General features: G+C 39.3%; 2 protein-coding genes across 2 annotated transcripts; one reads left to right on the forward strand and one right to left on the reverse strand.

Moving 5' to 3' along the window:
* Positions 1 to 15,245: 15,245 nt before the first annotated feature.
* Positions 15,246 to 33,912, forward strand: LOC116635792 (cytochrome P450 2K6-like). The gene is given in 11 exon segments (XM_032410100.1): positions 15,246 to 15,353; positions 18,561 to 18,723; positions 22,159 to 22,164; positions 22,499 to 22,597; positions 22,600 to 22,647; positions 24,201 to 24,361; positions 26,516 to 26,689; positions 28,447 to 28,594; positions 28,965 to 29,149; positions 31,254 to 31,395; positions 33,725 to 33,912. Coding segments are annotated over 11 exon segments (1,422 nt in total).
* A 9,504-nt stretch (positions 33,913 to 43,416) lies between these two features.
* Positions 43,417 to 44,729, reverse strand: CUNH6orf141 (chromosome unknown C6orf141 homolog). Its single transcript, XM_032410159.1, has one exon. The coding sequence runs from the start codon at positions 44,660 to 44,662 to the stop codon at positions 44,057 to 44,059; it is 606 nt and encodes a 201-aa protein (XP_032266050.1). The 5' UTR covers positions 44,663 to 44,729; the 3' UTR covers positions 43,417 to 44,056.
* Positions 44,730 to 51,904: the final 7,175 nt, after the last annotated feature.

Consider the following 51,904-nt stretch of genomic DNA (forward strand, 5'->3'; position numbering starts at 1 on the left):
GAGAAAAGCAGTCAGTCACTCCCTTCTCCCCGGCCTCCGGCCACACTCCGCGCTCACCCGGCCTGTGACCGCGCCTTTCTATCTGGCACCCGACCCCGGGTGGAGTCTCCAAACCCAGCAGATCCCCGCGGTGGGCTCCCGCACCTCTCCTCCCGGGGGAAGAAGGTGAGTCTCCCCGGATCTGCCGCTTGTTGGGTCCCTGCTGGAGGAGCTGTGGCCCGACTGTGCCGCGGATCACGGTTTATAGCAACCCCGAGCTGAGAGCCCGCGCCTGGGCTCCGTCTCTGCAGCCGGCTTCCCTGCTCCGATACCTGGGAGCTCTGCCGCACTCAGGCACCCCCGGTCTTCCTGTGACCCCGAGGGTCCTGAGACCACACTGTCCCGCGAGGGTTCCAGCCCCCACTTCGCCACCAGAGTGACGTCCCTCAGCAGAGCAGACTTCTAAAAGTTCCGATTTTGTGCTCTGCTGCTCTATCACTTGCCAGAAGTGGCCGACGGAGGCCCCTCCCCCGCCATCTATCCTCCCGAATATCGCCTCGGATTCACTTCTCCGCACGTCCTACCTTCCAGAAAGTGGTCGCTTTTCTGTTCAGAGAGTTGTTGCTATTCTTTTCTTCGATCTCCTGTTGAGTTTGTAGGTGTTCAGAATGGTTTGATCCCTATCCAGCTGAATTCCTGAGAGGAGACGAAACCCAGGTCTCCTACTCCTCCGCCATCTTGCTCCGCCCCTAGGTGATTTCTTTCAAATGTATGTCAGCGTCTCTTTCACATGGGCTTTTGAAGTGTGCTTATGTTATAAAATCCACTATCCCCAGTCTTGCTGATCATCACAAAGAATCGTTTTCACTATCCAGATGTCCAGAGACCCCCTCATTCCCTGTTGACCATAAGGCAAAACTCAGAGGGTCTTGAGTATACACAGGTGTTGTTTTTTTAAGTCTATAATTGTGATGTGCTTAGGAACAGGGTTGTGATAGCCATTAGCCCTTGGCTTGTGAACACTCTCTCCTGCCTTCCTGTAATGCAGTTCTTATAAATGGTAGTCTTATTTTAAAATTCTGAGTTAATGGTCTTTTTTTCACAATAGAATATGTCCTTTTTTATCTGTTTTGCCTAGAATTTGATGAAGCATTTTAATTTGAAGATTTGAGTCTTCTTCTGCTCAGATAAACTTCCTTCTACTTCTTAGTGGCTTCCTCATCTCATCTGTTAATTTTTCTTTGTCTAGCACTCCTGTTATTCACATGGGAAGTCTACTGGATCTGTTATCCAAATCTATGGCCTTGCCCATCTTTATTTCATTGGTTTTAACAGAGATTTCTGTGCTCCTTCTATTCATCTATTGATTTGTTTGTTTGCTTGAAAATCATTGTCCATCTTTATAGATGCAGCTAAATTTTGCATGTGTCTGTGTGTGCAATGCTTGAATCTCTTTAATTGTTCTTACAATTTTGTTTATTGGGGAATGGGGTGCATTTTTGTTCAAGATCAAGTTCAAAGTCTAACCTAGCTCTGTCAATAGTTAAATAACATTTTTTATACCTTATCTGTTCCAAAAAACATTTCTGATATCAAATAATACTATTGATACTAATAGGCTGATTTTTAAGCTCTACTTGGATGATTAGTTTCAGGAAGTTTTTGTTATTCTTTGTTCCTATCTAAATCTGAAAGACCGACCGATAATGTTTAACTGCAATTTCGGACAATGTGGTGAAAGCAGAGATAATTTCAGACTTCCCAGCCCTTGCTTCCACAGTCTTTACTGCCTATTGTATAAGATAAGAGCTCTGCTGATCTAGGGGAGGACTTCTGCAATAGCTTTATGTTGTTAAAAGCCACTTATTTTGTGTGTCTCTTGAATCTCTTCATTCTGGGTTCTGGCACCGTTTCGGCTGGTTGTTGAATTAGTTTGTCTCTTCCCTGGGGGGTTACGTTCCAGTTGCTGAGGTACCTTGGGTGACAGTAATCTTGATAATGAAGGGAGGCACAGCAATCTGGCGAAGTATGTCAGATATTTGCCAGAGTGTGGAAATAGAATTCCCCTAATGAGAGCTTAAACAAAGCCTCTCTGTTCCTCAGTCTTTTCAGCAGGCCATGCTTGGTGTTCTTCTAGAACCAGGGCCAAAAAGGACTCAAAGCATCTGCTAAGCATTCCTGCAGCTCACGGGGGACAAGGGAGACCCACTGTCACCTCAGGAATGCTCAGTAGGGAAGATAAATTACCATTCCCTGGGAATTCACAAACCTCTGCAAACCAAGAGTTCTCAAATCTCTACCCCTTGGGTCTCTGCCATCTGCCTCCAAATTTTCATCAAACACAGAAGAGGGAAGTTCTCTATCAGCTTTTCTTTCCCCCTTTGAATCCAAGGTCTTACATCCTCCAGTTAAACAGCAGGTCTGGTTACTGCTCAGCTCAGGACAGGTCCTATAGTTTGATTAGAGATGTAGGATGAAGAGTGCCTGTCTGGCTCAGCCGGTAGAGCATGTGACTCTTGATCTCAAGGTCATGAGTTCAAGACCCACATTAGATGTGGAGCCTACTTAAAAAAAAAATAACTAGAATGGTAGCGTACACAAAGTGTCATAGATAAGAGGAGAGGGGAACCTAAATAAAATTAAAGGAAAACTTGCCAGAAATAAATAAATAAATAAATAAATAAATAAATAAATAAAACATATGGTTAGGTAAAGAGTGATTTAAAACTCAATTCTAGGGGCACCTGGATGGCTCAGTCAGTTAAGAGTCTGACTCTGGGTTTCAGCTCAGGTCATGGGATTGAGCCCCGAGTTGGGCTCCGCACTCAGCATGAAGTCTGCTTGAGTTTCTGTCCCTCTGGCCCTCCCTCTGCTCTCTCCCTCAAATAAATCGATAAATCTTTAAAAAAATAATAAAAACAAAACTCAACTCTATTGAAAGTAAAGCCAACACTCTCTCACCTAGACACCATTTGTTCATGAAATGAAAGATTAGAAGTCTCCTCAATCCACTCTCCCTTCTTCTTTTTGAAGAAAGAAGTTGTTGCTGTGTGTGTATTTATGTGGATGTGGGTTGGTGGAATAGGTCAGCTGGGGAGAGTATCAAGTGAGAGGAGTTAACAAATTCATGAACTGTCAGATCTCTCTAATCTGTATTTTATTTCCTAAATCACCCACTTCTATCCTGTCTACCCCTAGATCTATGTTCTGTCCACTGGGGGGGGCACAAAATCCAGTCTTTTCTAACTAATGACCTTAGCTTTTATCCTGGCCTTATTTCAATGGGTATTCATCAAAAATCTCTCAGAATAATATCTACCCCAATTTTAGCCAACCTAAATGAGAGCAGCTCCAAGAAGCACATCTTGTCCTTGTTAATCAGACATAGACACTTCCTAGGCCTCATCTGACAATAAGTATACATCTGCCAGGTCCACTTTTGGACAAAGTCCTTCTTTTGGGGGGGGGGGTTGACAATTAGTATGCCAGGTCTTGAATTTAATTCCTGCTTAGTCTTTTACTATTTAAGTGTTTTTAGAAAAAAGTACTTTATCTCTCTGAGTCTCTTTATTCACCTATAAAAATAGATAATACCTACTTTGTGGAGTTATTTTGAGAATGAAGGGTAACATTTTGAAACTGAAGGGCACTTAAGAAAAATTAGAAGAAAGTTAAATCATTTTAATATTCTTTAAATTTTAAAAGTATTTATATCAAGTAGGGGCTTTTCCATAAATTGTCCAAATTTACCCTTGCAACGGCCCTCTGAGTTAGATATTATCACTGAAGAAGCTGAGGTTCTGGCTAAAGGAGCTGGGGTTCAAGCTTAGATCTTGTAACGTCAAATATTGATTTTTTACAACCAACTCCAAATGCTTCTTCTGAAGATTAAGTTATAAAAGCACAGAAAAATGGATGTCTCTTAGTGGAATTTTAAGTATTAGTGAAAAGATTGAGAGAGAGATCTCGGCACCACATAACCAGCAGCTTACTCCAGCCTTGATTCCATCAGACCTAGGAAAGAGGGTCTTAGATGTGAGCATTCTGCCACTGCTGCCTGAATCATGATTACTGTGGGGATATTTTAACCCCCAGGATTTAGGATTCTTATATATTTCTCCTAAGAACCCATTTCTACCAGGGGCACCTGGGTGGCTCATTTGGTTAAGCATCTTGACTCTTGACCCCAACTCAGGTCTTGATCTCAGGGTTGTAAGTTCAAGCCCTGCGTTGGGCTCCACACTGGGCATGGAGACTACTTTAAAAAAAAAAAAAAAAAAAAAAGAACCCATTTCCATCAATTAAAAAACATCAGAATTTATAGTCCTTCAAATTTTGTTCATTTCCAAATTTCCGTATATGAAGTAGATAAAATGATGAATGAAGTGGAAATGACTTTTCTGGTCGCAAGGAATATCAGGTACTTACCTTGAAAAGGATCCATTCTTAAGGGGGGGAAATCGGAGGGGTAGACGAACCATGAGAGACGATGGACTCTGAAAAACAAACTGAGGGTTCTAGAGGGGAGGGGGGTGGGAGGATGGGTTAGCCTGGTGATGGTATTGAGGAGGGCACGTTCTGCATGGAGCACTGGGTGTTATGCACAAACAATGAATCATGGAACACTACATCTAAAACTAATGATGTAATGTATGGGGATTAACATAACAATAAAAACATTTAAAAAAATTAAAAAAATAAGAGTAAATAAAAAAAAAAAAGAAAAGGATCCATTCTTGCAAAGTTCCCTTTTCTACACATGGTGAAGTTTCAATGAACAGAACAATATTGCTCTGTACAAACAAATAAAACCCAAACAAGTGCCTGATCTCTTCCCATGGTCAAGTTTTCACAACCCTGCTCCAAAGCAATGAACTAGGCAAAGAGCTGCATCTTGCTTAATATATGGGAGCAGCTGGTATAATACCCAGCACTCATGCAGTTAGTTCTGGAGGGAAAAGTCTCAAGTCCCATCTTATTTTTGTCAGTAATTAAAGCTCTGATCTACTCCAGAGTTTGCTGGATATGCAAGTCAATACGTCAAAAAAAAAAAAAAAAAAAAAAAAAAGACTGGCTGATATTTTTGTCAATTTTTTCATCACCATAAATCCAAATGTCAGCTTTCTGCTCATTTATCTATTATCCTATTAAAGTAGTTCCAGAAGCCCTCACAAAATACTGGATATTTTGCTCAACACCTCTTTGAAATAATGAGACTTTCTGTAAGTTTTTGAAATAATTTTGAAACAATCTCAAGTCCTCAGAAAAAGCAGTACAGTACATAGAACTGTCTTTTCTGGAACCATGTAAGTTTCTGGCTTCATTATCCCTGAATATTTTAGTATATAGTTCCAATAAACAAATATTCTCTCAACCAAAACATAACCATCAAAACCAGGAAAATAGCATTGCTCTTTTCAAGCTGATGCTGGTCAGCTTGAGCTGCTATACCATGCTATACCAAAATACACTGGGCAGCTTAAACAGCTGAAGTTTATTTTCTCACAGTTCCAGAGGCAGCAGTCCAAGATCAAAATGTCAGTCTATTTGGTTCCTGGGGAGCACTCTCTTCCTGGCTTGTAGACAGCTGCCTTCTCCCTGTGCCCTCATATGGACTTTCCTAGGTGTGGGTGGAGAGAAAGAGAGAGAGAGAGGAGAAAGGTACAGAGAGAGGGAGATCTCTTTCTCTTCTTACAAAGCCACCAATCCTATCAGATTAGGACCCTGCCCTTACGACCTCATTTAACTTAAATTACCTGCTCAAAGCTATACCTCCAAATACAGTCACATTGGGGGTTAGGGCTTCAACATATAAATTTGGGGGGGGGGGGGGGGGGTACACAATGTAGTCCATAGCAACTATCAAATCCTGAGACCCCCATTCAAGTTTCACCAAATGTCCTAATGATGTCCTTTGTCACAAAAAATCCAGTTCAGAATCACATTTTGCATGTTATTTCTCTCTAGTCCTTCATCTGTAACAGTTCCTCAGTCTGTCTTTGACTTTGATGACCTTGACATTTTTGAAAATTATAGGCCAGGTTTTTTTGTAGAATGTCGTCCATGTGGGTTTGCCTAATGTTTCCTAATGGTTAGATTCAAGTCATAAAACTCACAGCAATGTCGCAAAGGTGAACCCTACACGCTTCTTATTGCATCCTACCAGGTAGAACTTATTTTTGAACTTGCTCCATTACTAATGATCATTTTGGTCATTGAGGAAGGTGGTGCTTGTTTCTCCACTTTAAAGTTCCTTGTTCTTAGTTTTGTAATTCATATGGTTTTTTCGGAAAGCGATGTGAAATGTCCCATGTCCCCATGTAAATGTTTCATTCTTCCTCCATCTTATTTTTTATTTACTAATTTATATCCATAGAGACTCATGAATTCTTATTTTATCCAACTATTTACATTATAGCCATTATTTATTGTAACGATAAAATTGTCTCCGATTTGACCAGTGGGACACTATTCAGGCTGGTTCCCGTGTCTTTCTGGCATGTGCTTCACTAGTACTTGCCTTGTTCCCGCTCTGGAATCAGTCTTTTCGAGTCCTGGTTCCTTTCAGGGGTACAGACAGTCCCCAATTTATGATAGTTTGTCTTACAATTTTTCAATTTTACAATGGTGCAAAAGCACTATACATTCAGTAGGAGCCATACTTTGAAATTGGAACTATGAACTTTCTGGAGCTAGTGATACGCAGTACGATCACCTCTCCTGTGTGGGTAGTGGAAGCACAGCTCCCAGCCCGGCGCGCAATCACGAGGGTGGACAACCAGTACACCTACAACCATTCTGTCCCCATACAACCATTCTGTTTTTCACTTTCAATACAGAATTAAACAAATTCTACGAGATATTCAACACTTTATTATAAATAGGCTTTGTGTTAGATGATTGTGCCGAACTGTAGGCTAATGTGTTTCAAACACATGTAAGGTAGGCTAGGCTAAGTAAGTTGGGTGTATTACGTGCATTTTTTATTTATAACATTTTCAGTTTACAATGGGTTTATTGGGATGCGATCCCAGTGTAAGTCAAGGAAGATTTGTATTTAGATTCTGAGATCTAAGTGTGCTCATTGCTATTGGGATGTTGCCTTTCCAAGGCTCTCTCAGTGGTTGGAGATAGAGAATATCTATATAAGTTATAAGTATGTGTAGGAATGTGTGCACTTGCATCTATAAATATTTCAATACCTATCTATGTATATCTATATACAATGAGTTCTGCTTTAACATTTGCTTCATAATGCGATTTTGTTCCAATGCAACTGCAATATTAAGGAACAATTTGAGCACAGCACATTTTTTTGTGTTTGCTTAGGCTTGATTTCCTCTGCAAGAAATACAAGATGAACACAGAAAACTACACCCAGTTGAACCAAGCCTTGCTTTATGTAAGACACACACACATGCATACACACACATATACACACACACAACCAACATCCACCATCTACAACTCACTTTATGTGCTATGCGCCATACCCATCTCATCTGATGTTACAACTTTCTGTCTGATTTCAAATAACTCTCCTTTCTACCACTTCACAATGACTCCGAAGCTGCAACCCTTTTGATGTCTACTTCCACAAGCAAATTTCTGGTCCTTTTCAATGTAAAGTGCCATATCTAGTATCGTATTTATGTATTTTTACCCATTTAACATGTTAACTGTGCTATCATTTTTACTGTGTTCCAATTTTTTTAATGTGTTACTTATGAAGTATTTGCTCCAATCCCATTTCGTTCATAAGCCTTGTCCTTTTTATTGTCTGATTTTGTATGACATGACAGTTTTTAGGAACATGTATGTAGCATTCTAGCAGAGCTGATTCTATTCAAAATTGTAAATTCACACAAACGTCTCTAATTCTAATTCAACACTCCAGGATTCATTTTAATTTTCTTGTCTTCTATTTTGGAAGCCCCAGTGACAAACCTAAATCCTCTTATCCTTGATATGGGCACTTAATTCATCAAGCTTCAGTAGATAACCCATCTCCCATCACTACCACTGCCTCATCCTCTATGCAGATGGTCTTCTCACCACCCACACTTCATCACCAGGGTTCTCCCTGCATATAGGCCAGCTTACCCTTCCTTAGCTTATGACAACCCACACCGAGCCCCTTTTCCATGTGGTCACTCTCTTCACTCTTCCTGGCTCTAATTCTCCACCACGAGCAGTCCACTTACATTGTTCAGGATCCAACAACATGTGCTGGTCTGAGCCACTGAGTCACCCTCACCACCAGATGGGAACAACTACCTTGTTCAGTCCTACCTTTATCTGTAGAACTGAATTTTTCATTAGAAGGAGAAATGGAAAGGGGAAGAGGAAGAAAAGGAGTCAAAATTTTTGTCAGAGGAATAAAAAATAGTGACCTATCACTCTGCAATAGCGGTCTTCTGGACTTACATTATGGGATTAGCTCTATTCCATTTTATTTTATTTTTTTTAAGATTTTATTTATTTGAGAGAGAGGGAACACACATGCAGGGGGGAGGGGTAGAGGGAGAGGGAGAAGCAGGCTCCCTGCTGAGCAGGAAGCCCAATGTGGGGCTCAATCCTAGGACCCTGAGATCATGACCTGAGCTGAAGACAGATGCTTAACCGACTGAGCCACCCAGGTGCCCCAACTCTATTCCATTTTAAAAAAGCCTTTTAATCTTATAGAAAGAGCCAGGGATTACATCTATATTGAGCTAGGTTAAATTACCAGTCATTCTTCTCCCAAACTTCTAAAATGAAGCAAAATGGAGCATGAAGTGATTGAAAAAAATATCACTTTATAAGCTGCTGCTTCAATATGTCGTGGATGGTTAGCTTGCTATACATTAAGGACATTTTATTTTATCCTTGATTTCAAACATAAAATGACTTTTTAGCCTAAAATAAGTTTTGCCAGCCCACGTTGATGGCATGGAACACACTCCTCTTACAGAGCAAATGCTGTTGGGGAGGGAGTGTAGGGGAACAGGGTCCAGACCACACAAGCAGTGAGCTGCACTATGATGCTATCACTTCCAATCGTCACCAACAAAACAGGTAGCCAGCACTCAGTTCATTACAGAGGCAGGCAAAAATATATATAAGCCAATTGACGAAAACCTCTCCACTTATTCTTTGCATAAATTCATTGGGGAAAATTAAAACTCTCAAGGCCAGGTACCTTAAAGCAAAATATGAATATGGGTAAGATGAGACAATTAAGAGCCACAGAAGTATCTCTAGGATCTCATCGAAGAAGAATCTAGTTCAGTTCAAAACTATTCTATTAGAAGCACTTTCTAATAATTATCCCCGATTCTTTATTGAGCTAGAAATGAGAATTTATATCAAATCTCACAATACACCCTTTTGAGTTTATCGGCCATAAGTGTGTTAGGTAAACTGTAAATATTTCACATTATGGTTTGTAGATTCAATCATTCTCAGCAAGCCCTTCTGATATCTTCAAAATTTCCTCAGTAAAAGATCCCTTTCAGATATCATTATATCACACATAATGATTGCCTAAAAATTCATGTCTCTGAAGTGAGTGAAATCAGGTACAATGGCTTTCTCATCATTTTCTTAATATACAGTAGAAGTTCTCTTTTACTGACATCTATTTTACTCAACTCATGGAATTAAACAAGCTGTCTAGTCTGTTACTGTAATCATATTTTTCAAACAAGTATATGTTACCAGCTTACTTTATAATTGTTTGATCCAATTTTAGCAACTTGCCAGTATGACACTTTTCTAAAATAACCAATTCAATACTCACTCATGTTTAAGTGTATTTAATATGAGAGGTAATTTCTACATTGAATTTATTAAAAAATACAAAGTTTGGAGGTCCTCAAGAATACCCTCAGGTTCAATAATTTGTTAAAAAGAATCAGAAAAAGCACTTATGCTCACAGTTGCTGTTTATTATAGCAAAAGGATAGAGATTCAAATCAGGCTAGAAAAGAATCACATAGGCCAAGTCTAGGAAAGTTCCAGACGTAAGCTTCCAGTTGGCCTCTCCCAAGGGAGTCAAGTGAACAGGGCTAACTACTAGCAATGATGGGTGGCAATATGAAGTAATGCCAACCAGGAAGATCACCAAGCCTTGGTTTCCAAAGTTTTTATTTGGATTTGATCACATAGACATGACTGACCACCGACATGGCTTACCTTAGTCTCTACCCTTCCAGAAGCTGAGCTGTTACCACATGGCCCAAGACCACACTGTTAATCATAGTTAGCATAGACTGTCTAGGTGACCCAAAGTCCCCAGGTAAATAAATACACTCCTATCAGGCAGGACATTCCAAGGGCTTAGAGATTACCTCCCAGAAGCTGAGAACAAAGTCCAGACCTCAAATAATTGTATGTTATCAGTTTACTTAATACTTCTTTGAATGATGCAATTTTAGTAATTTGTCTATATGGAACCTTTCTAAAACTTAATGTTCATTGATGTGACTGATTTTGCATTAGGTATACATAAGACAGTATGGACTGGAAAGTAAACAACACAAAAATCTAGAAAGACTCTTATTTAGATTGCTTGTCAAGTTTCTTTATGTTATTTAAAGAACTTGAAGCTGAATATCTTAGACAATGAACTTTTTGTGTAGTTTATGCCAGGAAATAGATAGGAAATTTCAATCTGCAGACCCCTCCCCCTCCCCCAAAAAAGGTCTTGGCCTTACAACAAAAGGTTGGGAAATAAATGCATACATGTGGATCTTCACTGACTAATTCCTTTCTCTGGTTTTTTAAGTTTTTCAATAACATGCCAAACATTAGATAACAGGGAACTGACAATGTGGAATTTTATCTGAGCCCTGTGCTCTGGAAAATAGAGAATGTTAAAGGATCCTTACCCTTTATGCTCCAGAAAACGAACAAGCTTACTGAAAAAAACCACCATTCCCCATAAGACTAGACAAGACTCACAAAATCCCCTTGTTTGCCTATGACAAAGCCAGACACAGACCTTCCGAATTCACTTTTTTGCCTCATTGAATTATAAACTGAACTACTCATCCCACTGATCAATCAGAACAAAATGCTTGTTAGCCAAACTTGGTTAAGCTCCTCTCTCACCTCCAGGCCCCTGAACATTGGTCTGCCTCCAGCTTGAGCCAGCATACAACCCCTCCTGAGAATAGGAGGACCTCAGGTAGAATCTCTGAGCTACTATCCCATCATGCCCTGCTCTCATCCCCCTTAAAAATATTTTTTCTTTCTTTCCTTTAGTTCTTTTTCATGTTCGTCCTTATTTTTTTCTTCCTTTTTCTCTTTCATTGCATTAAGAAGCATTTCTTTTGAGTCACTATGCTGTTGTCAGCAAAATGCTGCCCCTCCCTGACCTCATCGCAGCCCTTCATGCTCTGGGAGTCGCAGGGAGACTAGCCCAACTCTGAGGCACTGAAACAGTGTTTTTGGTACGTTTATGCCTTGTCCATTCCAAAATCACTTAAAGTGGTAAATAATACTATGTAGATTGATCGAATTGAATAAAAACCTTAAGTTCTACTCAGATGGCCTATTTCTGGAAGTTTTTGTATTTTGGGTTCACATTTTAAGGTGAGAGATTAGTTTATAATTATTGACTGTAATTACAGACAGTTTGGTGAAAATTTATCTGTTTTCAGGCTTTACCAGCATTTGTTCCTGCCAATAATCTTTAAGCTGTTTCTTGTACATCTTGAGATGCCTCTCCTAGGGCAGGGGAGGATATGAGACTATGCTTTATTCATCTAGGGATTTTATCAGAACTAAACAAATATATTCATTGACCAGGTGGCCACCTTCATGAATAAACCGTTACATTTTTCTATATTTACAGAATTACTGGATAGCCCAAACTCCAATTTTATTTGATTCCCAAGAAACAATCTTGGAGAAGTTTGATATTCTGGTCTCCTGTAGATGGTCCACAGAAGTAATTTCCTAAGTGAAATAGTAAGATGGTCATGCTTATCATCTTGGATGTAGTGAGAGAGGTAAGTGCACAGATTAATAATAATAGTACATTTTATAAAGAATGAACTATTTACATAATAATTTTCACTTACAACCCACCAGAATGGAACAAATTTTGGGGGTGAAATTGCCCTCATCTTTTAAGTAGGAATTTGGGTAATCCAGTGCCCTATAAATATAGAAAACATGCCCAATCATTAACAAACATAGATAACTGGGCAATAAATCAGATTGTTTTCATATATTTATTTTAATTTTGATAAATCCTCTACATGAATAATACTTCATGCTGAATCATAGAGTTTAAGTAGCTTGCCACAGGCAACAAAATAAAAAGCAGAACCTGAATTCAAATTTATATCATTTATATCTGTTTGGTGTCAAAGGCCACACTTTTTTTTTCATTATGCCATACATTATGCATCAAGAGCTGTATCATGTGCTTCAGACCCTCCTTAGGCCCAGAAATTAAATATCATAGTATAATATTGGGGTATATGCTAAACTCCCAGTAATAATAACAATAATAAAACAATCATATTGCATGTAATCAAAATTATATTCCTTGACGGATGACCCTCCATTCCCCATCAATATAAAAGCATGGTAATAACCTATACACTCTTTCTCCTGAAATAAGAGCTTTGGAATCAGGAAAACTTGAATTCTCTCACTTATCAACTATGGGACCTTAGACAGATCACTTCTTTTTTTTTTTTTTAAGATTTATGTATTTATTTGAGAAAGAGAGAGAGAGGACGAGCAGGAGGAGGAGCAGAAGGAGAGGGAGAGAGAGAATTTCAAGCAGACTCCCGCTGAGCATGGAGCCTGATGCAGGGCTCGATCTCATGACCCTGGGATCATGACTGGAGCTGAAACCAAGAGTTGGACGCTCAACCAACTGAGCCACCCAGGCGTCCCTGATCACTCTTAAAGCTTCAATTTCCTCATTTGAAATATTGGAATAATAATAACATCACTAGGATCTGTGATTATATACTGTATTACCCGTTATTATATTGCAATTTGAAACGATCCACTACAAGTTATTTTAATTGCTGACACACCCTGTTTGGTCTGATTGGACTCTCTTTGTTTTTCCCTCTGCTGTTTGTATTAGAAAAGGACCCTATTTGACAGTAACTGGATGCTATCAAAAAGATGGCTCTGAAACTAACAGTTGCTTTCCATGCAAAGAAATACCGCCTGTTTTGTGCCTATAGATGCCCCTTTAAATTATTCACAAGTTCAAGACTTGGTTCAAGAAGGTTTTCATTATTACCTGCCAGAAAGGGCTAATTGGGATTGTGTTCCTGCAACCCACAGCCATGCCAAGCAGAGAAGTCAAGTAGCTGTACACAGAACATTTAATGTCCTGGCATTAAGCCATGTGGTGTAAAGAGCACTGTGAAGGAGCAGACTTAAGTCCTAATTGCAGCTCCGTTAAATCTGAACTGAATCTGAATCTGAACTCTCTCAGTCCCAATTTACTTATCTACAAAATCACAGAATCACAGAATTTGTTACATACTGTCATTGGGTTCCCCAAATTCTAAGTTACTAAGAATGACTCTCCAGAAATAAAGTATTCAGAGGACTTCAATCACTTATTTGCACCTTCATTTATTCACTAATTTAAATTTGTGTAGTGCCAAGCACTGTTCTTTCTAAATATTGGAGATCCCACAGTTGTGGGGGTGGGTGGTGGTGGAAATAGAGTCCTTGCTTTCAAGAATTTGAAGTTCCTTGAAGACAACAAATGATAAACTAAAAAGTAAATATAGAACATGGCGGCAACTTCTAGAAAACTTGAGGAAATATTGTTATCAAGAAGGCAATAATAAAAAGTTGTTCAATTTAATCTATTAAACTAGTGCCTTATTCACAGTCATTCCAACACAAAAAGGAGACATAAATATTTCTTTCTTGAGCAAATCAACTAGAATGGGCTATAGCCCAGATGCATGGTTAAGAGTCAGCAGCACAGGGACGCCTGGGTTAAGCGTCAGCCTTTGGCTCAGGTCATGATCCCAGGGTCCTGGGATCGAGTCCAGCATCGGGCTCCTTGCTCAGTGGGGAGCCTGCTTCTCCCTCTGCCTACCGCTCCCCCTGCTCGTGCTCTCTCTCTGACAAATAAATAAATAAAATCTTTAAAAAAAAAAAAAGAGTCGGGAGCACAAAAAGGCGGAAAACTTGATGACAGAAAGAAAAAAAGGTTACAGGAAAGAATACAGACATAAACAAATGAGAAAGCTTATCAGGAGTGAAAAAGGGAAAAGAGGAGGAATGCCAGGCAGTGAATTTTAAGTCTATGTTAGGAGCTGTATATCCGTTCATTTTTAACTCATTGCAACAATTGAATAATTTATGTATTTCTCTCAGTTTAAAATGAAACTAAGGCTCAAAGAGGATGTATAACTTGCTAGGATCTGCACATAGTCCTCAAGTTAAAAACCAGTGCTCTTTCCATGGCACTGAGACTCCTATGAAACTCTTTTAGGAGAGTGGAAGGGTAAGAACTTATCATTGTATAAGAACCTTGAAATTCTTGGTGTGACACTGTTATTTGACCAACCACACACAGATTGCGGGGTATCCTAGCGAACAATACAATTCTTTTTATTGTGAAAGTATAGATTTCACATTGAAGATTGAACATAATGTATTTCTCTGAAATTTCAAGACAAATCTTTGTTTTACATGAAGAGAAAATCCCTCATCCAAGCTTTATTGGATAAAGCAGATTGAACTGAGAAGTGAAAAGAGAGGGGGGAGGAGCTCAAATAAGGCAAGCATTCCATGTAGGGCTGAATTCATTTTAATTATAAAATAGATGGTTGACTATAAGCTAGGGCAAATATTATGAGCAATGCCTTCATGTTTTTTGTTTTTTTTTTAAAGATTTATTTATTTATTTATTTATTTGAGAGAGAGAGAATGAGAGAGAGCAAGCACATGAGAGGGGGGAGGGTCAGAGGGAGAAGCAGACTCCCTGCTGAGCAGGGAGCCCGATGCGGGACTCGATCCAGGGACTCGATCCAGGGACTCGATCCAGGGACTCCAGGATCATGACCTGAGCCGAAGGCAGTCGCTTAACCAACTGAGCCACCCAGGCGCCCTGCCTTCATGTTTTTGATTTGCACTGGAAGCTGCTGATTCTGCCTGGTTGCAATTGCAAAGATTTCTATTATTTTGATAATTACTTCTACTTTAAGATAATGAGTGGGTCTTCTGTCATAGTTCCAATTCTGAGCCTGCTTCTTATTTTTCTTTTAAATATTAAAATCTTCATGACTAAAGCTTCCAAGCAACATTTTCCTCCAGGATCCAGACCTTTGCCAATTATTGGAAATCTGCATATTCTCAATCTGAAGAGGCCATATCAAACTATGCTGGAGGTAAAAAATGATTGTTCATTTCATACTTATTTATAATTTTCTACATCATTCTTACACTCATGGGTTTCTTAGCATGCATATATTTATCACCGGTTCATATATGTATAATGAAGTAATTAGATAGGATTCAAAGTTAATTGAACTGTTTTATTTAATTTTTAGTTTCTTTTAAATTTGACATATAAAAATATTAGTAAATATATTTCTATTATTTAAAGTGGTATTTTTATCCTGAAATATTTATGGTCTGTATCCTTTATTTTAGCCACTTTGATCTACATATTCCATATTCTATATCCATATTCCATATCTTACATATTTCACTATGAAGGAACTGAACTATGATCATAGTCTTACTCTAGAAAATTTTAACTTTTTTTTTTAAAGATTTTATTTATTTATTTGACAGAGAGAGACAGCGAGAGAGGAAACACAAGCAGGCGGAGTGGGAGAGGGAGAAGCAGGCTTCCCACGGAGCAGGGAGCCCGATGTGGGGCTCGATCCCAGGGCCCTGGGATCATGACCTGAGCCGAAGGCAGACGCTTAACGGCTGAGCCACCCAGGCGCCCAAAGAAAATTTTAACTTTTATTCAAAACAGTTTGTATGAAAGGCACGATCAAGAGTATGGCCTCAGCAACTGAGACCCAGAATTATCTGTCATTAATTAGCTGTGTGAATTTATATAAGAATTTAGTCTCTATTTCTTTGTCTGTACAATTACAGGGCTAGACCAAATATTGGACCAATTTCTCTAATTTCCACTTCAAAGATTTTACAATTCTTGACTGTGGAATAAGATGGATGGAAGGAAGGAAGGAAGGAAAGACATAATATTCATAGTTTGCATTTGGCCATAAATTCCAATTTTTAAGTTCAAAGGACAGATAATTGAAATCGAGTTCTGCTCTATTCCATAAATTCTAAGTTTGAAAGCCATAACGGGCGATATACTGAAGAGAAAACCATTACTTTGCCTCTGAGGGCAACATAATCATCATCATCTTTATCATCATCATCTTATATTTGTATTGTACTTCTTATTTTACAAAAGACTGCAAGGATTTCACTTATTCCTTACAACCACCCTCAGAGGAAAGTAGGGATGATATTTTTATCTCAATTTTACAGATATGTGACTCAGAGCAATTGACTTACTAGTAACTAAAAAACCAGGACTTGTGTTTTCTGATCTTTTAATGCTACTTTATGGTTTCTCCTATACTCAAAGGTCACATGACAGGTTGATTCCTCAGGAGAACGAGATCTCTCAACAAAGTCCTTCATCTAATTCCATACACCCAATCCTATTTTTTTCCTAACATTCCTGTTTTTTTGCTTACGCATTAACCAGCCTAATCCCTTTACTATTTAGATCTTCATTTTTTTTTATTTTTACTTCTGTCCTATTGTTCTGTGTTAATTTCACCTATGAAATATCTTTCCCACACTTCTTCCTAGCCTACATCTCAATTTTTTTCTTAAAATTTACCTTTCTAATTTTTGTTCCTTTTCTGAAACCTGCCATATCCACTTTATCAAATTTACATATAGTGGTTCACACCTGAGAAACTGTCCTCACAGCCTCAAATTCCTATTTTAATTTTTACTTAACTGGAACATTAATTTAATTATATTATCTTCCTAAATTATTGACCCCTTCTACAATTCCTATTACAATCCTAATGTTATTTTTTAAATTCAAGTTTCTTTTTTTTTGTAGTCATCATCTGTCACCAAAAAGCATTATTATAATATCATAGATTATATTCCCTATGCTATACTTTTCATCTCTGTGACTATTTATAACTGGAAGTTTGTACCTCTTAATCCCTTTTATCTATTTCACCCATCCCCCAGCTACCTCCCCTCTGGTAACCATCAGTTTGTTCTCCATAGTTAAGAGTCTGTTTCTTGGTTTGTCTCTCTCTCTCTTTTTTTCTTCCCCCCTTTGCTCATTTGTTTTGTTTTTTAAATTCCACATGAAAGTGAAGTCATATGGTATTTGTCTTTCTCTATCTAATTTATTTCACCTAACATAATACCCTAATACCCTCTAGGTCCATCCATGTAATTGCAAATAACAAGAATTCATTCTTTTTGATGGCTGAGTAATATTCCTCTGTGTGTGTGTGTGTGTGTGTGTGTGTGTGTGTGTGTGTGTGTGTGTTAGCTTCCTTATTCATTTGTCTATTGATGAATGCTTGGGTTGCTTCTATATCTTGGCTCTTATTTAATGCAGCAATAAACAGAGGGGTGCATATACCTTCAAATTAATGTCTCATTTCCCTTGGGGTGAATACCCAGCAGTGGAATTACTGAATCATATGGTATTTATATTTTTAATTTTTAGAGGAACCTTCATACTGTTTTCCATAGTGACTGTACCAATTTACATTCCCACCAACAGTGCACGAGGGTTTCAATTCTAATGTTATTTTCCAAAGTCAAGTTTCCTAAAGAAAGAAATATTAGAAGTCCAATTCTCATTTTTTACCTAAACCTTAGTTGGGTAAAAACCACAAGCTCTGCAACCAACAAGCCTGCATGTATATCCTTTTTTGAGCATTGCTATTCACTGTGTGACTTCTTAAAGCCACAGTACCTTGCCTATATGATGGAAATGATGATAATATCTACTTTTCTGGTTTATAATGTGCATTAAAAGAGATACTGGCAATATGGTTAAGAAGCAATAAATGATCACTCTTATTATTTTTAATTATCAAAGAAAATTAAAAAAAATTTTTTTCCAGTAAGAGGTGAGACACAGTAGTGCAGAACTAACTTGGACCTATTATGGTCATAGCATCCCACAAAGGATAGGGCATGAATATGGTGGTCAGGTAGTCAGTGTGGTAGTCAGGAAGCGCTTTGTCTTCCTAGAGTCCATGGTGGGCATTTTCTGAGACCAAAGAAAAATGTAATAGAGAGAAGCTATGAGTCAATTCCATGATGTCAGAGCCCTGCTACTTGAAATCTCAAACAAAATGGAGCATAAGGACAATCAGTGGATGATCATAATAATTACGGCTTAAACAGGTGTAGCAACCAAGGAGTATCTTTAGTGAACAAGTCCAGTATTGTCATTTCACAAGAATATGAAACTGATTAATTTGTCAGAATTAAATTATCAAAGATCAAGATCTAGTTCATTTTTTATTACAGTACCATGTTTTAGTTGCTTCTCTTTTTCTTATACACCCAAGCTCTCCCAGAAATATGGCTCCATTTACAGCATCCAAATGGGTCCAAAGAAGGTGGTGGTACTCTCTGGATATGAGACAGTGAAAGATGCCCTGGTCAATTACGGTGATCAATTTGGGGAACGATCTCAAGTGCCTATATTTGAAAGACTTTTTGAAGGAAAAGGTAACAAACTCTAAGCTTAAAATATATCCTTATGGTTAAAATTATTAAATCAGTTGCATCATATCATCTTTAATAATTCTTTTCATGATTTAATTTTCCCTTCACCAATATACATTACACAAATGGAATTTACTTAGGAGAAAATTTATGATTTATGGTTTTATTCTCATTGTACATGATTCTATTAAACAAATAATTATTAGCCAGAAACTATGTGAAAAGTACAATGCTAGGGAAATACAAAGAGAACAGAGGCCATCAGCTTAAGAGGTCACCGTCTAATGGTTGACGTTGATCCATCAAACAATAGGATAAGAGTAGTGTTATAAATAATACTGAACCATATTTTCACCTGGATAAAGGTGTTGTATCTTGCTTATGTATGTGTTGGTTAAATGCCTTGAGGAAATCCAGATGCTATACTTTTATGTCATTCCACTAATATAACAACCCTTTAAATTATTACATTAAACCTTTAATGCTAATTTAATAACTAAATATGGGAATGGTTTCATCTTGACATTAATTATTTTTAGTGAACTAATATTGGTGTCTAGTAAATACTACTAAGCCATTTTAATGCTTCAACAACTTTTTGAAAAAGGATTTCACACTATCCTCCTCCAAAATCTTATTCTTTGAGATATTAGTAAATATTCTATGTGTCAGTGTCAGTGAAGTGAATTTGAGAAATACTACATATTAAAGGCCTCTCTCAGGATTCATGGGGTGCCTATTAGGATATTAAAACCTCTGAGAAAAACACCAAAAGTCTATTTAATTTTATTTAATTCAGTTTTCACACTTATTAGTCCTTGGAACATTTCTTTTTAATTATATATATGAATTCTACTTAGTTAACATACAGTGCAATATTGGTTTCAGGAGTAGAATTCAGTGATTCATCACTTACCTACAACACCCAGTGCTCATCATAACATGTGCCCTCCTTGATACCCATCACCCATCCATCCCATCCCCCACCCACCTCCTTTCATCAATCTTTAGTTTGTTCTCTACTGTTAAGAGTCTCTTATGGTTTGTTTCCCTTTCTTTTTTTGTTTCTTTTCCCCCCCTTTCCATATGTTCATCTGTTTTGTTTCTTGAATTCCACATATGAGTGAAATCATATGGTAGTTCTTTTTCTCTGACTTATTTCACTTAGCATAATACTCTGTAGCTCCATCCATGTTGTTGCAAATGGCAAGATTTCATTCTTTTTGATACTGAGTAATATTCCATTGTGTGTATATATACATACATACATATACATTGTATGTATGGACCACATCAGTCCTTGGGACATTTCTTTTTCTTGGAATTCCAATTAACATCTCATAAAGTCAGCATTGAGGAACAGCAGTTCATTCAGTCCCTGATCTTTAGCTCTCAGGATCCATCTTCTTTTATTCCTTCTAAAAATTTGGGACACTTTTTATCTCTTGCCTCTGGAATCTCAGTTCTTTTTCACAACACTTCACATATTACTCACTGATTTTATGATTATATGCAAAATTGTTTTAATTGGTATCAATATCAAATCTAATATTTTTTTTCCTTAGCAAATAATTCATTTTAAGAATCAAGTAGTCTTTCTTTTTAAGTGACTTAACTGGTCATAGGAAAACTACTCTTTGTTCAAAGATAAAATGATTACTTCTCTGCCCCACACCCTGTCTAGTAATCCACCCAAATGGGTACAAGCATTCTTTAAACCAATTTTGTATAAACAGAAGAAATATGTAATATTTTCATTACCATTAGGCCATTTTAGAGTAGTACTTCATCTTAATAAATTATTTTGCCATGTAACTTAAATATATTTCAAACTTTGGTGCCAGTATTTAAAAGAAGTTCCAGGGGTGCTTGGGTGGCTCAGTTGGTTGGGCATCTGCCTTCAGCTCAGGTCATGATCCCGGGGTCCTGGGATCAAGCCTCGCATAGGGCTCCCTGCTCAGTGGGGAGCCTGCTCCCTCTGCCACTCCTCCTGCTTGTGTTCCCTCTCTCTGTCAAGTAAATAAATAAAATCTTTTAAAAAATAATAAATAAATAAATAAAAGAAGTTCCATTCCTTATAATGCTAGATTAATGTTCTCCACAATTACATGGCTGGACTATTGCTATTCTCTGACTGTGGGCCCTTCATATTCTACTACTGTGTTCTCAAATGTAAATTTTTAAATATAAACATGAGATAATTCGAAGAGTCACATATTTGTTACAAAACAGTTTTATGCAGTACAGGATCCATAGACAGAATGACATTATATTAATGTAAGAATTGAACGTGAGCAGAATCTAGCCTTCACCAGTATCCTCACAAAGGAAGGCTTAACCTCACATGAAGTGGCAACAACTGCGCAGGAGAGATCGCTCTCGGATTTCACATTGACACTAGCAAGAATGGCGCTGCCCCATTTCCAACACCTAGGTTGCCTTCGTTTAGTCTAGTTTCCTATTTCAGGTTATCAGTCAAACTCAGAAAACGCTCCCCTGTCTCTTGCACCTCCATAGAAAAATGAGACAAATGCCAGTGGAGGAAGGGCAGGGTTAGGGACTGAAACACAAGGAGTAAGGCCACGGTCACCATAAACTGACCATGGAAAGATGTGGGCCACTTTGGCAACCCTCTCTCTCCTTATTTTTCTGTAAGTTAGCATATATCCTGACTCTTCCAAGAACCTTATTTGACTATTATTTCCCTTAGCCATGCACAAATTCACAGAGCTGTTTCATTCAATAAATATTTATCAGGGACCTACTATATGTTACAACATGTGTGCCTAGAAATTAGTATGTATAGCACTAACATGTGGAAGCTTCATTACACCTCTTGGCAATTAGTTACTCCTAACCTTTTTCTTGGGTAAATCTTGTGTCTGTAGTCTACATTTTTCCCTGGCAAAAGAGACTTTGTTTTCTATTGTTCATCAATCCCTTAACCACACCTAGCATGATATAAGCATAGAGACTCAAGATTTGCTTAATGAATTTGTCAGAGAAATAGAACTAAAACCAAAATCTTCTCCCAAACCAGAAATCCTCCTCTCCACAAAGGTAACAGAAAAAGAAAACAATTTTATTGTTGAATAAGCATCAAACCAAAATGTGATGTGTATCACAGACAATCCACTAAGAAATTGCAAAGACAAAAACAAATCTCACCCTGTTACATAACCAAGCAGACACAACCCATTACAAAAACGTTCTCAAAGGAAACAATATAACAATATAACTAGTCCTCAATAACTAAGAGGGCTTGGCAGCACCATTTGTCACACACCATTCATCCTAGATTCATCCGGTAATTGGGGTGACCATCTGTATACAAAAGAATAATAAAGTTCTCATATCTTTATGATAGGAGGTAGTTTTGCAACTTGGGGCAAGGCACCCACCAATGTTTGGCTCCTACCCTCCCACAGAAACTGGGAGAAAGGGGTACTCTCTTCCTTGATGTTTATATTCTGAACAGATGGCCCCCAGGTCCCTGAGAAAGCCATTGCTAGGTCATAAAGCTGACAAAAGACACATTCTAACTTCAGAAGGACTTATATATGCTATAAGTCATATATATACAATATGATTATATATATATATATGATTTAAAAACAGGAAAAAATACAAGTCTTTTAAAGTTAATGCTTTAAGAGAAAGAGAAGTCTCTTATTTTCAACAGGGAGAATAAAGCTTCTTTTAAATTTTTACTTGTCCTTGCAAATTAAATGTTAAAAGCTTTGAGGAAATAATTTTAAAACATTTTTCTCGTTACAAGGAATCGTCCTCTCTCATGGTGAAACTTCAAAAACTATGAGAAGGTTCAGCTTGACCACCTTGCGGAACTTAGGAATGGGCAAGCGGCTCATAGAAGACAGGACATAGAGGAATGCCAGCATCTCGTAGGGAGTTTTGAGTCTCACAGAGGTGCGTAGAATAAACTAAACCACATCCTATTTTTCATGAGAAAGAAGCCAAATGCTATATTTTATTACTTAGGCATAATTCCAGTATTGTAGGAAAATTCCAAGAATTTACAAATAATTCCCCAATCCTACTCTTCTGTAAGATTCCTCAAATGTCAGCATTTTATGTTTGCCTTCTCTCTTGTTCTGTCTCTTTTTCTAAACTGTTTGAAAGTACTTTGGAGACATGCTCTCTCTTTATTCCTAAACACTTCAATGTGTTCCCTTAAAATAAACAAAAACATTTTCTCACATACCCAAAGTACAATTTTCAAAACTCAGGAAATTAGTATTGACTCAGCCATCCCCTGAACTTATTTGGCCAGATTTTGCCATTGTCCCATTAATGTCCTGAATAGCAAAAGAAAATCCTGACACATGCATTACATTCAGTTGTCATGTCTCTTTTGCTTCCTTCCATCTGGAACAGTTCTTCAGTAATAGGTATATTTCTGATCTCTTTAAATGATATACAGTTAATTCCATATCATTTTAATATTTTATCTATTTAATATTTTAATTATTTAACATCTTCATGTTAATAGTTTTCTCATTTCCTTAATAAATTGAGCTCATTCCTTACTAAAAATATGCTCATTTGAGTATTATCTTCACTGATGCATATAGTAATAAGAAGAGAAATGGTCAAAGGTAGACAAGCCTGAAATAAATACAGAGAAGAAACAACGCAGTGGCCCATGTGCTAAATTAGCAGTCCCTGTACACGCAGAGAGCCCGTCAGCAGTTTGGAGAAAGTACCTACGGGAAAACATCTATTCCTCCTGCAGTGTTAAGCTCCTAACAAACATTAATTTCTCAGGGCTTTGTGTACATAGCATCTCATACACCCTTACATAGCATCTCAGACACTCTTACATTTACATATTAAAAAGAAAACATATTCTCTGCAGAAATTCCCCCAGGCCTTCAGCCTCCACATTTAAGGTAGGTGCTGATGTTAAAAGTAATTCTGAGCATTCTGGTTGCTAAAATTAAATGTACATCCAGTGATACATATTTAATAATCTAAATAGTTTTCAATGATGTGGAGGAAAACAGGTCCCAGTAACTGAAGAGGTTAAAACAAGAGGATCTAGATGAGGTTCTTTCAAGTAAAATCATTTTAATCATCTAGATATACTATTTTAAATTTTGAATTGATTGTAGGCTTCTAGGTTGATATTTTCTCAGATGTTATGCATTAACACTTGCTACACATACACACGTACATACACACACACTGAAATGGCCCTCACCTGGCACATTTTAATTTCTTTGAGCCAAATGTAGGTTTTCTTTGGCATATACTTCTAGTTTGCCTTGTGGCAATCTTTTAACCAAATTCTGGATATTTTCCAAGGCTCATCTAGTCTCACCTCTCCTTAAAATGTATGGTCACCAATAATCTCATTCCTCTATGAAATCTTTTATTGACAGTCTGTCCCCATCATTCCAGAACTGGCTTAATACTGTTTATGTCAGTATTCCTAATCTGATTAATGAATTCTCTTATAGGAAAGCCCTTTGAAGTCAAAACAGTAATGAATGCTTCTGTTGCTAATGTCATTGTGTCAGTGTTGCTTGGAAAACGGTTTGATGACCAAGACACCCAATTCCTGAGACTCTTAACCTTGATTGGTGAAAATGTGAAGCTCGTTGGAGGTCCTAGGATTGCAGTAACTGTATCTTCCCTACTCAATTTTACTTCTTCTAAGGTACACTAGGTTGTTCAAGAGACCATGAAAAAGTATTTGTCAGAGAATTGCCATTTCAAAAATGTACACTTTCTGGAACATTATGAGTACAGAGATGTGACAAGCCTGCTTGGTTAACACATCTGATAATTCTTCCATCACAAATTACTGCATCAGGATGCCTGGGTGGCTCAGTCAGTTATGCATCTCCCTTTGACTCAGGTCATGATCCCAGAGTGCTGGGATCAAGTCCCGCATCGGGCTCTCTGCCCAACGGGGAATCCGCTTCTCCCTCTATCCTTCCACTCTGCTCATGATCTTTCTCTCTCTCTCAAGTAAGTAAATAAAAATATTAAGAAAAAACAAATTACTGTATCAAATAATATCTTATAATGCATGGATTGTGAATCATATCAATAAATAGTTCAGTTTATGACTTCAGTAAATTTTCACAATTTGGTCATTCATCTTTTACCCATACCACTAGTTATGCATCGATGCTTATCATGGATAAGCCATGAATGAATAAGGAACACTCAGAAGAATTCACTTAGAAGAGTGAATTTAAACAAAGGAGAACTATCAAGTACTAAAAACAGTACTAAATAAAATTTTAATATTTATTCTGCATCATGTAAGTTCAAAATAGTGCTACAATCCAATTTTTTATATTTGCGAGCAATAAAGTTGCTGTCTTCTAGAATGTAGGAACTAAGAGCCTTGTCAAATAGTTCCCATTTTCAATAGCACAACTGACAACTGACAATATTATTTCACTTTGTAATAATTTAGGTTCTGTTATTATAAGTACATGTTTACTTTAAGTACACCTGTAACTTAAAGGGGGAACACTGGAACAGGCAACTATGTCTATTTTTTTAAGTCAATTAGAGAAAGACAATTATCATATGATTTCACTCATGTGGAATTTAGGAGACAAAACAGAAGAGCATAGGGGAAGGGAGAGAAAAATAAAATAAAACGAAACCAGAGAGGGAGACAAACCATAAGAGACTCTTAATCATAGGAAACAGAGGATTTCTGGAGGGGACGTGGGGGGAATGGGGTAACCAGGTGATGGACATTAAGGAGGGCACATGATGTAATGAGCACTGGGCGTTATATAAGACTGATGAATCACTGACCTCTACCTCTGAAACCAATAGTACATTATATGTTAATTAATTGAATTTAAATAAATTAAAAATAAATAGCTCAATCTTTAAATAGAATTTAAAAAAGATTTTATTTATTTACTTATTTGAGAAGGAGAGAGTATGAGCAAGTGTGCAAGTGGGAGCTGTGACAGGGGTAGGGGAAAGAATCTCAAGCAGACTCCATGCTGAGCATGGAGCCCAATGCAGGGCTTGATCCCAGGACCCAGAGATCATGACGTGAGCTGAAATCAAGAGTCTGGTGCTTAACCAACTGAGCCACCCAGGCACACAACTATGTCTAACTTTAGGTTGGCCTTTTATCTTTGGTATTTATTAGGTCACTTGGGTGGTTAGGGACCCCTTTGAGAATCTGATGAAATATATAATAGAGCTTATCTCTCAAATACATGAATATACTGAGAAACATACCAAATTTAGCAAACAGTGAAGTCCTTCCTGAACTTTCTAAGGGTTAGGGAATATTAGATTATATGGTGCTGCTCCGTGGGACCTATACACAGTAGACCTGTCCTAAATTACAAAAATAATTATTCTGATCCTGCAAAGAAACATTAGTGGTAAAGTGAGTGTGCTACATAGGACTAAAAGAGTTTAACCTGGAATCACCTAGGAGTTTGCAGGAAAAACACTTAGATTTATAGCCCTAACCATAAAGCCAATACCGTTTTCATGTCTTGTCTAACCTCTAAGTAGATGTGTTACTACTGGCATGATATACAAAATACTCTGGGTACATAGAACTTACTATAAACCATATCAATATTCATTGTAAGTTACCTAGTTCCACTAAGTGAGGAAATCATGTTTTCCAGGTCAGTCGGCCAGTTAGTTGAGACAAAATTGGAGTCTAAATGAGATGTTATTTCTATAATGCTTCCAGAAATAATGGTGTCATTCCCATTATTGCACACATTACATATGTATATTTAACTTACTTTGTTGTTTTTTATTCTGTCAGCTTTTCAATATGTTTCCAGTTTTGGGGTTCCTCCTAAAAAGTCGTAAGACAGTACTCAGGAATAGAGATGAATTATTTGCTTTTATAAGGATGACTTTCCTAGATCATCAGCATAAATTTGACAAAAATGATCCAAGAAGCTTCATTGATGCTTTTTTGGTCAGACAGCAGGAGGTAATGGTGTTTTGCTCAGGGGTTACTTAGCCTATTGTTTATTATTTGGTTTAATTAATAGCATCTGGAGGAAAAATATTTCTTGCAAAGAAGAAAGATCACTGGATTCAATTAGGTTAACAATGGTAGATTAGTATCCTACAAAGAATGCTATTTACTACATTTTCCATTCTCAAAAATTTCCTACTGCTTTTCACATCACTCTCTGAAAAAAAAAAACAAGATATATAGAGATCTCAAATGTTAGCTTTTAGAATTAGTACAGTATTCCTTTTATTGCAATCTTGAAAATGTGTGTCAGTTGACTAACCCAAGAAAGATTATTTCATGCAATTTAAAAAAAAAAAACAGGGGCGCCTGGGTGGCTCAGTCATTAAGCTTCTGCCTTCAGCTCAGGTCATGGTCCCAGGGTCCTGGGATCGAGCCCCACCTCGGGCTCCCTGTTTGGCAGGAGGGCTTCTTCTCCCTCTCCCATTCTCCCTGCTTGTGTTCCCTCTCTCGCTGTCTCTCTCGTCAAATAAATAAATAAAATCTTTAAAAAAAAAAGTGTTGGGCATATTCTTTTTTTTTATTTTTTATTGTTATGTTAATCACCATACATTACATCATTAGTTTTTGATGTAGTGTTCCATGATTCATTGTTTGTGCATAACACCCAGTGCTCCATGCAGAACATGCCCTCTTTAATACCCATCACCAGGCTAACCCATCCTCCCACCCCCCTCCCCTCTAGAACCCTCAGTTTGTTTTCCAGAGTCCATCGTCTCTCATGGTTCGTGTCCCCCTCTGATTTCCCCCCCTTCAATCTTCCCCTCCTGCTATCTTCTTCTTTTTTTTTCTTAACATATATTGCATTATTTGTTTCAGAGGTACAGATCCGTGATTCAACAGTCTTGCACAATTCACAGCGCTCACCATAGCACATACCCTCCCCAGTGTCTATCACCCAGCCACCCCATCCCTCCCACCCCACCCCCCACTCCAGCAACCCTCAGTTTGTTTCCTGAGATTAAGAATTCCTCATATCAGTGAGGTCATATGATACATGTCTTTCTCTGATTGACTTATTTCATTCAGCATAACACCCTCCAGTTCCATCCACGTCATTGCAAATGGCAAGATCTCATTCTTTTTGATGGCTGCATAATATTCCAGTGTGTGTGTGTGTGTGTGTGTGTGTGTGTGTGTGTGTGTGTGTGTATGTGTGTGTGTGTATACCACATCTTCGTTATCCATTCATCTGTCGATGGACATCTTGGCTCTTTCCACAGTTTGGCTATTGTGGACATTGCTGCTATAAACATCGGGGTGCATGTACCCCTTCAGATCCCTACATTTGTATCTTTGGGGTAAATACCCAGTAGTGCAATTGCTGGATCATATGGTGGCTCTATTTTCAACTCTTTGAGGAACCTCCATACTGTTTTACAGAGTGGCCGCACCAGCTTTCATTTCCACCAACAGTGTAGGAGGGTTCCCTTTCTCTGCATCCCCATGTTGGGCATATTCTAATCACTCAGTTAAAAACTAATTTCCAAATGCCAAACAGCCTTTCCCATTGTTAGAATTATTTATCATCATTAGCATCTGGGATGTGCTTTATTCGAAAATTCTGCACAACATCCTCATAATAAAAAAATTCCACTCAATTGACGAAAGAATGCCAAGCTTTGCTTTTTAAATTCATGTTAGGTTATCTGCTATGATTGTCCAGTATAAAATTTTTTCATCACTAATAATTCCTTTTCCCCTTTCAGGAAAAAGGTACATCTACTGCCTGTTTCAGTGATGAAAATTTGGTGGCACTGGTTAGTTACCTTTTGCAGTTTGCGGCTGGTACAGAAACCGTGGCCTCCACGCTGTGCTGGGCACTTCTGCTCATGATGCGATATCCTGAGGTCCAGAGTAAGTCTCTTAAGATTCAGGGCATTGCCTGAAGGAAAGACTCAGAAATCTCTTGGGCTGGAAAAAAGCAGAATTCTATGGCCACACTAGATACCTTTAATTTATACCTTTGAGGACAGTGTGTACTTTTAGGTTCCTTTTGACATGAGAAAGTAGATTTTGCTCTCCAAGCTTACTGAGATGGTCTGCAGGTGTCACTCCGTGCAGGTCCCCAGAGGGACCTCAGGAATAGAGGTCGAGTGCAAGCAGTGCAGAGAAAAGATGGGTCAGAACTCATAGAGCACTTTGGTTTGATTTTCACATGGAAGGAAAACTGAGAAGATTGTTCCAATATCCCCTCCCCTACCTCTAATCACTGCGTTTTATCCAGAAAAGGTCTGTGATGAGATCACCAAAGTTGTGGGGTCAGCCCAGCCTCAAATTGCACATCGAACTCAAATGCCGTACACAGATGCTGTCATTCACGAAGTACAGAGATTTGCTGATATCCTGCCCACAAGCTTACCTCATGCAACAACCACAGATGTGATATTTAAAAATTACTATATTCCCAAGGTAAGGGTTTAAGAAGGGGAAATGAGGGGAACGGGAAAGGATGTCAGGTGCTCAAAATCACAGAAGCACTGAAATGAACTGTCGGAAGGCAATCTCAGCCTGCCTTTCTTCCTGCCCTCCCTCCCTCCCACTCCCTCCCTTCCTTTTTTCCTTCCTATCTCCCTCCCTACTGTCCAATAAAAGGTAACTGAGTGTGTCAGTGTGTGTGCACAGAATAGGTGGTGATTACTCCGTGCAAGGTATTATAAGGTATTATTATTTCTATGTGGTAGTTGAGGAACTTGGGGTTCAGAGAGTTTAAGCGAGGTGGGTGAGTAAGGGGGCCAGATCCCCAGAAAGGCATGCCACCATTTCAGAGCTTGGCTTTCACCACGCAGGGCCCCTGACAGCCACACCTCTGGCCTCACATGCTTCCTCACACAGAAACATGCCCAGGCCCTCTGCTCCTCAATCTTATGACATCTAGATGCATTCTTGTGCTTTCCACTTGCAAATTGAAGTATGCATAGATATTTGCTAAAAGGACACTGAAGGCAGGAATCAGCATAGGATCAGAGTATGCCCATAGCACTAATTCTGTTCCTTAAAGCTTTGTCTGGTCACTGCTTCTGGGCCCATCTCTGCATGAATCCGCAGGGGCCACTAGCTATGTAGACCCCCTCCCCACACTATCGCCTGCTACTCTGTGTGTACCCTACAAACAAGGGGCGGCATTCATCTTTGGAGTTCTCTTCTCAAGCACGCATTAAACACACTGTTGGATTGAATTAATCAGATTTGTAGCTGATAAAAACAAATATAACCGATGTCAAAAACAAGAAAAAGAGACCCCCAAGGAAGCTTTAATAATGGCAGGATTTTAGTTCTAGTTATTTATCTGGCTGCAAGCTAGGGAGAGCTTTGTATCAGAGCTTTGCAGGTACAGGGGGTCTCACACGCCCACCATGCTACTGGTGGCTAGGTCCCTCAGTCTCACCGAGCTCCAATGGAAATAATCTAGCACAGTTGTCATGAGGAGGAAAGATCCACAATGCCCAGGTACATATACTTATAAATAAAAAAGAAACAAAGGAATAGAGCACAAAGGAAGGTGTAAAATAAAACACTTTAAAGCAGTTGTTTGCTTTTCGTGACTCAAAAACTATACAGATTCATGTGCTAAGACAGCTAACCACAATGATAGTATTGCAAAGCTTTCTTTCTTTCTTTTTTTTTTTTTTAAGATTTATTTATTTGAGAGAGCGAGAATGAGAGAGAGAGTACATGAGGGGGGGAGGATTAGAGGGAGAAGCAGGCTCCTCGCTGAGCAGGGAGCCCGATGTGGGACTCGATCCAGGGACTCCAGGATCATGACCTGAGCCGAAGGCAGTCGCTTAACCAACTGAGCCACCCAGGCGCCCCTTGCAAAGCTTTCTTAAAGAGGAAGCTATGATTAACTACAGTGAAGTAGTGAACACTGTCGTTAATGGAGGGGCAGGCTTTTCTTACTATTATTTGAATTTTAGTTTTCAGAATACTCTTTCCCATATCACAATTAAAATTCCTTTCCTCAATCATCCTCGGTTGTCTCAGAGCATGTGGCAAGCTGTGGAAGGCGGAGCAGCTGACTTTTGAGGATTTGCTTTGATGGGCTCGTTAGATCTAGCTTGTCCACCCTCTCAGTCCCTGGAGGGAAAAGAGCAAAACCTCACTGAGCCTCAGACCTGCCAGGAACCGCACCAGGGTCGGTCTACATATTGCTGCACCTGAGGCTCACAAGTCACCCCATGAGGGCTCTTTAACTCCCTTCATATAGATTTAGAAACTGGGATATATCAAAAGTTAAATAACATGCCATTATCACATAGCAAACACAGGACTAAGTAAGAATCCATTTCCAGTTCTGAGTCCAAGGCTTATGTTTGTTTAGGAGGTACTGAACAAAAATGTGGTAGAGTAAGTGAACGTTCCACACTCCATCCCAAGTCCCTGCACTTCCCCTCCTTCCAGATTCTTCTAGAACACACTGTTTCTGAAAAATTACTGAGACCTTCACACATTTTGAAAGAGCCACCTTTTTAAGAAGGAATGTAATCTCTGTCATTAATAGCACTTCTGTTTCTAGGGCACCGAGGTCACCACTTTGCTGACCTCTGTACTTCGGGACCAAGCACAGTGGGAAAAGCCAGACACATTTAATCCTGAGCATTTCCTGAGTTCCACTGGAAAGTTTACCAAGAAAGAAGCTTTCATGCCCTTTTCAGTGGGTAAGGTATCCTACTTTGAGACAGGTTTGAAAAATCTGGAGATATTTGGCCTTGTCTGAGGACTGTGCTTAGGTTTTGTATTTTTTTCCTAAACGTCAGAAATATGGGAGAGTGGAAAGGGCCTTTCCCCTGCAGGCTTTAAATTGGCTGTAAGACATTAGGCATTGGAATGGCATTTTCTCAGGGAATCCTTAAAGATTCCTTGCAGCTGAGGCTAGGGTAGGGCCTTGGGAATTTGAGGAGAAAGTTAAGCAGGGGTACAATGGACAGCCCACTTCACTCCAACCAGAAAAGCTTTGCTTTATTTTTATTTTATTTTTTTAAGTAGACTCCATACCCAGAGTGAAGCCCACTGCAGGGCTTGAACTCAGGACCCCAAGGACCAAGAGTTGGTGGCCTAACCAACTGAACCACCCAAGCACCCCTGAAAAGCTTTGCTTTAATATGTATAAATGCCAGTGTTTTTTAGAATTTCTTGGGTAGGAGAGGATGGGAGGGGGCTTAGGGATAGGGAAGAGAGAACTTTCCACTAGGGTACATTTTGGAATCCAGGGAACTAAATGAATTTACTCTATAATTTTCTGGATTCTTAAGAACTTGAAATGAATTCTCCATTCCTAGAAAAGAATCTTAGCAAAACTATACCATAAGCATTTTGTCACCTTGTGCCTTTCCCCTTACACAAACAACAGGTTAGCATTCACTCCATATACCCATTCAGTGATAGGTAAACAGCAGTCACCCAAAGGATAGACCTTCCTTACCTACTGATAACTAAGAGATACAGAGAGATACAAAGTACAATGCATTCTCCTAATTTTTACACACAAACACACCCATAGGATGATATACCAGAAAACAGTACATGTATTAATGACTCCTACTTTAAATAAAAATGCAATATCACATCTGGAACTAGAGTTAAAGGAAATGAAAAATAATCCACATGTAATTCACAGTGTTATGAACTCAATTTTTCTTAATGCTTCCTTGCATTATATTTTGAAAAAAAAAAAAGCCATGGAAACATAAACAATGATCTCTGGAGGGCACTTCAGCTACATCTAATTCCAAACCCTCATTTTACAAGTGAAGAGATGGAGCAATTAGTTTATTACCCATAATGTTTTTTTTTTTTCCCTAGACTCCTTTATCAGATCTTGGATTTACTGATGTTTAAAGAGAAGAAACAATGTTTCCCTTGACATCCCCTTTTCTCCATAAACAGCACTGTTTTTTTCTGACCAACTTTGTCTCCAGGTCCTCCATGGTTTCTCACATACCTGGGCCTGGAGGCTTCTTTGGACTATGAGACAAGAAGCAAATAGTCCAGATTTTTGCAGAGTGGCGCATCTTCAAACAAGTTTGGCAAGGCTTACCTTAGGAATTCTAAACATCTCCTTTAGATGTATGAACGAAATGTATGATTGAGTGGTGTCATCATCAGGGAACAGAAATGAAAAGACGTGATAGGTTCTTCTGAAGGACTAGAAGCAGAAACTTTTCATAATGCTATATCTCAATCAAATATATTATCTTTGTTCTACAATGTAGCCACAAAACATTAAATTTGAGCCAAAAAAACGCACCATTCTCAGCTCAGCATATCTTACAAAAGATATATAACCATTAAGTCCCTCATTTCAATAAAAACTTACCTAGAAGACTTCCTTCCTCAACTTTACTGACTCCACCTTTCAAATATCTTGACATTTCCCCCAATAAGTCATGTTCCAAAAGTAATACAAACCAAGTCTCTGTTCTTAAAATGCTTCGGCATGACCGAGTGTCTACTTAGCCTCTGGCCTCAGGTCTTAGGCTCCATAACTCATGCTCTATGCTCCGGTCAGAACCAAATTTTTTCAGCCCTGAGATACATCATGATCCCTTCCACATCTCACTGCATCTTCGCCTGGCTGATTTCTTCTCACCCTGGGCACACGAGCTGAGATATAAAGCTCTCATACAAAGGAGGAGTCCTCCCTGACCCTTTAAATCACACTGGATACCTTTACTATCTGTTCTCATGACACACTTGGCTTTACCCTTCGTAACATTTTCCACACTAAAATGTTAATATTTGTTTAGCTGCTTGTTTCCCTCATGGTGGGGGGTGGGGAGGGGCGGGCGGGGAGAATTAGCATACATACTTGATTTTATATTTCCCGGGCCTTCGGCAGAACCCATGAGGCTCAGAAGAGGTTAAGCAACTAATTCACACATTCTAAAGTAGGAGAAATCACACGTGGACAGCTTTTCTCTTTGTCCAGATTGTGTTTCCATTTTTTGTGCTCATACATCTCCTAACCCTCCACGTCCATCTCCTCAGGCCGCCGGAGGTGTGCTGGTGAGTCACTGGCCAAGATGGAGCTTTTCCTGTTCTTCACCAGACTCATGCAGAAGTTTACCTTCCGGCCACCCCCCGGGGTCTCCCATCGGGACCTGGACCTAACCCCAGACATTGGCTTCACCGCTCGACCAACGCCTCACAAGCTATGTGCCCTGCTCCGGGCCTAGGCTCTGCATTGCAAGCTGCAGCCCCAGTTCTGGATGGGGTCCTCAGCACTAACTCCCCTTTTCTGCATTTTGCCAGCCGTGATATTCTGCCAAGCACTTCAGCTTTATTAAACAGTCAGCCACATCATTGCAGAGGGTTCTCATGTGAGATCAGACTGATTTCCTGGGCTAATCAATGTAGTGGAAACCTCCTTGCTGTCATTCTCTAAGACAGAACATGTGACAACTAGAATCTTCACTTCCTGCTCTAAGGTCTTTCTTTCAAACCAAAACTGTCCTTTTCCTCCAATGCCTATGAGACATTTAAATATCACTGAATAAACTATTGAAAAAACTACTGAATCAGTAGTTTTAATTGGTTCGGGCAGGATGACTATATAATTAATGCTTTGTTCTAATATGTCCATGAACATCTTCAAAACTGCAATGAAGAAAATTCAACTTTTAAGTGAGGATCACACTAAACATAAGACATATAAGACATTGGATCATTCTGTGAATAACCAAAAAAGGGTGGTTAACAACGGATAATTGCTCATGAGTATTGCCAGTTTGCTGAGGTCAGCAAGTGAATGCTTCTGCTCCTGACGTAACTGGAATTTGCGGACCCCACTTCCCTGCGCCCCGTGCTCTGAAGGCAGATGCAAGACACACGGGCTGCAGAATAACAAAATCACTGTCAGTTCCCCTGAGACACAAAGCATCTTCAGCCTTTATGAAGTCAAATGTATCTCCCCATCATCAACATAAATGTTTCTCTCCTGCTCTTATCTGATCCCTGTCATAGCAAAACTGGCACTGGATAAAGTTAACCCATCAAGCAAGACTTTGAGGCTATTGTCATAGAGGAAAGACGCCAGAACTTCGTCCGAACTCAACTCCGCTGAAACACAGGGAGAAGGGTTTTTAAGTGTGTGGTGAGCCAGTAGAAAAGCTCTTGTGATGTGAGTGGGGAGGTTGATCAATATCCTATATCCCTACGCTGAGTTACTCCCTAATTTGTACATTTTTTTCTCTAGGATTAGGCCATTAGTGTTTGCTAATTAGCCTCCATTGAAGTTTAGCTCCTGCTCTTCCAGAGACAAGGAGATGGGGTGCTGACTTCCTTGATGACCACATTTCAAAGGGAGAGATCTCATGTCCTTGAGAAAGACATTCTTGGGTTGTAAAACTGGTAAGAGATTTTTTTTTTTTAAAGCTTTACAAGTCAAAGGGGCAGAGAAAGAATTTGTAAGTGAAAGTTTTCTCATGTAAATGCCCTAAGAAAATGGAAGTCAGGGCCTAGAGCCAGGAAGAAACCTGTCTAAAGTTGAGCCAAACTGAGAGGAATGTTAAGTCCTTCCTGGTCATTCCCAAAGCAGCATTTTCCACACAGAGCCTTTTTAGAATGAGTCAGATGGGGGAGACTCAGCTTCTCTGACTTTGTTGACCTAATAAACAAAACCGTCAATGACAAAGAAATGGGACCTGCTAATTTTAATTTATTGTTTGAACACATTCAAATGCGAGTAGCTGCACTTTCTGAGTTGCCCTTAGTCCCTAACTGGTGTTCAATAACATATCAGGGAATTCTCAGTCCAAAGTCAACATGAATTTGTGGACTGCTTTCTCTCATGAAGGGAACAGAAACCATTGTTTCTGTTAGAGAGCAGGAAATCTTGAGTTTTAATTCCAACCCGTTTAGTCCCCCATGTTTGAGACTTTATGACCACATGCTGGCAGTGGTATACGTGGTGAATCTGGCACCCAAAGGAAGACAATTTTTAAAACCAGTATGAGACGAGAATGTTCAGGAACAATCATAAAGTAAAACAAATAACTAATCCTTTGGTTAGTCTGATATAATAATAATTTATGTAAAGAACTGTCAAGTAACTGATAAGTAAATTTTAATAAAATTGAAGTGTCTGCAACAAAAACAGAACTATTAAATTATACCACTCATGTAATGTTTTATTTTCTTGATTCACTCTTCAGTTTTAAAATAATGAATAAAAAATGAATTTAATGTTAAATATATTATCCGAATCCAGTAAAATAGTTTATGTCTGAACTAAATTTGCACTTATCAAACAGAAAATATTTCCTTAATTCTTGTTTAAATTTAATTAACATTAAATTAACATTTAATTTAATGTTTCCTTATTTTAAATTTTACACATAATGTCACATACAATGTCAGAATTGAAGTAACTCAACTTCACTTTCCTAATCACTATAGGTGCTGTATTAATGTTTATACTGAATCTTGGGATGCAGGACTATGTTCAGGATGGAGACACAAAGTGCACTCTGAGTGAGTTCAAGAGATTCTGAACCCTTAGGAATTTACTCTCAAAATGAACACATGTAGTTGATTCCACATATGTGTGAGAGAGATATTAGGGAGACAACACGGGAAAGATCTTTAAATTATCTTCCCCATAGGGGCACCAGGGTGGATTAGTTGGTTTAGCGTCCAACTCTTGATTTGGGCTCAGGTCATGATCTCAGTGTTGTGAGATTGAGTCCCCTGTTGGACTCCATGCTGGGTGTGAAGCCTGCTTGGGATTCTCTTTCTCACTCTCCCTCTGCCTCTATACCGTCCCCCTCCAAAATTAAAAAAAAAAATCAAAATAAAATAATCTTCCCCATTAAAAAAATGGAAAAGAAAAATTTTAAAGTGTTAATTTCAAGCTTACATCTGTATTATTAAAATTCAAAAAGTAAGCAGCAAGTTTTAAGAATTTAGATCAACAACAGATTTTTTTCAGAAAGAAGTATTTTATCACTAAGCACTTGGTGATGATAAAAGCAGACTTTTAGTCCAGTTTTATCACAGTTTTAGGATCTCTAAAGATGACACACGGCTTATGTTTTGCTCCTGGGACAAACCCTGACCATTGCCTAGTCCTTGGCATGCCATTCAATACAGGTCACAGAATCTCCTTTCTTCCACTCCAACCTTTCGATCATAGAATTATTTCACTTATACATTTGCACATTTTCCCACTCAGTTATGTGGGGATAGAAAGACTGTATAACCTCATGTAATATTGTATGCTAATTATACTTCAATTAAAAAAAAAAAAGACCAGAAAAGAAAAAAAGAAAAGGACTGCGCAGCCTGAACCTTATAACCTCAGGGATCTGGATTAATACTGAGGCTGGTGTGGGAAATCCACAGGCATGCTCGGGCTTTTCTCTGAGACATGGAGACCAGCTGTCAGAGAATCAGTCTTTATGGAGTTGACTATTTACAGAAGTCCTCCCTGAAAGTTCTCTTGGTTTGGTAAAAATTATTTGGTGCCCATTATACTCCCCTACCCTTCTCCCAAGTAAGTTGAATTTGGGAATTCAATTATATCCACGTTTCCATAGACCTAATCAGCTTTCAAAATTAACTCAAAGTCGGGATGCCTGGGTGGTTCAGTCAGTTGAGCATCAGACTCTTGGTTTTAGCTCAAGTCATGATATCAGGGTCATGAGATGGAGCCCCCATCAGGCTCTGGGCTCTGTGGGGAGTCTGCTGGAGATTCTCTCTGCCCCTCCCTACTCATTATCCCTCTCTCTCTCACACTCTCTATAAAATAATGAATAAAATAAAAATCTTTTAAAACAAACCAAAAAACTCCAAAATAACCTCGAAGTCACAAGAGTTTTTTTGGAAGATGGACATATGACTAAGGATAATCCAGTGGGTATAGAATCAGCTTTAACACTCAGGGTTTTAGGCCTGGGGCACATTGTCCAACAAACCAGCCTTAAGATTAGTCTTATGCACCCAACAACCTCAGTGACCACTGGGTAATACCCATGCCTAGGTAGACCCTACACAGCCCTTACCTCAGTAAGGTGGCACTGAGCCATTATGTAGCATTTTGGGTCCCAACAGTCAGGACTGAACCATACCAAAGCATATCTCGCCCCCATGAAGAAACTCCTTGCAATGCTGCACTCTGAATGCTTCTAAGAAATAAATAGAATGTGACTGTCTCCAAAAAGGAATTCTGTGACTAGGTCTTCTGGTTTCTAATTCTGTCTTCAAGACAGTCCTAAAATTAATGAAAGACTGAATATAAAAATGGACAATGGCCAGGATATGTACGATACTATATGGAAAAAGACAGAAAAGCATCTTCGTAAAAGCCATTAGTTTGGTTTTGATATGATTTCTTGTGTTACATGTGTTCTGTTCTTTGTTATTCAAGACTAAAGCCTGGGTTAGGATAAAAAGTGAACTGAACAACAGCAGCACAGATAATAATAATAATAATAATAATAATAATATAATAGCTAATTTTGTAAAAGGCGAAAGATTTATACAATCTGAAGAGAAACCAGAGTATTATAATAGCTAATTTTGAGTATTATTGTTATTCCAAGTATTTTTACTTACTCTTAGAAAAAATCCCATGAGGCTGATATTATTTATCTGGTTGTAGAATTCTGACCTACAACTTGTGGAGCAAGTAGTTTGGGAACCACAGCTTCTGCTGCCATCAGCCCAGAAAGATCAGAACTTGGGGTCAGTGACTGCTGGCTTCCCTATTCTTTTTGTACCCTTCCAGCTCAGGAGACACCAGAGAAAGCCCTAAGCCAATCCTAAAAAAAGTTTCTCTAGATAGCCCAGCTCCAGCTTCTCCATGCTAACAGCTTCCAATCAGAGCATGTATGAACCCTTCCTTTTTTTCACTACTGTCAAAGAAAAATTGTACCAAACAGAATTGAACAGTCCAGGAAGAATTTATTCAAGACTTTATAAAGAAATTTAAGCATTTATTGCAATAGGAGAGCGAGACGGAACTCAACTCCCCTGAAATAAAAGGTGGGGGGAGTTTTTAAGCACTGGGTTAAGTTAGTGGAAAAGTACTGGAGGACACTGTGGGGGGACGTTGGTCAATTCAATTAATCGATCTTGTTTGCTAATTGATACTTACTAAGGTAGGCTCTTACCCTCTCCCAGAGACTGGAAGTTAGGGACCCTGTCTTTCTTGATTACATTTCCAAGAGATGGCTCCCAGATCCTTGAGGACATTCCTCAGATGCAAAACAGACAAGAAGTTGAAAGATTTACATGTCAAAAAGGCAAAGAACGAATTTCCCATTGCAAGTTTCTAAAGAAAATGCTCCAAGAAAAGGGAGGGTCAGAAGCAGTCAGAAAGAAACCTGTCTAGTTTGGTCAAGCGGAGGATAATGTTAAGGTCATCTTGGTCACTTTCCCTCTGCATTGCCTACCTTTGCTTCCCTGCCAAGTGCCAAGTGATGTTGCCCGACTCCCTTCCTGTATCAAACAAGAACCCAATTTTGTGAAGGCTGCAGGCTCCCCAAAAGTATCCATTCTCTCTTACACTTAGAATCTGAATTTGAATTTCAAGTTGATTCCACGCCTTGAAGCTGACCAAGTCTACCATTTTGTTGCTAAATATTGGCAGCTCAAGTGCCTAAGAACTGATTGTGATTTCTTTTCCAAAGTAAACTGCACTTGTTGTCTTCTCTTATCTTCATCTAGCAAGGTTATAAAGATTTGCCCTCCCTAATTAAAGAGCAAAGTACTGACTAGAGTTATAAATGTATCAGGGTGTCCAAGAGTCACAGCCTTTGTTTTCTCCTCTGAATCAGTTTATTCACATTCAGGCTCCACCTTTCTCCCCACCCCCTCACTATTCTTTAGCAGAGAGTGCTCAAGGCTGACGAGTCCTGATTCAGCCGCAGATGTGTTGCAACTGTGCTTTCTTTAACGACTTCCTGCCCTTCTTCCCTCAAGGGGTTTTAAAATAAGTATTGTTGGGGCGCCTGGGTGGCTCAGTCGTTAAGCGTCTGCCTTCGGCTCGGGTCATGGTCCCAGGGTCCTGGGATTGAGCCCTACATCGGGCTCCCTGCTCAGCGGGAAGCCTGCTTCTCCCTCTCCCACTCCCTCTGCTTGTGTTCCCTCTCTCGCTGTGTTTCTCTCTGTCAAATAAAATCTTTAAAAAAATAAAAATAAATAAGTATTGTCTCACATTCTGAGATAATAAAAGAACCACATTTCAGAAACAATTTGAACTCCAGTAATCAATGTTTCATTATGAAACTTTAGAATAGTAAGACTCTTTAAAAAAAAAATTTGAAGATTTTTAGAGATCTCCTTGCCAATTCACAGATCAGTATCTATTTCACTCTTTTGTAATGTCTAAATGCTTTCCCAATTCTACAAAGTACTATTTCCATGGCATTGTTAACGATTGTTAATGAATGGGGAACAGAGAGAAAATGAAAACTTTCTAGTTTTTGTAAGTGACAAAGTAGGCTATAGAACTAAATATGGCATGTATATATCAATGCTTCTCAAACCTTAATGTGAACCAACCAGGGATCTTGTCAGAATGCAAATTCTGATTCAGTAGATCTGTACTGGGGTCTGAGATTCTGCATTTCTAAGAAAATATTCTTAGAGTTGCCCATGCTCCTGGTTCCCCTTGAATAGTATCAGTATACCTTAGTTTATAATACTCAGATTTTATATATAGCTTATGCCAAGAAAATGTATGGATATAGGTATGTATACACATACACATAAAAAATAGAATAAAATACACATGAAAAAATGGGATAAAATACATAAAACAAGACTGGAAACGTACCAAATATTAAGAGATTTGGGTCATGGGTGAAATTTTCTTTTACTCCCAATTTTGTTTTTTCCTCACAAAATATTTCCTCAAACTTTTCTGCAGTGAATACAACTTTTTCTTTTAACAGGAAGATTTGTCTTTCTCCTTTTTTATAAGCAAAAAGGCACATTAAGTAGTGGTGATAACCAACAAGAATAAGAACAGCAAGTCAAATGTAATGAATCTCAAAGGTGGTGGAGGTTGTGGACAAAGGTTTTCAGAGAGGTCAACACTTGCCTAATGGTGGTTGTGTGAAATTTGCCTTATGGTCACTTGAGTGGCCAGATGGCTTCTGAAAGTCCTTGCTATGATTCATCCACCTAAGGCAATTTCAGATGGTCACATTTTTACGCAAAGTGGAGGTAAGACCTAAGAGCAAAGACCCAGACATTCTCGGGAGATTTCTTCGTATTGGGACACTCGGATTTCACTTTGGATTCACTCCCAGGACACTGTGAATGCGAAAAGACTCCTCAGGCTCCTCACACAACTGGGTTCTGCTTGGATCAGGAAAACCTGTGAAGCAAATTCAACAGGACTTCAACTTACTACTTTGCATCAGGGAGATACCGGTTTAAAGGAAATCTGTTAAGTACGTTGTAAGCAGTTAACTAGGAGGTTGGTGAGTGCTTTAAAAATAACTTTTAGGGGAACCTGGGTGGCTTAGTCAGTTAAGTGTCTGCCTTTGCCTCAGGTCATGATCTCAGGGTCCTGGTATCTGAGTCCTGCATCTGGCTCCTTGCTCATAGGGGAGCCTGCTTCTCCCTCTGCCACTCCCCCTGCTTGTGCTCTCTCTCTCTGACAAATAAATAAATAAATAAAACCTTTAATAAATAAAAATAAAAATGACTTTTATTTGAGATAAAATTAACCTAAACATATCTGGACTAAAAGAGTTAAGCTGACTTGAAGAAATACATTTTTGACAGAAAGGAGATAAAATGAAAACTGCGTCTATTCTGTTTTCCTGAGACAACAGGGCATCAGATTTCAAATCCCAGAGGGAAAAGAAACCTGACACCTAAAGAAAGTATTTAAAACTCCTACAGCCCAAGGTGAACTAAGTAGACTTGAAACCTCCTCAAAGACCCTGTCAAGCAATGTGTACCTTAGGCTGTTGAATCATAGGATAAATATCACAAGATGTGGAGGTCATTTCTAAGAAATTTAAGGATGTATTTACTGATCCACTAATGCTGGGAAAAGCTAGGGAGAAGTTTTTTTCTTTCAGGAATGCAGAAAAGAATCAATAAAAATCACCAGTTGGATTGTACAGGATTCCTCGTGTTGTATGCCTTCAACTGTTTTTTATTAAAAAAAAAAAAACCTAATGCCTACTTGGGATGAAAGTGAACTAAACAATTACAACAACACTAATAGTAACAGCTAACTTTGAGCATTCATTATATGTGAAGCATTATTCTGAGTATTTTCATTTAACTTAATCCTAGAAAAAAACCTTATGAGGTTAATACTATATATTATCTCTACTTAACAAATAAGGACACAGAGGCACAGAGAGATTAAGCACTTGCCCAAAGTCACAGTTAGTAAGAAGTGGGACAGTTTTGAACCCAAGAAGCTGAACTTCAGAGTTGGCCTCCATAGAGAAGGCAACCAAATGATGTTTTGGTCCATGTTAAGGAGGTTTTTCCTGCTGACTATATATTCAATGCTCAATCACTTGGGGGCATATAATGACTCACAACCAAATTCATCAAGTCAGGCCTGAAAACTGTCTGCCAATAAGTTTAACCTCACACAGAGGCCAAAGTTGTTGGAAGAAAAGATAACTCATTTCATGGGGCCTATATTACTTTTTCTACTACCAAGTAGCTTTGAACACAGATGAGGTCAGGCGCTGCATTCTTCCCTCAAGTGTGGGTCTCATAATCCTAAGAACTGCCAGTGGTGATCCTCCAGCCAAAAGGCCTTGCAGAACTCATGGGCATTAAGGTATTTCTAGCACGTCCCATAAACATGAGTCAGAAAACCCAGGATGCCCTGTCATCTTTTGACTCCCTTCAAGTAAGTACCACTGAAGGCCATTCTCAAACCTTTAGAAGAGAGAAGATCGTATTCTTATCTACTTAGTAAGCCTATGCAATTACCAGCTGTGTGACTTACCCAAGCCACATGACCTCTACACCTAGGTTGGCTCATCTGTAATACAGCGATGTATCTTACCTATCCTGTCTGCCAGGAGGCAAGAGGTGGGTCAGATTATATTTGAGGGCATTTCAAACTCTAAACTGAAAATAAAGAGCACAGAGCGAGGAGTGAGGTAGGGGACACTGTTCAACAGTTTACTCTTCAAAAGCCAGCCTCCCACTTACCTTGTTAGTTCTTGCTCTAACCAAATACTCCTTCAGCAGTGCTAAAGTCAAGCAGTTCATCTCTGGAGGGAATGCTTTGCTCCTCACAGATCCCCAAACCAGACCACACTACTACAGAGTTAATAAAAATGGTGTTTAATAAAAAAGAGGAACAAATAAAAAGACTTATTTCAATAGCACAAGAGACTTTTTTTTTTTCCAACAGCATCAAGAGAGATGTATTTTCAACCCGGTTTTGAATACAAATGTTATTAATAAGAGACTGGACAGAAGTTAAGATATACAATTATTTTATGGCAAACTATACATTATCTACCTTTAGATCAGACTTATCTGCCATATTTAAAATATTAAAATAAATAAAAACCAGATAAAAAGCATTTTTACTAGACTAGATACTTTGGGGTAGTAAAGCCCCTTTAAATGGCATTTAACCTTCAGAGCTGGGTCTTCCGTTCTCCCCCTCTTCTTTTCCTAGTTATTATTTTTTTTCTAACACTTAATGAAAAAAAGAAAAATGTGCACATCAGAAGAAAGTAAAAAGAAAAGATTTTGTTTACTTGCTGCTTTATTTTAATTTTCCCATTCCTTTTTACTTTCTTTTTCAGCTTTAAAACAAGCCTCTCTCCCCATCTACTCCCACTCCCTTTGAATCAAACTTCACTTCTGATTTTAGGTCTTAAAGAGAGAGTGGGGAGGCAGGGAAAGAGATCATTTGAGATGTATTGCAAAGTGAGAATTAACAACAGATTTTCTTATTTCAAATGGCCCACAATTTACCAATCTGAAAATACCTTTCTTTCCCCTCTTCCAATGACTTAGGTCCCGAGACCGTCACAGTATTTAAGACACAAAGGAGGTATTACGTTGCTCACAGTTCTTGATTCTGTCTGGAGTGTCATCTGCCTCCTTGCAGCGCTGCCCCAGCCTTATAAAAGGTCCTTGCTGTTGGTTAATTACAGGTTGGCGTTCCCGGAAGAGCATTTTCTTAAAGGCTTATCGCTCATCCACCAGCCCGCAACATTCCTAAGGCTCCTCTTTCCTGTTTCATATCCTCGGGCAATCCAGTCCTTGGGGACCGTGAGGTGATCTCCCCGGCATGGACGCGGGGCGCCTCTCCCTATGCAGGGAGAGCCGGGGGTTCTCCGGAGTCCTGGCGCCCCACACCCTGGTGCTTCACTCCCTGTTGGTGCGAAAAGTGATGGCGCTCATGGAGTGCTCCTCGGTCCGTGCGGTCATTTGGCCCTTCGTCCATGCGGTGCACTGGACTTCTTCTGTCATCTGATAGTCCACAATCCGCACAAGCACGGACTTGGGTGGGGATGCGGGGTCCCGCGGCAGGGCTCTGAAGGGAGCGTCTACACGGCTGCCAGAAATTCGCTTTTCTCGTGGAAAGAGAGACGGGCAGTCGGGTTCCCGGTCCTCTCCGGCCGCCTGGAAAAGGTCCTCCCCACCGGCCACTTCTTCCCGTGCAGGGTCCCCTGGAGTCCCCAACCATCTCTCTGGGTGCAGAAGAAAGAGCACTTTCTCTCTGACCCACGGCTCACAGTCCAGGTTCTCAGCTGCCGGGCTGTTCTCGGGAGCGCCGCCTCGACTTCCGCTCGCCCTCGGCCCCGCTGCCGCCCCCGTCACAGCGGGATTCCGGGCACCAGGAGCCAGGGGAGCCCCGCGCCCCAGCTTGCGCGGAAAGGACCCGGCGCGCCCCGGGATGCCCGGAGCGTCCGCGAGATTCGCAGCCCCGCGGGGCCCCGAGGCCCCCAGCCCAGTAGGAGGCTCATTCATTCGTTGGTTCTTTAAACGGTTCACGCAGCAAACTCCCGCTGAGCTCGGAAGGCGCGGGACCGGCAGGATTTTCTTAGGCACGCCCGGTGCTGACCCCGCCTCCTGGCGCTCGGCGCCTCCCAGTCCCGTCCGCCCCGGCCCTGCTAGCCTTTTAAAGACAAAGAGCCTGACATCCCGGCAGTCGCGCCTCTTTCTCCTTCTTACCCTCGCCCCCGCTCTGATGCTTTTGTCGTATTTCTCATTCTACGCCCTCTTGCATCTCAGCTGTATTCTATTTCCACCTTCTGTTTTTCTCCCGGCCAGAGGCGCAAAAGACACTTCGCACAGCGCCCCCACCTGAACTGCCCGCGACAAAGTGCCCTCTTCTTTCCCAGGACGCGCTTCCCAGGTGAAGAAACAAGGAAGTTTTCTGGTTTTGTTTTAATTATCTGACTTAATCAAATTCTTGTGAAAAGGTTTCGTGTCCAGTCCAAATCCATCCCTACCTTGCTGCCAAGATTATCGAATGTAGATCTAGGGAGTCGACTTTGAGAAAACGGCTTTTGGTTTGTTTGTTCTTCCTTTGGGATGCAGGATCTGTGGGACAGCGGTCGCTCCTTGTCTTCATATTGGTTATAATCAATGCTTACTCCAGGAAGGGGTTTAGTGCTTTGGATCGAACAGAAACAAAACAAAAACAAATCGCTAAATGAATATCTTCAGGATTTAAAATTTTGTGTTCACGTCGTTTTTTTAAACTTACCCTTTCACTCCTCCACTCCCTTTCTCTTTAACCCCAGCGGTTAAAAGAAGTATGTCTCTCAAATTCTGGAAGAAAATAAAAAGGGTGTATTTCTGGGTAGACTTTTGGAATCTGCTCATTGGCGAGCACACTGACACATTAATCTTTGGCTGGGGTTAACGGGGGAAACTATATCTAATGGAAAAAAGGGGAACCTCGTTTGGGATTGCCAGTCCATCCTTAGTAACAGGTGTTTGTTTTACTAGCAAACGCTCACTGTTTTCCTATCTACTTTAGAAAAATGACTGCAATGGTGGAAATTTCTACCCCTATATGAAAGACCAAGTAGTGTGGCGAAAGAGATATTTTGGAAAGAGAGGACCTTCTGATGTTTGCCAAGTCATTCATATATATATACACACATACATAAGTGTTGAAGGAGTGAGAAAATCTAGGTCAGATCTGGCTGGCTTTGGGCTGGTTACTGTTAAATGACAAAGTTTTTAAGTGTTTTAGACCAGAATTGTTCTAAGCACTCTATATATTTAAATTCATTTATTCTTCACAACAAACTAAGCAAGTAGTACTATTACTATAGTCTCCTTGAGAACTTTGAGGAACAGGGAGGCTAAGTATTTGTCCAAGATCAAGCACCAATAAACAATGGAGCCAGGATTCTAGCATGTTTAAATGCTTCCTCCTATTTCCTGTTAGTCCTATTTTAAGCCTATGACTTCATGTTCTTTTCTGTTCATTTACTCAACCAGTAATTACTGAATGTGTGATAAATGAATGTCAGCCAATATTCTAGATGATGGGGACATCTGGGAGAATAAGCCAAATTGCTTGTCCTCTTGAAGTTTTCATTCTACAAAACCCTTGTCCAAAAGTAGGATATAATACCTTAACTTTAATGTACACAAAAATCACCTGAGGATTAATGCCTTATTCTGCTCTGAAAGATTCTGTTCTTATAGAGTTGGGGTAGCACTCAGAGTATGGATTTTGAGCAAGCCTCCCAGTTATTCTGATGCTAGTGGTCCATGGACAGCATTAGGAGAAACATCACCAAAAATCTACATGATAAACTCTAAGCCTTTTTTTTTTCTTTGCTGCTTTCAAGTGGCAATAACACTGCATTTTCCTTCCTTGCAGGAATATTGAGAGAATTTCAATGAAAGTGTTTGTATTTTGAGGAAAATATAATGTAAAACAAACGATGTATTACTTTTAATTTTTTTTTTCCTTTGGAGATTGGGTGAGGGATTAGAGTGGGAATGTGGAATGGGGAAAACCTATTTGCTGAGAAATGAAACAGATTCACCCATCATGTAGCACCTGAATTTTGAGATGTCAAAAAGTTTGTATTAATGCATAAAAGAATTTTCACAGGAAATGCAGAATAAGTTAAACTTCAAAGAGATAAGGTCTAAAAAGAATGTGAAACAGAGAAATAGGCATTGTGCCTCCAGGATAGTGGTGTCTGCTCTGCTTTATTTATTTTTTTTAAAGATGTTATTTATTTATTTGACAGAGAGAGACAAAGCGAGAGAGGGAACACAAGCAGGGGGAGTGGGAGAGGGAGAGGCAGGCTTCCCGTGGAGCAGGGAGCCTGATGTGGGGCTCGATCCCAGGACCCTGGGATCATGACCTGAGCCGAAGGCAGATGCTTAACCACTGAGCCACCCAGGCGCCCCCCACCTCCCGCTTTAATATCTCAAAGTGCCTAAAAGGCTAAAGTGAACCCATTTAACTTCCTCTCTCAATTGTCTACAAAACTTGGCAAATATGCAGCCATTGATGAGTAGTAAAACAATTTCTATACCTGGGATCTAAAAAGTGATGGCAGACGCTATACCCTCCTAAGGTCAAAAGAAGCTTGTCATTAGCCCAATCTCCCAGGAACCAGCCCCTCCCATTTGGCCAATTAGATTCATAAGTTATTTTAAATACTAATGATATAGTATCGTTCTCAGTTATTCTAGTACCTTGGCCTTTAGAAGCTTTACCCTTCACTTGCAGGTCTAACCCCTGATGTGTCTGTGTCAGGAGATGGGGTCTTTTGGAAGTAATTGGGTTAAATGAAGTCATAAGGGTTGGGTCTGATAGGACTCCAGCCTTATAAGAAGACAGATCTGCCCCCGCTCCCCACCTCCCATGTGAGGACACAGTAAGACAGTGGCCATCTGCAAGTCAGGAAGAGAACTCTGGCTACAACCTGACCATGATGGTACCCCAATCTTGGACTTTCAGCCTCCAGAACTGTGAGAAAATAAATTTCTGTCATTGAGTCACTCCGTCTGTGGTATTTTGTTATGGAAACCCGAACTGGCTAGTATACCAACTTTAAATGATTTAAGGAAAATAAGTTTTATCATAAGGATATTGTTGTTCAGAAGAAGAGCTCACAGGGCGCCTGGGTGGCTCAGTTGGTTAAGCGACTGCCTTCAGCTCAGGTCATGATCCTGGAGTCCCTGGATCGAGTCCCGCATCGGGCTCCCTGCTCGGCAGGGAGTCTGCTTCTCCCTCTGACCCTCCCCCCTCTCATGTGCTTGCTCTCTCTCATTCTCTCTCTCTCAAATAAATAAATAAAAAATCTTTAAAAAAAAAAAAAGAAGAAGAGCTCACAGAGTTGCTGGGAAGGCAGAAGGACCGACTTTAAAATGGGTAGGGATCCAAGCTGTTGCAGAGGGATAGAAGTTGGCGCTATAAGAACAGATTCCATTGCTGGATTGAATGAACAACTCTCTCACTTGTCCTTGTGGCATTTACTCAGGAGTCAAATTCTCACTCAGAAGTACCCAACTGGCTGAGTTTATGCAACTTACTTCCCTCTTGACAGTATAGGACAGTAAAAGGAAAGATATAGTCAAAGAAGCCTTTGGGGACCCCCTCAGCTTCTACAGTGGAAAAGCAAACAGCTGGTCTTACCACCTAACAAAACTGTACAGTAGGGAGAGCTGATACTCCAATAAACAAGTCAGAGTATTGTTAAGAAGAGGAAAAAAAAAATCGTACTAATGTCTACCACACTGTTATAAACAGAATTTGAATATGAGAGCAACAAATGGGGCATTCTGCATAAGGCAACATTATGAGCAATGGTGCAATGGTATATATGGAGGTGTATGTAGAAAACAGTTTTGTTCTTGACATTTCTCTTCCCACAAGTCTAAAATACTCTGTGACTTTATTCCCATGGCTTCAACTGCAACCTGTACACTAATGATTCTCAAATTTATCTCTTTTATAGACCATGACACTTACTTCCAAACTTGTGGTAGATTGTATTATTGTCTCAAATTATTTACTTCATTTTCCTGAAAGAGGTTCATATTTCCTGGCTTGTTTACCGTAGGAATTGCAATGCTCCCTCTATGGGAGTACACTTCCTTACCCCACTGATGCTGACTTTGGCCGTGTGACTTGCTTCAGCTTATAGGATGTAAACTGATGTGACATCGGATGCATCTGAGCAAAAACTTGAAGAGTCACTGCAAGGTTGGCTCTGGGCATGCCTCTGATGAATGCTGCTATCTCGGCTATGATCAGAGAATGAAGACAACAAATAGAACAGAGCTGCAGTTGATACATATTCTAAGCAAGAAACAAACTTTTCTTATTAAAAAAAACAAATTTGGGATTTGTTTCTTACCACAGTCTAACCTAATGAAATATGTTTCTCTTCAGTTTTCTACTGGACACACCTTCTGAATGTTCCATGGTTCCAAAGTACCTAAAATTGAACTCCTCGTTTAGTCTCTTGAATCTGTCCTCTTTTTTCTCTGTTCCTTATGTCAAAGATCAGTAAGACTGGTGATTCAATTATCTTCATTTTCCCTCAGAAGCTACCCCGACCCCACGTATCTAATATTTAACCACGTGTTGCAGGTGCCACTTTTTTTCTTTCTGTCTCTTCCTCTCCAATCCCTGAAGCTACAAAACTAAAGTCAGACTCTTAGGCATGGCATAAAAGATCATCATCCTACCTAGCCTATCACTGTATACAAGTTGAGTGAATAAAACAAGAAGGAACAAACAAGCTGCTGAAATGAACACAAAGCACAGGTTTGAGAATAATGTGAGGTTATTCTATATAAATAAAATCCAGCCTGGATCTTGAAAACTATCAGCCTTTTAAAAAAGACTTCAATCATATTTCCTTTGAAAGCTAAGGTTCTCATGACCTGGAGAACTTAAGACTGTGCAAAGATCACACTGGACTGAGTCAGCAGACTTTGGCAGTTCATGTTCTCTTTTTTTTTTTTAAAGATTTTATTTATTTATTTGACAGAGAGAGCGAGAGAGCACAAGCAGGGGGAGCAGTAGAAGGAGAGGGAGAAGCAGGCTTCCCGCTGAGCAAGGAGCCTGATGTGGGGCTCGATCCCAGGACCCTGGGATCATGCACTGAGCCGAAGGCAGACGCTTAACCATCTGAGCCACCCAGGCGCCCCAGTTCATGTTCTCTTGGGTGAGTTTCCCAACGTCTCCAATCCTATGTTCTCATCTGAAGGTATAAATAATGTCTGTTCCACTTGCTTCCCAAGGCTGCTGTGGAGATCAAATGAAAGGATTCTTCTGGTAACATTTTGAAAATTATGAAGCCTGAAAAATATATTTAAAAATTTTTAGTCCCAGTATAGTTAACATACAGTGTTGTATTACTTTCAGGTATACAATATAGTGACTCAATAATTCTATACATTCATCGGTGCTCATCAAGATAAATATACGCTTTAATTCCCCTCACCTATTTCCCGCATCTCCCACCCACCTTCTCTCTGGTAACCATCAGTTTGTTCTCTATAATTAAGAGTCTGTTTCTTGGTTTATCTCTTTTTTCCTTTGTTCGTTTGTTTTGTTTCTTAAATTTTACATATGAGTGAAATCATATGGTATTTGTCTTTCTCTGACTTGTTTCGCTTAGCATTATACTCTCTAGATCCATCCATGTTGCTGCAAATGGCAAGATGTCACTCTTTTTTATGGCTTAGTAATATTCCATCATCTATATATACCACATCTTCATCCATTCATCTATGGATGGACGCTTGGGTTGCTTCCATATCTTGGCTAGTGTAAATAATGCTGCAATAAATATAGGGGGTGCATATATCTTTTCCAACTAGTGTTTTCATATTCTTTGGGTAAATACCCAGTAGTGGAATTACTGAATCATATGGTGATTCTTCTTTAATATTTTGAGGAACCTCCATACTGTCTTTCACAGTGGCTGTACCAGTTTGCATTCCCACCAATAGTGCATAAGGGTTCCTTTTTCAACACTTGTTGTTTCTTGTGTTGTTGATTTTAGCCATTCTGACAGGTGTGCTGCGGTATCTCATTGTGGTTTTGATTTGCATTTCCCTGATGATTAGTGATTTTGAGCATATTTTCACGTGTCTTTTGGCCATCTGTCTTCTTTGGAGAAATGTCTGTTCATGTCTTCTGCCCACTTTTAATTATTGTTTTTTTTTTTTTTACATTGAGTTGTATAATTTCTTTATATTTTTTGGATACTAACTTTTATCAAATATGTCATTTGCAAATATCTTCTCCCATTCAATAGGTTGTCCTTGAGTTTTGTTGATTGTTTCCTTCACTGTGCAAAAGCTTTTTATTTTGATGTAGCCCCAATAGTTTATTTTGCTTTTGTTTCCCTTGCCTCAGGAGACATATCTAGAAAAATGTTACTATGGCCAATGTCAGAGAAATTACTGCCTGTACTTTCTTCTAGGATTTGTATGGTTTCAGATATCAGATTTAAGTCTGAAATATATTTTTAATTTAATTTTTTAAAGTTCATTTTTGTTTTTTAGAACTGGAAATCTAAAGCAAAGTTTTTAATGAGGTCCTCAGGGAAAAGTCAAAAGCTAGAGCTAGGGAATGAGACTCATCATCCTGGACTAGATAGGAGGAAATGTTGGTAGTTATAAATGAGGGGTGGGGGGAGTGGGGAAGAGGAAGAGTGAGAATGTGGCAATTCTGTGAATATCAAGCAGCTTAGCCCAGGAGTCTGAGATAAAATGGAAACTGAGGCAAACTTTTAAAAATGAGATCTTTGTTTTAAATTTTGAATGACCAATATTTGTGTTCTTGGAAGAAGAAAAAAGAGCCTTATGTTTATTTAATATATGTAGCCAGAGACTAACTTGTTATATATATATATGTAAAATTTTTATATTATATATATATGTAAATGAAACATTTATGCATATTATCTTTTCACTCCATAGAGAGGTGGTGGCCCCTAAATGATGTTGGTCAGGTACTTTGAAATTTGGAGTTAAAAGATGAAGCATACCAGGTTTGTCAGTTAACTGCAAGGGCTGACTGATGTAGCTCTGAGTAGCAGCTGCTTAAAAGAGATTTTGAAATTGCAATTCAGTGTCAGCTGCCTGCATCACCCACAGTTTTAAAGTATATTCATCGCAAAGATCAAGATATAAACCTGAGCCCTCTCACTGAGTATGACTAAGCAACTTATTAAACAGAAAATTGAATCATTTGTGATTGAGTCA

Source organism: Phoca vitulina, unplaced genomic scaffold (genome assembly GCF_004348235.1).
Source record: "Phoca vitulina isolate PV1807 unplaced genomic scaffold, GSC_HSeal_1.0 scaffold11, whole genome shotgun sequence".
Taxonomy (NCBI): domain Eukaryota; kingdom Metazoa; phylum Chordata; class Mammalia; order Carnivora; family Phocidae; genus Phoca; species Phoca vitulina.

Excerpts from the sequence above, each read along its gene's own strand:
- CUNH6orf141 (XM_032410159.1), bottom strand. The coding sequence starts at position 44,662 with ATGAATGAGCCTCCTACTGGGCTGGGGGCCTCGGGGCCCCGCGGGGCT.